Source organism: Megascapheus bottae, chromosome 5 (genome assembly GCF_031878675.1).
Source record: "Megascapheus bottae isolate mThoBot1 chromosome 5, mThoBot2.hap1, whole genome shotgun sequence".
NCBI classification, from domain to species: domain Eukaryota; kingdom Metazoa; phylum Chordata; class Mammalia; order Rodentia; family Geomyidae; genus Megascapheus; species Megascapheus bottae.
Genome location: NC_143513.1, coordinates 26495976 through 26568064, shown reverse-complemented (window position 1 = coordinate 26568064; position 72089 = coordinate 26495976). Strand labels below are relative to the sequence as shown.

Here is a 72089-nt window from a genome sequence, read left to right as displayed (position 1 = left end):
TTTCATATTTTTATTGTAATTGAAGGGTTACATTATATTCACCAGATAGAAGGTGCATTACTTCACATACTTTGATACCCTATCTCATGTCTTGGTCCCCATTGCTCTCCCACCGCCCCTGCCCCTCATCTTTTTTTCCTCCCCTCCTTATCCAACTTCAAACAACCAAATATGCATATATACAATATATCAGATAACCAGGTGAAATATTGTAACAATATGAGATAACCAAGGGACAGCAAAAGAGATGAGAGATAACATAGTACATAAAGACAACAATCACTCATTATATGGCTTTTGTTTCTATATCCTGGAGGTCCTTTACCTGTACTTGGCATGACAGCGAGCAAAAGCTGTTCACAAAGAGGCAGAAGTAGAAGAGAAGGACACAGTGTAGAAGGAAGAGTCCCCATCTGTGTTAAATCCCTTTAGCCTTGCAAAACTGAGAAGAGGAAATATTTCTAGGCAGGAACAAGGAAACACTATGGGCGATTTCTCTTTGAGTAAGCAGAATCATAAACACTTACTGTCCCAGACTTGGCCAATAATTAGGGTGATGAACCATCTCCAATCTAATGTTCAATACAATGACCCACACCAGAGAAGCCCATGGACAGTCCTCAAATGATTTGGAGAGGGCACCCACAAAGGGAGTTTGGAATCAACCTAACAAAGAAGTGTAGGACCTCTACAACAACTTTCATCCACTTTGAATTGATATTAATGCAGGGGGAGATACATGGATTCTATTTCGGTCTAATTCATGTAGATGTTTGGCTTCTTAGAATTATTTGTTGAGGAGGCTGTATTTTCTCCAACATTCATTTTTGGCTCTTTTGTCAAAAATCAGATAGCTGAATGTTGAAAGGGGTGACGTTTATCAAGATGCATTGTACTCATAAACTGTTTTGTTGAATGGCCACTCCTTTGTACAACTACTTAGAGAGAATAATACAAGAATAAGAGTATAGCTTTATACTGACAAAGTCAGATGGCTAAAGAAAGAAACTGAAGAAGACATTAGAAAATGGAAAGACCGCCTGTGTTCCTGGATTGGCAGAATCAATGAGAATGACAATGCTGCCAACAACAATCTATAAATTCAATGCAGTACTCATCAAAATCTCAGTGTCATTTTACACTGAGATAGAGATAACAGTCTAAAAATTCGCATAGAACTACAAAAAACCATGAATTGCAAAAACAATCTTAGGGCAGAAACAAAGAAGGTCTGGAAGCATCACAATTCCAGACTTCAAACTTTATTCCAGAACTGTAGCAACAAAACCAGCTTGGTAACTGGTACAAAAACAGGCCTGAAGACCAATGGAAGAGAATAGAAGATCCAGAAACAAACACACAGATCTACAGCCATCTAATAGTGGATGCGGAAGCAAAATAAATAAATATAGGGCTGGGAGTTTGGCCTAGTGGTAGAGTGCTTGCCTTGCATGCACGAAGACCCAGGTTCAATTCCTCGGTACCACATACATAGAAAAAACTGAAGTGGTGCTGAGGCTCAAGTGGTAGAGCTCTAGCCTTGAGAAAGTCCAAGGACAGTGCTCAGGCGTTGAGCTGAAGCCCAAGACTGGCAAAAAAATAAATAAAAATAAATTATATATATATAATGGAAAAATGACAGCCTCTTCAACAAATGACATTGGTAAAAGTGGATAGCCACATGCTATAAAATGAACCTAGATCCCTTTCTGTCACCCTCTACCAGTACCCATTTTTTCTGAGTCTAGTTCCAGGGGCTTAGCAGAATGAGGAGAGAACTGACAAATGGGATTTTACCAAACTAAAATGTTTCTGATTAGTAAATAAAATAGTTAATGATCTAAAAAGACAGCCTGAGGAATGGAAGGAGATCATTGATAGTGGTCTACCAGATAATAGCCTAATATCCAAAATACACAAAGAACTCAAGAAATCAAACCCCGAAAAATCAACACCCCTATTAATACATGGTTAAATGAGCTAAACTGAGACTTCTCATAACAGAAATAAAAATGGCCAATAGACATATGAAGAAATGCTCAGTATCTCTGGCCATAAAGAAAATGTGAGTCAAACACAACATAATATTCCATCCTACCATGGCCATTCAGCTTTCATCAAGACTAAAAAGAACAACAGATGCTGGCAAAGATGTGGGGGGAAAGAAACCCTTATAAACTGTTGGTGGGAGTATAATCTTGTATAATCACTATGGGAAACAGTTTGGAAATTATTCATAGAACTACTCTATGATCCAGGAACACCAACCTTGGATATTTACCCAAAATAGTATAAACCAGGATATAGTAAAGTTATGTGCATAATCATGCTCAATACTACACTATTCTCCATTAGCCAAGTAACTGAAATGGCTCATATGTCTTTCAATGGACATGTAAGTCAAGAAAATATGATATATACATATATATATACACAATGGAGTTTTACTCATCCCTAATAATGATATTGCATTATTAGTAAAGAAATAGATGGATCCATAGAAAATTATGTTAAATAAGTAAGTCAAACTTAAAGAGATAAAGGATGCATGCTTTCTCTCATATGTGGAAGTTGTATCTAATTTGTGAACATATAAGTAAACACATACAACATATTCAAGGCCATATGTACACAAAGTATTAACTAAAATATAATATATGCTGGAGCAAATTCAAATGGTGTAATTCCATAGAACAACCAACTTACAGTGTAGCAAAATAAGTATCAAGAAGCTAGTACTTGAGTTGTGTGTGAGGAGGTGAAGCCAAAAGGAGGGAGTAGAGGAAGAGTGGAAGTAGGGGAAGAAAATATAATGAGAATATTAAATGTGTTTTATGCAACTGGGAAAATGGAGGGGATATATAGGATTGAGATGGATTGAAAAGAATGATAAAAGGGGGTAATATTGAGCAGGGGTGCTTTATACTCATAAACCAAAGTGTTGAATTATAATCCCCTTGTACAACTACTCAAGGATAGTAAAATACACGTAAATAAAAAGACCCTCCTCCAAATATATATAACATACTTTAATGTAAAACCTGAAACTTTGAGACTTGTATGGAAAAGGACAAAGAAACCACTAGAACTAATTGGCACAGACAGAAATTTCCTTTCAAAAATAGGAGTGAGGATTGACAAACAGGTTTATAACAAATTTAGAAGCTCTTGCACAGCAAAGAATATGGTTACTAGCTAAAAGGAAAGCCTGCAAAATATGGGGAAACTCTTTGCCAGCTATGTATCTGACAAGGGTCTAATAACCAGAATATACATGGAGCATGAGAAACTAGACCCTCAATGAAGCAGTAACTCAATGGAAAAATGAGCAAAAATTTCCTGCAAGAAGCAGCTCAAGTGGCCAATAAATACACAAAGAATTACTCAACAGCCTTGGCCATAAAAAACTTGTGAATCAAAACAACGCTGAGATTCTACTTTATTTAGAGTGAGTTTTAATGAAGATATGGGGAAAAGGAAACTTTGTATGTTATTGGTAAGCATGCAAACTAGTGAAATCACTGTGAAAATCAGAATGTAAGGAAGAAGAGGAAGAAGAAAAAGAAGGAGAAGAAGAAGAAGAAGAAGAAGAAGAAGAAGAAGAAGAAGAAGAAGAAGAAGAAGAAGAAGAAGAAGAAGAAGAGGGGAAGAAGAGTAGGAGGAGGAGGAGGAGGAAGAGGAGGAAAAGAAGAATTTCCTACCATTCAATAATAGGAATTTATCCATGTTCATAGGAGCACTAATTTATAGTAGCTAAGTTATGGAAATAGCCTAGGTGCTTTACAAATGATAAAGAGATCAGGAACATGTGACATATGTATACAACTGAATATTCTTCAATTGCAAAGAATGAAATTATGTCATTTTCAGGGATATGGATGGGTCTGGAAACCATGAAGTGAAATAAGCCAGGAACAGAAGGACAAAAATCACATGTTTCCTGTAATGTGGGGATATTAGATGCCAGCATTTGTAAACACACCCAGAATCTCATATATGCATCTTGTCTATGATATAGGTGCTGGCACTATCTGGGGATAAAAATCTGTTCCTTCACTAGGCAAAGAATTAAAAGGCAGAGTACTGGTGAAGTACAGTAAAGCAGAAAGTTTATTAGATGCAAAAGTAGCATTGAGATCTTCCACTGAGGGCGTCCAGGAGCTGAGAGTCTGTTGTGATCCTCTTAGGAGGAAAGCAGTTGTATAGCAAAGGAGTCTCCTCCATATCTCCTCCTCTGGGCGATCTTCCTTTTGTAGGCTTTGTGCTGATTGCTCAATGGCTTGTAACTGTGTCGCCTGGTTGGTTTGCTTTGTTTAGATTTTTTATCATCGCCTGTACATCTTTATCTATGCAGTTATATGCACACATCTTCATGTACACTAGCTCCTAAACTATACTCATCTAAACCTAATCACAATTCTATACACACAGCTAAGTGACTCTATAAGCACATGTAAATCTATATCCACTCCAGATTTTTCCATCACCCCTTTCATCGATGTTATCTGCTTCTACACTCCATCTCTGCTAGCATTTATGTATATATCTATACTGACCTTATTTATGTCCATCTAAATCTACATGACAAAGGAAATCATTAGAATGTTCCTTAATAGTCTGTATTTTCATTTTGTTGCATCTAAACCACTCTCTCTATATATATGTATATATATATACATATTCATATGGAACTCTTTATTGTCATGTTAGAAGTGGCAAGATCAAGGTAAGTGGTTGTGGCTCACGCCTGGAAATCTAGCTTTTCAGGAGTCTGAAAAGGCTCATGTTTCAAAGGGAGCCAGTCAAAAAGCCCATGAGATTCTTATCGCTAATGAACAAAAAGGCTGAACTAAACACATGGCTCAAATGGTAGCTCATCAGCCATGAGCATGTAACCTAAATGATAGTGCAAGATCTCAAGGCAAATGCTAGCAAAAAAGGAAGAGAAGGAGGAAGAGGAGGAGGAGGAAGAGGAGGAGGAGAGGGAGGAGGAGGGAAAGATGACTAGAGTTTTCATAAGCAGCTCTGAACTTGGACCATGGTTTCAGCATCTAACATCAAGGCATGTCATAGCTTGGCTGCAGGAAGGCGACACTTTAAACTACTGTTTCCATTACCCACTTTAGCTTGCATTGTGAAGCATGGTTTTTCTAGGTCCTTGAATTGCATTTTTACTTCCCATGCTCCCATTTTTGCAGTTCTGGTGGCTGCATTTCTTAAGGCAATAACTTCCATTTATAGTCCTATCTCTTGAATGGAAAGAACTGGCTAATATTTATGATCATTTGCACAGTATTTTTCATTCATAAGACTGGCAATACTATGCACATGAATTTAGTAAAAACATAAAGAAGAAATTAAATATGACCTATGAACCTACTTCTCAGAGGAAGAATTTCTACTGCTAAAAGTACCGTGCTCCATGAGTTGCCTTCTGCATGCAGGAAATACATTAAATGCCCGCTTTTATAGCTAATATTAGAAAATAAACATCTTTATGTCTCTAAGTATATAGGAAAACAGGTTAACTATTGTGTCCTATTTTTAATATTTTTTCGTCCCACTGTTGGCCACAGTCATCCATCTTTTTCTGTTAGATTCATTGATAAATGAATCAAGTAACTGCTTATTTGAATAAGAAAGATATACAAGAGCTTGATGTCAAAAACTTCTCAGTAAAATGCAGAAGCAGATTAATTAACAACTTAGCAGGAGTTGTAAGATATTAAAGCTCTATATATTGCAGTCAATGTATCTTCTATGGAAAAATTGACTTTCAATTTTTTATTCTTTATGATTGATAAATATTGAAGATTTATGTGCTGAACACTTATCTTTATGTTTTTTAAATGCTTTTTGTTCTCACCATCAATGAGTACAAGAGGGGTTCATTTTAGCTTGTCTATTTATGTATAGAATGTGTCTTGATCATGATCCCTGTCCTCAGTCATTTTCTCCTCCTCCCTTCCCCTTCCAAAACCAGCATCATTGTGTTAATGTGTTCCATTTTCACACATGACTATAAAGTATTTTGATTAGTTTCACCCTTCTATTCTCCCCACCTATCTCCTTTGAGTAGTAATAGGGGACAAGGGAGAAACAATTAGGTAGATAGGGATAGAAAATGATGATACTGATGAAATTTCACACTCACTGGTGCAGAAGGAAGGGATAAAAAAAAGCTAGCCATTGCAGATTCTGGGCTGCAGGTTGCTATGAAAACTACATCATCTGCTTTGATCACACACTATTTCAATTTCAATTCAATGGATTTTTGTAGTTTGTCTATTTTCTGCAGATACGATCTCTGTTGTGTTTGCTGAAGACCTGATCTAATTTGCTGGTCTTGTGTCTTTTGATGGTTATCATACTAGGACAATTAGTTATCTTAGAAGAAGTCTGAGATAAATGGGAAGTTTGGGAAAGGCATACTGGCTCGGTGGTCAGTTATGAGGACCTAAATCTTTTGCCTAAATTCAAATTCTTCTTCCTCATATGGCACTCTGGTGACCTAAGGAATAGTTCTTAAATAGTTCTGTTTGAAATTTTTAAAATTTTTTTAGTTCTATACATAATCTTTGTGCTTTCTTATGAAGACCATCATAATAATTTGATGCACGCATTTAAGTTATAATGAACAAGTCAGGGTAATCAGCGTTTTCATCTTTTCAAATGTTTATTTTTTTCCCTTTTTTTTCTTGCCTGTCCTGGGGCTTGAACTCAGAGCCTGGATACTGTTCTTGAGCTTTCTCAAGGCTAGCACTCTGCCACTTGAGCCACAGAACCACTTCCACCTTTTTCTGTGTATGTAGTATGGAGGAATTGAACCCAGGGTGTTTTGCATGCTAGCCAAGCACTTTACCACCAGGCCACACTCTCAGCCTCTATTTTTCTATGTTGGAGGTCCTACAGATTCTAAGCCCTAAAGACCTCATTGGAAAATGGTGTTTTTGTATGGTTATGACATTATATGTGATATTCTATTTATGTGTCTTGTACTTAAAGTCATGCAGATTGCAAACACTAACATGTTTAAACAACTTGAGAAAAAATAATAAATCTTGTTCCTCCATGTGGCAGCATTATGTCAGGTGCTTTGAATATACTGTGTTTGAAAGTTCATTAACACAAATTCTTTTTTTTTCTCCTATAATTCCTTGCAAAAGAATGTCCCTTTGCATGTGAACTGAGAAGTACTAGACTCTCCATTGTTCTTGAGTTAATCTTGACTGAGGGAGAAAACATGCCACACTTGTCAAATGCTGGTGGCTCACACCTGTAATCCTAGCTACTCAGAAAGTGGCTATATGAAGATCGAGGTTTGAAGCCAGCCTAGGCAGGAAAGTTCATGAGACTATCTCAATTCATCCCTAAAAGGCTAGAAATAGAGCAGCAATTCAAGATACACAGTCTTAGCCTTGAGGAAACATGCTCAGACCATGATTTCAAGCCACAGGTGCTCTGTCTCTGTCTCTGTCTCTGTCTCTGTCTCTGTCTCTCTCTCTCTCTCTCTCTCTCTCTCTCTCTCTCTCTCTCTCTCTCTCTCTCTCTCTCTCACACACACACACACACACACACACTCTCACACACTCACACATATATACCCCAAAACAAATTAAAATGCTGTACCCTGTAAATATGTACCTATACTATAAGTCAATTAAAAATGAAAACTTCTATGAAAAATCAGATATATACAAATGCTTATGTATATATAGGTATAGGTATGTATACTTATAGCATAATGGTTCTGCTTCAGTGACCATTGCTTGCAGGGGACAGCCACATTCCCCCAAGGCATTCCTCTTGCTTTACTTTCTTCTCCTGTTCACTGATAGTCACCTGAAGGAAGTGTGGAACTGTACAGATCTGAAGGTGATCCACGCTGCACCCATCCATAACTTCCAAGGCATTCCCTGGCCTCATCTTTACATCTGCCTTAAGTTTCCTTCAGTATGATGGTGGCTCACCCTAAATTTTTAAAACACCGGAGCTCCAGTAGTGAAAGCTGTCACAAGGGCTTTTCATAGCTACATTCCTTCACGGTCAGATTCTAAAGCAATTTCTGCTGTGGCAGGTTCATTAACAGCATGAGTGGCTGGTAGAAAGATAGTCACAGATCTGAACAGGCTCTTCTCTCTCTCTCTCTCTCTCTCTCTCTCTCTCTCTCTCTCTCTCTCTCTCTCTCTCTCTCTCTCTGTGTGTGTATGTGTGTGTGTGTGTGTGTGTGTGTGTGTGTGTGTGTGTGTGACTGAGGCCTAGAAAGTACTCTACCACTTGATCCATGCTCTAGCTCCTTTGGGTTTAGGTGTTTTTTTTTTTTTTTTTTTCCCTGAGCAAGCCTTAGATCTTGATTCTTTTCCCTTCATTTCTGCAGTAGCTGAGAATTCCTTAGGGTGGTGTTCTTTTCCTTAGAGAAAAAGTCTTTTACCAGCCTGGCATCCTGTAGGACTTGATTTGTTTGGTTACTATCATTGGTTATTGACGGATGCTGACAAGATGCTTTGAATGAGAATGCCTAGCTGTACATCCAGAGTTTCATAAATATCCAATGTCTACATATCTTCTGTCTGCTTCTTTCCCCTCCTACAATTCAGTTTACATTATATTTGATTCTACTTTTCTGGCATTATTGTCTTTTATTTCTTTGCCACTCTTTTATTTTATCAAAACAATTTCCTTTTGATTAACAAAACTGACAAAATTTTTACCTTGCAAACCAAGGCAAAACAATGACATGATTGTGGTCTGTAAATTGAAGAGTCTATCATCTGACTAAAAACCCAGAGGTAACTTTTGAAGCCTGAATTTAATCATTACCTGGAAAGACTTGATGTGCCAGACTTGGTGAATAGACAGAGTATTGCGGGCTTTGTAGGGAAGCCATTTTATAGTCCTACTGGCCAAATAAATTCTTAGGAATATTTTGCTCCTAATCTAGGGACTTCATTCTATTTTTTTCTTTTTCTGAGATTCAAGAACTTTTGCTGAGATCTCCTTGTGCAAATATGGCAATCTTCTCTCTCTCTCTCTCTCTCTCTCTCTCTCTCTCTCTCTCTCTCTCTCTCTCTCTCTCTCTCTCTCTCTCTCTCTCTCTCTCTCTCTCTCTCCCTCTCTCCCCCCCACCGCAGCCAGGCTGGTCCATAGTCAAGAATGACCAGATACTAGATCTTCAGGGAGAAATTCTTGGCAGGTTTTTCAAAAGGTCACATGATTGGTCATGATCATGAGACACATCTAGCTATGTAGGGATTCAGAGAATGAAGAGCTTGAAAATAACACAAATATTCCCGTTTTACTTCTCATGACAATCAAAATGAAGTTTATTGTTGGAGGGAAACTCATTATTTTAGCTATGATATGCAAAATTTGTTCATGTAAGAACAGGAGTGCAGGAAGACTACCTTTCTACCGAACTTGTTCTTGGTTATACCAAATAATTTGAAGAGAGCCAAAGCGACTCATTTCTCTTCCTTTCCCTAAGTTCAATGGCAAGTTTCTGCTCATTACATAAGGAGAATATCATCTTCATTTACATCCCAGGGAGATGACGTGTCAGATGGACAAAAATGAGCATTATAGTAGTCATCCTATAGCAGGCTCCAAACCAGTCAGTTACATGGTTGGTAGTACTGCAGTATCTTTCCACGTGCACACACAGAGATCAGTTTTATCTAACTCAGCCTCCTGCATCCACACTGCTTTCTTTCAGACATGAGTGTTCCAAGTGTGATGTTATCATTGTGACCCACACAGAACATCTTATTCAGCTGGCACTTCAGTGGTTCTTTAGATTCTCTCTCACCAAAATCACTAGCTTCCAGAATATTCTCTTGACTGAAGCTTCCAGTGACTTCAGTTATGATTGATGGACTGAGCTGTGTGGCATTTATTTATTCATTCTTTCATTTTCTAGTGCTTAGCACTACTGAAAATAGCATTTCAGTCATTGACTAAAATATGTTTAGGTAAAGATTTTCTTTTAAATCATGTATTTATTTTATTTTTTGCCAGTCCTGGGGCTTGAACTCAGGACCTTCGCACTATCCTTGGGCTTTCTCAAGGCTAGAGCTCTACCACTTGAGCCACAGTATCACTTCTGTTTTTTTCTATGTATGTGGTACCAAGGAATCAAACCCTGGTCTTTGTGCATGGTAGGCAAGCACTCTATCACTAGGCTAAACTCCCAGCCCATGTATTTGTTTTTTTTAAAGAAGACAGTCATAGATCCATTTCTGGGAAGCTGGTGAGGTCCACAGGCAATAGGGGGTGGAGAGTGCCTACATGTGGAGAGATTTGTCAGGTGTTGACCACTGTGTTCAATTAGTATCTGTCCATGGATCCCCATCTCATTGTATTTCTCTATGATATCTGTTTTAGGGCTTCCAGGGCAAATTGTGTTTGATGATGCCTGCAGCAACTAGAACTGACACATAAACTACTAGACTTGAAATAGGTTGGTTTAAAGTTGTCTTTAGAATCACTGCTGAGCATCAGAATGTCATCCTGAAAGGCAATTGGAGCATGTTTGCTTAGTGTAAAGCAGGGCAGGTAAGGACATTCTTCTCTTCCACCTGGCTTCAATTAAGACCAGCAGAGCACAGGCTGTCATGAATGGCCTAGAGCCTTGAGAGGATCCTCCTAGGAGCTGAGAAACACAGCTGCCATGCAACTGGAGGCCACTTTCCCAGAACACACCAGCTGACCCTCCTGACCTCTCAGGACACTGGACAGCTCCCTGGATCCCAGCCACCTCTGATGTCATTTTGACGCCAATAGGAGCTCACTTTCATTTCAAGGCAGGTGAAAATACAGCTAATTAACTACATGTAAAATTGCCTATATTTCTTAAACAGGAACACGAATTGGATGACTTGAAGCTGTTTCTGGAGCTATTTACTTGGTCTACTAATGTGCTTCTTGCTATTGTTTTAAAATCTGCTCCAAAGACTTTCCCTAACACTAAAGAGAAATACTCTCCCTAATAGAACCACTATTGTCTAATAAATACATGGAAAAATTCTCAACATTTCTTGTCATTAAGGAAATACAAATCAAAATGATATTGGGATTTCATCTCACTTTAGTCAGTATGGCTATCATCAAAAATGCCACCAATAAATGCTAATGAAGGATGCAGGAAAGCTTATTTCCCTTTTTCTCCTTCATAAAGTGATCTTAAAACTGTTATTGCATAAGAAACAACATAATTTAGAACATACGTGAAGAAGAAACAAAGGTAATTCATCAGAAAAAGAATAGTCCTTTCAAAAAATAATGCCCAACAGTGGACAGAGACAGGCACAAAAGCATCCTGGAATTTCATGTAAAATACAAAAGTGAAAAATGATAAGAATATAGTAAAGAAGAAAATCTAGAAATCTAGATGAACTGGTTATACTGATTTTTCTTCAATAACAGTCTTTGAACTCAGAGTCTAGTGTTTAGTCACCTTGCTTATTTATCTGGTACTTTACCACTTGAATCACAATTCTGGACCAGCATTTTCCTTTTTATTTTGGGGAAGAAGTTTCAAAGATTTTTTTTTCATCCCATCTGGCTGTAAGCTGCTATCCTTGGCTCTCAGTCTTCTGTATAGTTAGGATTACAGGTGAGAGCAAGCACTGCCTAGCTTGTTGATAACTCTTTAAATATAACTAAAGAAAATGATTCCTGAAAGACTGAATTTAGAATTTTATCAACATCATGCATTTCTATTTTATGACAGATGTTATTAATGAAATGGAGATGTTAACCATAGTTAAAAAGAAAATATATTCAGAAAAACTGACACAGAGAGCTGCTATCCCAAATACACAAAACTGTTGAAACTCAACAACAACAGTAATAAAACTGAAATAAAAAGAGGCAAAAGATTTGAAAAGTTTACAACTAGCTGTGTGGAAGGTGAGTATATGAAGCGACATTGGCTACCACTGGGCAAATGGAAATTAAACCAGAAGGAGATAGCATTACACACAAGATAGCATGAATGTGCAGCCACTGGATCTCTCACTTGAAGCTGATAGGAGTGGAATATGGGATAGCCTCTTTGGAAGGAAGTATGAAAATTTCCAATAACTGTAATCATATGCTTACCACATCATGCAGCAATCATACCTTTTGACCTGGACTAAAAGGAAATTAAAAAAAAAACAACTATGTCCACACTATAGGCTGGTCATGAATTTTTGCCCACCTTAAAAAATTATATACTTTAAAACATTAAGGAAAAAAATTGCTTTCTCACCCCATCTAGCATTCCACAGAAGCTCCCTATCCCTCTACTTCTTCATTCAGAAGCCCAGAGTGCATGCAGACCTTAAGACTCTAAAAGCCTAAAGGAGAATGAGAAAAGTGTAAGCTGTGTGGAGAAAGTTCTGGAACATAAAAGAAGTCTGAGCTTCTGCAATTGCAGAGTCACTTTGTGTACGCTTACTAATTTGTCAGTTCTGATTTAAAAATATGAAACACCAGCATTCACATTCTGTCGATGATGTAGGAACCTCATTGTTAGGCCTTCCTGCATGAAAAATTCCTCTGAACCATTGCAGGCTGAATATTTTGGCTCAACCCAATGATTTCTTTCAGTAAAAATGGTGATGTGAAAAGTGACAAAATTTTGCTTTAATTTAAAAGTGCATGATTTTGTTACTCAGCAAAGAAAAAGTTATGCAAATGTCTAGCGTACAGGGGAGACCCTACTTTCAGAATAGTGATATTCTCTCAACATTTCAGTTGCTCCTCTTTCCAAACAACCCAGAGATAAGAACAAAATAAAAGCTGAGAGTGTGGCCTAGTGGTAGAGTGCTTGCCTAGCATGCACAAAGCCCTGGGTTGGATTTCTCAGTACCACATACACAGAAAAAAGCAAGAAGTGGTGCTGTGGCTCAAGTGGTAGAGTGTTAGCCTTGAGAAGCTCAAGGACAGTGCCCAGGCCCTGAGTTCAAGCCCCAAGACGGACAAAAACTTAAAAAAGAACAAAATAAATAAAATAAAAATGATATTAAGTATCCTCAGCAGTGCCGCAGAACACAAAGAGATTCAAGCTATCAGTACTGAGACCCTCTGTGATTTGTGATTTGGTCCAGGAATTATACAGGATCTGATTGTTAAATCAGACTCACCCTGCCTGAGCTCCTGCCATCTAGCTCTGGGAATGACATCAGAGTTCAGACAATCAGAAGACTGGTATAAAGCCAGCAGCAGCCTGGAATAGAGAGCCTGGCTTCCTCTGTCTTCTCTTCCTGGGTCAGGTCCTATGTCTAGACTACAGGGAACAAAGAGTAATTTAGGTAAGGTAAGCATGGAAATCTCAAGGTGGGACTCAAGTATGAGCCTTACTTTCTGTCTCGTCTAACTTCCCTCATGACTTTGGCCCCACCTGACCATATTCTTCTTTGCAAATGATTATAAAGAGATACCTTGATTTCTGCACCTGGCCCTCTAATCTCACTGCATACTGTAGATTCTTGCCCTATCTTTCCTTGCTCTGCTGGAGACTCCCATACTATGTAGTAAATAGCATCTCCAGCATTCCACAGTCCAACTGTAACCATAGCAGCAAGTTTCATGCTGAGCTTTGGTAAAAAGATTTGCAATGCCACCAGATTCTCTCTGTCTCTCTGTCTCTGTCTCTGTCTGTCTGTCTGTCTGTCTGTCTGTCTGTCTCTCTCTCTCTCTCTTGTCTCTTTTCCTCTCCTCCTTCTTCTCTCCCTCCCTCTTTCTCTCCTGTTTTGTCTCTCTCTTGATCTCTCATCCTCTTTCTGTCTCCCTTCTCCCTCTCTCTTTTTACCTCCCTCCCTTCCTCTTCACCTCTCTTCTTCCCCTTCCTCTGCCCTCACTTTCTTCTTCTTTCTATTTCCTCTTTTTCTCTCTTTATCCCTCCTTCCTTTTCTCTCCTTATGTCTGTCTTCTTGCCCTCTCCCTCCCTCCTCTCTGTCCCTCTACTCTTTTCTACTTTCCATCTCCCTTTCTCACCCTTGCCCTTCTTCCATCCATCTATCTTCTTGTTGTTCTCTTCTGACCTTCTTCCCTTCTTCCTCCCTCTTTCTCTCTCCTCCCCTTCTTCCTTCTGTCCTTCCCTTCCTCCCTCTCACATACTTCTGTCACTCACAGACATACACATAGGCAAGAACATGCACATACACAAAGCAGGACAATAGAGTGGCAGTAGTGCCTACATTATGTTCAAATTAAGCTGCCCTCTGGTGGTCAGACTTTAGGTGGAGTAATAGACTGAATGGTATCAGGCTATGATTCATAAGGATGAGTGCTAACATGTACTTGATGGAGGGGAACATAGTTTGCTCCTGACAAGAAATTAGGAAAAAAGAAAAATATTTACTTATTACTTTATAAGCTAAACTTATTTCCAGGTCCTTTCCATTTCTTTATGAATGGATGAGCAAACTTTCATCACACACATGCGTGTGCACACACACACACACACACACACACACACCTCACAGTTTCTTGATTCATGAGGACTATAGCATTCAGAATTGCTAAGTGTTTCTAATAGGGATTTTCCAAATAGGTGGCCCATTTATTTTCATTGAAAGATTGGAAGGAAATGAAACACATATATAAGAATGGCACTTCGGTACCTGGTATATTGTATGCATGTTTATTTGTTTGTTTGAAATAGAAAAAGGACAGGGAAAAGGATGATTGGGTGGGGGTGGTAGGAGGTATATTAGGAGAAAAACATGGAAAAGGGTGTCATTGTTCAAGAAGTAATGTACCCACTACCTGACAAGTATTAGTGTAACCCCTGTATATATCACCCTGACAATAAAATACAATTATTAAAATAACAAAAAAAGAAATTAGGAAAAAGAAATTCCATGTTCCCACCTATGTTAAGATAGAGTTGAAATCAATGTCTAAATGTTATTTTCACCAATGTTTGATTGTACAAGCTCAGGGAAAAAAATTCACAGCAGAGAGAATAGAAAATTATACTCCATATTTCATGCCATGCTTTTGTGGTTTGATGGATGAAATAAGAATAGTAACTTTTATATCATGCAGTTGTTTTGAAGCCTAAATAAGACCCTGTGCTTACAGGATATAACACATAACTGATAACCACCAATCCTGCTACAGGTGTTTGTTGCCTTAGAATTTGAATGACAATTATTCTCCACCCTATTGAATGTGAGCTAGCTGGGACTAATGTCAATGAGAGGGGAATTGTGCCACTGCTCAACATTTTTTTATTTTTCTATTTACTTTTTTTTGTCTGTTCTGGAGACCGAACTCAGGGCCTGAGCACTGTCCCTGGGCTTTCTCAAGGCTAAAGCTTTACCACTTGAGCCATAGCACCACTTCTAGCCTTTTTTATGTATGTGGTACTGAGGAATCAAACCCTGGTCTTCATGTATGCTACTCAAACCCTGCTCTTCATGTATGCTAGGCAAGCACTCTACCACTAGGCCAAATCCTGGCCCCATGCTCACCACTTTTGCTTCCATCTGCCCTTGTTGTATGTGCCTTGTCTATGGAGACTCAGGATCCTTGATGAATGTGTCTTGTATGAGATGTGATGGACCACATGTCTCTCTCCTTTTGTGCTTCTACATGTGTGTCATTAGGGGAGGAAACCAATCCTGAGGCCCCAGGGAGTGGTTGTCTTGTGGCCAATATTTCACCTATCCACTCTGTGTGTGTTGGGGGGGGGGGTGGAATCTTGCTGTATCTGCTTCAAATACTTTTCTGCCATTTAATGTTTTTTGAGGTACAATGCACGTTTTATTGGTGAGCATGATGTCAGTGGGGTGAGTGTGATGTAGCTCGGTGGGCGGGGGTCCTCATGAGTGCAGGACTCACCACTTATCCAGAGGGCCGCGGTTTGGGATGTACTTGACTCCACAGCCGTCAGGGTTGAGGCGCTTCTCAGCTACCATGTCTTCAAACTCATCTGCATTAATCTTGGTAAAGCCCCACATGTCGGAGACGTGGATCTTCTGACGACCAGGGAACTTGAACTTGGCCCTGCGTAAGGCTTCAATCACATGTGCCTTATTCTGCAGCTTCCTGCAGATGAACATGATTATCTGGTCAATGTGAACCCTGGCCACAGTGGCCTGGGGCTTCCCAAAGGCACCCCGCATGCCTGTCAGTCCCAGCGCAGGACAACATCTTGTTGATGCGAATGACATGGAGTGGATGCAGTCACATTCGGGTATGAAAGCCTTCTTCACCACAACTTTTTACCATGTACTTGTTGGCACAAATACGGGCAGCCTCCAGGGCTTCAGAGGAGAGCTGCTCATATTCCTCTGACACCATGTGTCCACAAAGTGGGAACTCTTTCACTTTTGCCTTTTTCTGTCCCAGGTCAAAGAGGCGGATCTTGGCATCAGGGACACCTCGAAAAAGTGAGACTTTGGGTACGGCTTATTCTTACAGTACTGGTAACACGGGACTGGGCAGCGACCCAGGGCGACACCAGAATCTGCAATGTCGAGCCGGAGGAAAAACTTTTTTTTTTTTTTTTTTTTTTTTTTTTTTGCCAGTCCTGGGTTGAGCTCAGGCCTGAGCACTGTCCTTGGACTTTCTCAAGGCTAGAGCTCTGCCACTGGAGCCTCAGCACCACTTTCGGCCTTTTTTCCATGTATGTGGTACCGAGGAATCGAACCCGGTCTTTGTGCATGCTAGGCAGCACTCTACCACTAGGCCAAACTCCAGGCCCCTGCCATTTAATTTTTTAACGGAAAGAGGAAATGAACCCAGCCATAGACTGTATAATTCATATGCTCTCTGGAACTGGTACAGTTCACCAGTTCCATAGTCTGCCAGGCCATCTTTTAAAACTGTTAATTATTTTTAACTGTAGAGCTTAATTGTCCAGCATTGGGTAATACAGGCCATAGAAAGGAGACATTTCCATTGGAAATTTTTATAATAAATCATCTATGGCAACAGGACTTTGACTGGTCCAAGTGGTGAATTCTTCCTGTTTGCATTTCTTTGAGAATCTTACCTTAGCAAAAATTATAATTAAGAAACTTGTGGACAGGAGATCAATTTGAGAGAATTAATGGTGGGAATTATTAATGACATGCTGTCAACAGAATGTCTTGGCCTCTTAGTCAATGAGTATTCCATACAAAATGAGTGGAGAAGTCCAAGAAGCAGTCCAACAAACAAGACCTTTTTTTCTGATGGACTTGGAAACTCAAGGTAGAGAGCTGAGCACTATACATGGAAAATATGGAGAGGTAGAAAGCAGTGAGAGAACAGAGTGAGACAGGTCACACTTGCTTCCTTGCCATAGAGCTGTCCAACGAGATAAGACTCTGGAGAAGACTCTGCATCACTGATTGTGGCAAAGCAGACAGCCACCTATCACTAAGTGCCCCACATGGTTCTCACTACTTCCATTAGGACCCTACCAATTATTACCACTGTTATGCAAGTCAGACCCCCACAGCTCCTCTTCTACCTCCAGCAAAGAAGACAATGTCCCTGTAACGTTGTTGGTCTTTCTTGACTATTTCATTCTGATTGCCTTATCACTTTCTAGAAAGTTTGCTTGAGGAACGAATTGCAGAAATAGTAAGCAATGACCAATGGTTTTCCAGTTCTGGCTGATTCTGAATGGTCTTCTGTGACTTCACTATGGATGAAAACTTGGATAGAAGTCTGTAGGTTTTCAATTTGTTTTAACATGGGTAATGTATGTTTTGTCTTGGTTTTCCAGCCCTGGGGCTTGAACTCAGAGCCTGGGTATTGTAACTTAAGCTTTTTGTTTGTTTGCTTGTTTTTTTCTTCAAGGATGCTGCTCTACTACTTGAGACACAATTTGGCTATTTGCTGGCTAATGTTAAATGGAGACTTTCCTGCTCAGGCTGGCTTTGAACCCCAAACCTCAGATCATAGACACCTGAGTGACAATACAAGTATTATTATGTGAGCATAAGAGGGGGGTAAGGAGAATACAATTCTACTTTTTTTTCCTGCCTTAAAAATCTGTCATTGAAGTTTCTTTACCAGACTCATTCTATGAAGCCAGTATAACCCTCATCCCCAAACCAGACAGAGATTCATCAAAGAAAGAGAACTATAGACCTATTTCTTTGATGAACATCGATGCAAAACTTCTCAACAAATACGGGCCAACCGTCTACAACAACTCATCAAGTATTATACTTAATGGAGAAAAGCTAAAGCCATTCCCTATAAAATCAGGAACAAGACAAGGATGCCCACTTTCTACATTCCTCTAACATAGTATTAGAATTCCTAGCCAGTGCAATAAGGCAAGAAGCAAGCATAAAGGGGATCCAAATAGGGAAAGAGGAAGTAAAATTTTCCTCTTTGCAGATGACATGATCCTGTATTTAAAGAATCCTATAGACTCTACTGCCAAGCTCCTTAAGTTGATTCAAAACCTTGGAAGGGTAGCAGGGTATAAAATTAACCCTCAAACACCAACTGCCTTCCTCTATGGCAACAGTGAGAGGAATGAGGCAACAATCAGGAAAGCAACTCCTTTTGCAATAGACTCAAAGAAAATAAAGTACCTAGGAATTACCTTAACTAAGAATGTAAAGTACCTTTTGATGAAAACTTTAAAACCCTGAAAAAGGAAATTAAAGCAGAACTGAGGAAATGGAAAAACCTTCCATGCTCCTGGATTGGAAGAATCAATATCGTGAAAATGACAATCTTGCCAAGGGCTATCTACAAATTCAACACAATACCCACCAATATTCGAATGTCATTCTTTAAAGAAATAGAAGAGGCAATCAAAAATTTCATATGGAATAATAGAAGACCCCGTATAGCAAAAACACTTCTTAGCAGAAAGAACAGCGCAGGAGGAATTTCAATGCCAAACTTTAGAGTCCATTACAGATCTAGAGTGACCAAAACAGCTTGGTACTGGCAGAAGAACAGGCCTGAAGACCAATGGAATAGAACTGAAGACCCAGATATTAAACCACAGACCTATGGCCACCTAATCTTTGACAAGGGAGCCAAAAAAATAGAATGGAAGAAAGATAGCCTCTTCAACAAGTGGTGCTGGCAGAACTGGTTAAGCACCTGCAGAAAACTAAAGTTGGATCCTTCTTTGTCACCCTGCACTAGAATTAACTCCAAATGGATCAAAGACCTGGAGGTAAAAGCCGACACTCAAAACTTTACAAGAAGGAATAGGAGATACACTAGACTTCCTTGTCAGAGGTTGAAACTTTCTTAATAAGGACCAAGAATCACAACAAATCAGAGAAAGGCTGGATAAGTGGGACTGCATTAAACTGCAGAGCTTTTGTATGGCAAAGGACATAGCTAGTAAACTAATTATGAAGCCTACAGAGTGGGAGAAGATCTTCACCAACCAAACAACGGACAAAGGCCTCCTATCTAAAATATATCAACAGCTCAAAAAATTGGATCACTCCAAAACTAATCTCGAAAGTAACAACCATCCCATTAAAAGATGGGCCAAAGACTTAAAGAGAGTCTTCTCTGAAGAAGAAACAAAAATGGCCTATAGACACATGAAGAAATGCTCAACATCTCTGGTCATAAAAGAAATGCAAATCAAAACAACTCTAAGATTTCACCTCACTCCAGTTAGAATGTCCAGGACCAAGAAAACTAATAACAATAGTTGCTGGAGGGCATATGGCCAGGAGGGATCACTACTACACTGTTGGTGGGAGTGCAAACTCGTTCAACCACTATGGAAAGCAGTATGGCAGTGCCTCAAAAGACTAAACATACAGCTCCCTATGACCCAGCAATTCCACTACTTGGCATTTACCCAACCATCCAGAAACAAAGACATACTAAATCCACCAGCACAACAATGTTCATTGCAGCACTATTTACCATAGCAACCATGGAACCAACCTAGATGTCCCTCAGTTGATGAGTGGATCAACAAGATGTGGTATTTGTACACAATGGAATTCTATGTTGTTGTCAGAAAGAACGACATTGCTCCATTTGTTAGGAAATGGAAAGACTTAGAAAAGATCATTTTAAGTGAAGTAAGCCAGACTCAAAGAAACATAGGCTCAATGGTTTCCCTCATTCATCACAATCAGTAAAAACCTTGGGCTCTACTAGCAGAGATTTGCAATAGAGCAAAACCTTGATACAAAAGGCCATATAGTAGGTCGCTAAATGAAAGGATCTCTAGGATATAGAAACGTAAGCCATATAATGAATGATTGTTCTTCTTAAGGTACTATGTTATCTCTCATCTCTTTTGCTGCTGTCCCTTGGTTATCTCATATTGTTACAGTATCTCACTTTGCTACCTGATATATCGGATATATTTGTATTTGGTTATTGGAAATTGGATAGGGAATGGGGGAAAACAAGATGAGGGGTGGGGGTGGGGGTGGGGGGAGGGAAATGGGGACCAAGACATGTGAAAGGTATCAATGTATGGGAATTAATGCACCTTCTATCTGGCAAATATCTTGTAACCCTTCTATTAATTACAATAAAAATATATGAAAAAAATCTGTCATTGTCTTTCACAGAATTTGTTTTTCACCAAAAGCTTGCAGCCTTTTTCTCTTTATTTTTAGACCTCTGATATTGCCCCTGATTTAAGATATGTCTAGGTATATGACTCATTTCAACATTCTACTTTAAAAAAATCCCTTTTGACATTAAGGCACACTTATTATATTTTCTCCTCCTCATCCTCTTCCTCCTCCTCTTCCTCCCTCTTTTTTTCTTTTATTCCTTTTCTCGTTATTGCTGTCATTTGAACTCAGGGCCATGTACTTGATAAGTAAGTGCTTTAACATTTGAGCTATTTCCACAGCTCTCTTTGCTTTAGTTATATTTTGGATATGATCTTAATTTTGTGTGGCCTAGTTTGGGACTGTGACTTCTTTATTTATAACTCCTTGGTAGCTGAGAATAAATATATGCCATAATGATCATCTTATGCTTTGAGACAGGGTCTCATTAATCTTTTGCTTGACACAGGTTGGATTATAAATCATGATCTTCCCTTCTCTACTTCCTAAGTAACTGAGATTGCATTATGATGCACCATGTCCAGTTAGCTTACATTTCTTTAGCAATTCTTTTCTACTTTGTTACTTTTTCCCCTTATGCCATGCCCTCTCATTTTGGAGTTCCCTTGAAATGTGTAGCATGTCCATTATATCAGTGAATTGAGCCCCAAATTCAACCAGTGGCTGTTGCTTTCCATCACAGTTCTAAATCATTATTTTACCTTTCTTCTGTGTTCATTCAAGTGTCAATTTTTCTAGTTCCAGGAATCATATTAAAATAGCAATAATTCTGTCTTGCTTTCAAGGTTCTAGTATTTTAGAACTATAAATGTAGTTCTGGAATGTCTAGCAAAGTCTTTATTGGTTATGTACTTACCCTATAATTTGAATCTCCTTGAGGATGATAACTTTTTGTAGTTGTATGGTTTTCTGGATCTGCTTCTTTCTTCTTGGCTTATCCAGTCTAGCTTGCTTTCTAGAGTCAGTGGCTTTCCTCAAGTGATTAGGCATGCCTCTTCTATGTAAATACACAGAGGGGTATGACTCCACCAGTATCCTTGCTGTTGGAGAGGATCCTCAGCAGGATCTTTCTATACAAACTTGGTATCACTTCACACAGGGTTTTCAGTTCTTATTCTTCCCTTAGGGGGCCCCAGGGTTCTAGCATCCTAGCTCCATGTGTAGAGGCTCACAGTTTAGAGGCCTTAGTTTCATTGTTCTCCAAGCTGACTAGAATTCTGTCCCAGCTGGTGGTTTGAAAGCTGTCTCTGTTGGAAAGGGGAGAGAACATTTCCTCAGAGACAGGATTAAGCAATTTCATTCTCACGTGTTCTTTCTAGGAATAGTTGAGCAGAACATATAGGTCCTTTTATCATGGCTGTAGTACAACTTACAAATCCCCAATGTTATTTAGAAAAAATAGTGAGACATAGGTGTGTGAGAGAAAGGCTCCCAGATTATCAATTCTTATCTATTTGTTTGTTTGGTTTTTTTTTTGTCAGTCATAGGGCTTGAACTCCGGCTGAGCTTTTTCCACTGAAGGCCAGTGCTCTACACAATGAGTCGCAGCTCCACTTCCAGTTTTCTGGGGGGTGAACTGGTGATAAGAGTGTCATGGACTTTCCTGCCCAGGGTGGCTTCAAAGTGTGACCCTCAGTTCTCAGCCTCCGAAGTAGCTAGAATTACAGATATGAACCACTGGTGACCTTCAGCATAAATTCTCATAATGAACCAGGTCTGACTGGATGGGTTAGAAATCAAGACTCAACTCCAGTTCTGGAGATGGGATGAGTGGCCTTTGGTTGGTTCCACAATACTGGACCACCATATTTTCAATCTATTATCACATGGGGGAGAAAGAGAGAAAGAGAAAGGAGGAGAGACAGAGACACACAAGGAGACAGAGAAATGGAGAGAGAACAAGAGAAAAGGGAAAGATTCCTATTTGCTCATTTCAGCCCAGTCATCTCCCAAAGGCAATACATTTGAGTTTAGGGCTCTGATATATGGCTTTGGATGATGGGGGAGTGTGCACTTTACACCCATCACACTGGTACTAACCAGCCATTCACCCTGCATAGTGAAGAATGTTCTACAGAGTCAGAAGATAGCACCACCAGATGCAGGGAAGAGGGCTATCAGGCATGATGCTGGCACACCGTTGATGCTGCTTTATTCTAGAGATCCTGGCACTTCCCTTGCTTGGGTTCACTTTGGGACAATAGTCAGGAAACCTCATCTGTCATTTGCTGCAGGACACAAGTCCTGGGAGGAGCATTTATGCCTGCTAAAGCTCTGCAAGGGCATTTGGTTTCCTGTGCGAGCCAGCCCTGGGTACTAGTCATGTTGCATTGGGATCCTTTTAGTTTCCAAATTGCTTCTTCTCTTTGGATTCTCTGTACTGTTCTCTGTACTTTTTATCATTTTTTTCTCCCATAAATCTTCTTTTTTCATAAGCTACTATCTGGAGAAAGACATTCATTTAATAATTAAATTCTCCTCTGTGGTACTCTGTCTATTTGTTGCCTTGGAAATCTGACTATACTAATTCCCCTCCAAAGAAAACATAATTAGTAGTTCTGAATTTCTTTTAATTATGAGAGATCTGTTTTTTTTAAATAAAAAGGCCACACAGGAAAGAATGTGATGTTTAGGGAGAGAGAGGGGATGAACTTGAATGATTTATTCCCACCTGGCAGGAATGGGGGTAACACTCACATCGCATGTGTCTGCTCTGTGACAGGCACTTCATAGACACCATCTTCATTTTTGGTCACAGCCTTCTGTGAAGAATCTGTTATCAATTCATTTTCTAGATGAAAAAACATGATCATAAAAAAACCAAAGAATTAGTATATAAAGGAACCAGGACTTAAACCCAGGTGTGTGACTTCCAAACACTCTCATTTCTGTTTATCATTGTCAAAGATACAGGAATGCAAGACTTTGTGATGCTACATAAAATTTAAGGTCAGTAGCACATGTGAGTGAAGGGACGCTGTGGGCTGAGCAGAGAGTGAAAACCTTAGCCTCTGTCTTCCACATCATTTCTTACAGATGACCTCTGGGAAAACTGACTGACAATGAACATAAAAGTAACTCCTCTGTATTACATATGGAGAAGCAAGGCCCTAACATATTTCATTAATAATTTTCTCTACATCATACCCACCAGTGAGAGAGGCTATTTAACTGGCCAGTACTTGAGTTCATGGATGTTTGCCTTGAAAAGCTATCATTCCTTCCATTCTACCCAGCCATGTGGTTGATCCTTAGAAGATCAGGCTTATTCCACCAAGAGGGCTGAAGTTTAGTTAGAGGAAACAGGGCTGGACCCACCCCCTCAGCAGGCTCTTATCACCTGGGAAGATATAGGAAAGCAAGAGTTCTTTAAATCACCATTGGGGATGCAAAGACCTGATATAAAGTTATAGCCTTTGGGAGCAAATGCTCCTCACGTGGGCTGGTGGGAGTTTGGCCTTATTGCAGCAATCTTTTTTTTTTTTTTTTTTTGCCAGTCCTGTGGCTTGAGCTCAGGGCCTGAACGTTGTCCTTGGGCTTTCTCAAGGCTAGCACTCTACCACTTGAGCCACAGCACCACTTCCGGCTCTTTCTATATATGTGGAGTGCTGAGGAATCGAACCCTAGTCTTCGTGCATGCTAGGCAAGCACTCTTACCACTAGGCCAAACTCCCAGCCCCTATTGCAGCAATCTTAAACATGTAGGCAATCCATTTCTGTTCAGGCCCTGAGTCATTGACTTGCACAAAGCAGAGGTCATCAGATATCTCTTTTAGAAGGACTCAGCTAAAGAAGAAAATAGGCTGCACAGTAAAGTTTTGAAATAACTACTTAAGCTCAAGGAGTGCTTGCTGTTGGCAAACCTGAGAGAGATATTTGGTCCAAGCAGTCTCTTCCTTCCCCTCTTCCAGGAGGAGCTGGCATCCTCTTGCAATCTACTTCCAGTCCTGCCTTCTGTCTCTGACTACTTCCTGGTCATTTCCCTTGTTTGTCTTGTCTCTCCCTGAGCTATTCATCAGACCTTGTTTGGTTCATTCCATCTGTCCCTTGCCTGCTGCCTGTGGCCTCTGGACAAATTCCCATTTCTCTGATCTCAGCCAGCCCCATGATTCATTGTGGGGAACTTAGAGAATTGTTCGGATATTTTTTGTATGTTTGTTTTTATCTTTGTTTCTGTTGAGTGTACAAGAATGTGCGTCTGCACAAATGTATTATTTTCTACAAATTTAGGCAATTAGAAAACAGTGGAGTGACGATCCTGGGATTAGTACTAACGTATTCATTTGTTAGGGTAGAAGGACTGCATCTTGAGGCACAGAGAAGGTGCAGACTGGATGTCCAAGAGCCAAGATCTAATTATAGTCCCTCTGCTTCCCTGGTGATGGCTGAGTACACTTGACTTCTCTGTGCTCTGGATGCTTTTTTTTTGTTTTTGGCAGAGCCAAGGAAGCCTACGGGTTTCATCCAGCAGCCATGAGGGCTCAAGCATTATGTCTGAGATCTGTATGCATTGTAGTTAGCATGTCAGGTGTCTTTCTCTTTGTCAAGCTCCTGAACTCTGCTCTTGGGTCACTGAGCAGTCAGGACATGACAGCTCTCCACCCAGTTCCCTTTGTTGGAGATGCTGACTAAACACACACACACACACACACACACACACACACACACACACACACACACACACACACACTTCCCTTTTCCTAAGCCACCACCACAGCAAATTGATTAGGATCCAAAGTTGTCATGTGATCTGGAAGCTTCATCTGCAGTTATAGATTTCTCCAACATCAGGTACTGAACCTCAGGGCTTATTCTGCATTCCTTGAATGAGTTCTCCTGATTATGGACTCACAGAGTTGACCAGGACTTTATTTAGATCCTATTTCATGGATTTATATATGAGCAGCTAGTCTTGCTCTCCAGGCTCAGTATAGAAACCTCTGGCCATGTTTCATCTTTTCAAAATGTGTTCTGTGGCCTTCTGTCTGTGCTATGTGCCTCTAGGTTTCTCCTTTCTCCATCCCCTCAGCATTAGACATGTTTTTTCATCCTTTGCAATGACTCTCTTTCCCAGCTCCCTATGTAGGAGGAAGCTGTAATCTCATGATAACTGAAATATATACCATAGATCCTTGATATTCATAGATCTATGGTGCTAAGAATACCACCATTGGGGAAAGTCTTTATTGATTCAAATATTATCCCGTTTCTACTAAAGATATTCAGCTTTTTGACAAATCTCAAATTTTTCTATCACTTACATTAAATACAATCATTTGTATCTTGTTTTCAGGGCACAATTTGCTTTTTGAGGAGAGACACATAGGCTCCATGGCATCCCTCATTTGTAATAATTAGTACACATCTGGGATTCTCCTAGTAGATGATCACAATATTTCAACGCCTATGTACATATGGTCATACAGGATGACACTAAACAAAATGAACTCTAGTGTAATGAAACAAGAGGTTTATCTTTGTGATTGCTGCTCTTAATGTACTATGTAAAGTTACTTCTTTTCTCTTTTTATTTCATGAAGTTACTGTATCTGAATTTGTACACTGATATACCATATATACACTTATTTGTTTATTTGAAATAGGGAAGGAAAGGGAAAAACAAGATGACTGGGAGGGAGTGAGGGGAGGGAAAGGGGAAAAATCTGAGAAGGGGTATCAAGGGGTATTACTTTCGAGAAGTAATATACCTACTACTTGAGGAATGAATGTAATTGTAACTCCTCTATATATTATTCAGACAATAAAACACAATACAAAAAGGAACATAAAGTAGATCACAAAGTAACTTATACACAACTGTGAGCAGGTGTGATAGAGTTTTTTCAAAGCTACTGAGCCACATGATGAATGGAGGAAGTAAACAAAATATGATTGAAATTTTAGCAATTGGGACAATGCCTGTTTAAAACCACATGGACTAATTCTACAAGGGAGATGGGCTTACTGTTATTAAAAATAAAGGCATTGGGGAAGGGTCATTATCTCACACCAAAAACAGGGTGGCACAAGGAGCTCAGGGCCTCCATACAGAAGACAACCAAGCCCATTTTCTGTGTCAAAGGAGAAGACATAGTAAACAAACAGTGGCACCCGTTCCCCTTCTATGGGGATCTCACTGGTCCCCCAAAGGATTTGACTTGTGTAGAGAAAGGAGGGCCTTTGCAAACATCAACAGGACTGAGGGAAGTCATAAGAAGTGGATCTTAATCCTACAGGACAGGTGTCCCTGTAAGAAGGGAGACCAGTAGTGCAGGTACATGGAGTCAAGTTCACAAACAGAACACCTGGAGCGGACATCACCCGCAAGACCATGATAAAGGCTTATGAAATAAAAAAAAACAAACAAATAAAGACAAGCACTATGAATCACTGTACGTATACCAGAACCATCAACTCTCAGCTTCTAGAGGGTGAGAAATGAATTTCTGTTGTTTTAAACATCTGACCACTGGTGTTCTGTCATGACAGAATCAGCAGGAAAATATAACTTACTAGTTTCTACAATAGAACCCTAATAGATAGTGTTCTTCTTTTTCCTCTTTTTTTTTGTCGGTCATGGGGCTTGAACTCTGGGCCTGAGCATTGTCCCTGAGCTCTTCAGCTCAAGGCTAATGCTCTACCACTTGAGCCACAGGACCACTTCTGGTTTTCTGGTTGTTTATTGGATATAAGTGTCTCATGGACTTTCCTGCCCCGCCTGGCTTTGAACCATGATCCTCAGATCTCAGCCTCCTGAGTAGCTAGGATTACAGGTAAGAGCCACCAGAGGTATTACTCTTATAGATAGGTTTTCTTATGAACAGTAGATCCTAAGTATTTGAGGCATGGTTGAAATGATGGACATGTAGACAAAGATTGATTTACTAGCTGGGTGCCCATGGCTCACACCTCTAATACTAGCTACTCAAGAATATGAAATCTGAAGACTGTGATTTGAAGTCATCCCAGGCAGGAAAAACTTTGAGAGTTTTATCTCCAATTAACCACCAAAAAGCTGGAAATGGATCTGTGGTTCAAGTGGTAGAACACTGGCTTTTGAGGGAAAAATCTAAAGGACCAGAGTTCAAGACCTCCTGTTGACACATAAATACATTGAAAGAGTAAATTACTTGGATATTAGTTATTGTTCAGAGCAGGGGAAAAATCCTCTTCAATGTGCTCACTCAAAAAGAAAATGTGTGTACTCATTCTAATTAGCACACTAACTGACACATGATGGTTAATCAATAGCGTTCAACTTAATTGGAACCCAACCTTTCTTCTTAGTTGTACTTATTTTTCTAGAAACTAACTCTGGCTCTGATTTAAGGCAATAAAGTTAAGAAGTATTTTGTTCAGGTTATTTGACTGAGAAGACGTCCCAAGTGAAAGCCCCAGATTACCTTTTGTGGAGAACTAATGTTAATGAGAATCAGACCCTCTAAGATAGATCCAGGAAGCAAATGTCACAGCTCTGGTGAGGGTGCTGCCCACATCAGCAGCGCCTGAACTGACAATTCTCCATGAAGAAACTGGACAATGTCTGCCTAGCCTGGATAAGAAGTGAGGGCTTGAAGCAGCACTGGACATGAGCCCCAACTTTTCCTTGTCTTTCAGTGGATGCCTCTTGCTGAAAGTATTAATTCTCCAAAATGGGGCCTGTAATTCTAGCTACTCAGAAGTTTGAGACCTGAGGATCACTGTTCAAAGTCAGCTTGGGCAGTAAAGTTCATGAGAATCCTATCATCAATATATTACCTCCCCCGCAAAAGAAAAAGCTGAAAGTGGAGCTGTGGCTCAAATGATAGAGCAGTAGCCTTGAGCAAAAGAAGCTCAGGGACAGCACCTAGGTCCTTAGTTCAAGCCTTAGGGCTGGCAGAAAAAAAAAAGTGGAATAAAATGAAGACAATGCTCTGCTACATACATCTTTATATTTGCTGTATTTTAGTAAAGCTGACACTAAATATTTTGGCTTAGATTGAAGAGAATGATGAACATGAAACAAACTGTTGATACTTACCTTTAAAGTTAGGCTATTTGTAGAAGGTACAAGAAAGATCCTGGGCTTTGGAGCAAGGCTATGCTCCAACCTAAATTAGAGTGCAGTGTCTTCCAGTGTTTCCCCTCTCAGTCAGTTACGAAACTACAGACACTCAACTTTTATATCTATAATACAGAGCTATGCTTGACATTGTTGTATACCTCTGCATTCCCAGTGTTTGGAGACTGAGGCTGGAAGACTGCAAATTCAAGGCTTGCCAGGGCCTATGTAGCAAAATGCTATTTGGAAAATTTAGAGGAAAGCAAACAAAGAACAAAGACTCACAACAAGACAGAAATAGACTTGGTTTCCAGCAAGCAAGGTAAATTGAGCTATATGTAAAAGTCTTTTCTGTTCAGAACACATGAAACTGCTGGATAAAACATAACAACAAGATCAAAAACAACGTTCATAGCTGAGATCAAGAGAAAAAGAGGTGCAGAGGAGCCAGAATGAAGAAAGGCTTTGAAATGAGAGTTGAGAGCTGAGGATCCGGGTACTGTTACCTTGAGAAAAAGAGGAAGGAGTGGAGACTAGGGATACTGAGCCTGAGAGGCTGCAAGATAAGACATCCTCACATACAGATCCTAGGGCTCATGGTGGCTGCCTTAGTGAGAGGTGTCGATGAAAGCCTCAATTATACCCAATGGAGATGGAAAGTAAAATAGGAATCTAAAATGTATAATCACAGAATGATAGGTGTGTATATTAATATTTCTATACATACATATGTATGTATGTGTCTATAACATATATTATACACACATAGCTCAATCTTGGGAATTTACAAAAAGTCACAGTAAAACATTATTCTTTATTATTGAGGGTAGGTAAACATGTATAAAATATATTTTATAATTTCTCAGTATAATTATTTTATTTATCTTATATAATTATTTTATTTTGTTAATTTAAGTAGTTTATTTTTTTCTTTTTTGCCTCAGCCTCTAGAGCAAGAATTTAAATATTTTACCACAAACATGGCTGATAATTCTTTTATAATGAAAAAAGGTAAAGAAAGAATAAATGATCAAATGGAAAAGGCCAAGGGAGAAAATAGAATACTCCAAAGTCAAGATGGTAAAATCTGAACATTTTGAAAATGTAGATGGCCTTATTCTGTGTTTTCCTTTAAGTTTAAGTATTTCATGCTGAAAGAAAAAAGCAACTAGAGATTGCACTACCCATTTAAACTAATTATTGTTATCATTAGTACTGTATGTATAATTAGCATCATATAGCGACATATACATGTCTATATGCACATAGACATAGATGTCTACATACATGGCTATATATGTCTACATAGACACGTATTCACATATGTATGTTCTATTTGCACATATCTATATTGAATATTCTGACTGCATTCACTCATCCTTCCTCTCCATTCTTCTGCTATGAAGTTTGTCCAGCACCTAGTAAGTGCTATTTCTGGATAATTTCAAATGGAAAAACAATCCCTGAGACAAAAGCTCTATCTCTAACAGCTCTTTTTTTTTGTTTTTTTGTTTTTGTGGTTTTGCGACAGTATCTCAGAATTTTTTTGCCCGGGCTAAATTAGAACCTCTAATTCTTTTGCATCCATTTCTTAAGTAGCTGGGATTATAGATATAAGCTACTGCACAAAGGTGAATTACACTTTTGGGAAGTGTTAAGAGGAGTCTCTCACTTTATTCAAATATGTGAGCTCTTGCTCCAGATAACAAAGACAAGAGGCCTAATATTTTACAGATGTGCCAACTCTAAAATTCTATGAATGTCATTCCCAACTTTATTGATTGGTTTCCTGTCCTTCCTAAATTAACTTCTCAAGAGTTAGCTTTCTAAATCAAAACAACGCTAAGATTCCACCTCACTCCAGTTGGAATGGCCAGGATCAGGACAACTAATAACAACAGATGCTGGAGGGGATGTGGCCAGAAGGGATCACTACTACACTGTTGGTGGGAGTGCCATCTCGTTCAACCACTATGGAAAGCAGTATGGCAATGCCTCAAAAGGCTAAACATAGAGCTTCCCTATGACCCAGCAATTCCACTACTTGGCATTTACCCAACCATCCAGAAACCAGGGCATACTAAATCCACTAGCACAACCATGTTCATTGCAGCACTATTCACCATAGATGTCCCTCAGTTGATGAATGGATCAACAAGATGTGGTATTTGTACACAATGGAATTCTATGCTGCTGTCAAAAAAAACAACATCACCCCATTTGTTAGGAAATGGAAGACATAGAAAAAATCATATTAAGTGAAGTAAGCCAGACTCAAAGGAACTTAGGCTCAATGGTTTCCCTCATTCATCATAATCAGTAGAAACCTTGGGCTCTACTAGCAGAGATTTGCAATAGAGCAAAACCTTGATACATAAGGCCATATAGTATGAAGCTAATTGAATGGACCTCTAGGATATTGAAACAAAAGCCATATAATGAATGATTGTTGTCCTTAATGTGCTATGTTATCTCTCATCTCTTTTGCTGTCCCTTGGTTATCTCATATTGTTACAGTATCTGACTTTGTTATCTGATATATTGGATGTATTTGTATTTGGTTACTTGAAATTGCACAGGGAAGGGGGGAAAACCAAGATGGGGGGGTGGGAGGGTAATGGGTACCAAGACATGTGAAAGGGTATCAATGTATGTGAATTAATGCACCTTCTATCTGGCAAATATCATGTAACCCTTTTATTAATTACAATAAAAATATTAAAAAAAGAGTTAGCTTTCTGACTCCTTTTTGCTCCTAGGCCTGTGAAATCTACTTGTAACAATCTAAAATCCATCTGCAAAGGAGACTAATAAAGCAAAATGTATCAAAGTCATACCCAAGGACTATAGGCTATATTAATTTGCAGTTTCCATTCATACCAATGAAATTAGTAGGTTAAAATGTAATGAAATGAGCAAAGAGCAGACATCAAAAATTGCACAAACAATTCTTATGGGAAAAGTAAAAGTAAAAATGCACATCACATGGAAATACTAATATAGATTTATGGTTACCAGAGAACTTTTGTTATGAGAGTCATGTTTATAAAATTAAAAGGTACAGATGTACCATACCTGTTTCTGAATCCTATGATAGTGGAGTTGTAAACTTCCAGTCCTTTTCTGGTGATTTATTGCTCCAGGGACTTTCTGCTGGTTCCCCAGACAGCTTATTAACAACGACATCTGTCATTTACATTACATATTACCAAAACAAAACCTTTGTTTTTAGGAGATCCAAATACCATACTAAAATTGGTAATGATTTATCTAAAAATGAAACTGTCTCCAGAAAAATCAATCAATAATAAAATGCATCAACAATTATTCCTTCTATGATTATGATGTGGGCAAGATATAAGCTCTGAAATGTCTGAAGACTCTGAGAAGACTTACCTCATGGTATATTTCACAAAATAATTAGATCTTAAAGTTGGAGTCCAGAGGAATTGAAATGGATTTATATGTTTGCATATCTTTAGTTTTGTACCTGTGTATTAATTCGTTTGAGTGGCCATAACAAAATGAAACAGATTAGGCTGTTTACATTGTTTTGGCACAGTTCTGAGGCCAGAAGCCTGAGATCAAGGTGTTGGCAGCTCAGGTTTGTTTTTCTTTGGCTTTTAAATGGCCAAAAGCACACTGCATCTTCATACATTCATCTCAGTGTGTACCTCTGTCCTAATCTCTTTCAGTTAAGGACACAGTCACATTGTACTACGATGTATTCAGTTGACTGCTTTTTAAGTTAGCATCTTCTTAAAGATGCAACCTCTAAATATGCTCATAGTTTGACTTACAGTGTGTTGCAACTTCAACTTGTAAATTATGGGAAGATAAAATTGTTCCATAGTTATCCATAATCAACCAATCAATCAATTTACTATCTATATTAGTCATATATATACATATCCACTAATATACCTATTTATCATCTATATTTATCATACATACTCATAAATAAATATAATATCTATCATCTACCTTTACCTTTCTCTAGCTACCTATCTTATAATATTTACCTCTGGGTAGCAGTCATCTGACTACTAATAGGTAGATATCTATTAATAGATTTTTGTATCTATCATCTCTATCTCTATATATATGTCATTTTTTTTACCAGTCCTGGACTTAAGCTCAGGGGCAGAGGACTGTCCTTGGATTTTTCTCAAGGCTAGAACTCTACCACTTGAGCCTCAGCACCACTGCTGGCTTTTCGTAAGTATATGGTACCAAGGAATCGAACCCGGGTCTTCGTGCATGCTAGGCAAGCACTCTACCACTAGGCCAAACTCCCGGCTCACATATGTCATTTTTAACTCTACGAATAATCTATTTATTCATCTACTTAACTTCTTCTTAAGCTTTTATGTCTCTATATATCATTGTGCAACTATCTATCTTCCAACCTCTTTATATATATATGTATATATGAGTTTGTATGCACAAGCATATACATATATATATATATTTTTAACTGATCAATATTTTACACAGTACTAGGCCTTCAATTCAGGTCCTGGGAAGTGTCCGTTAGCTTCTTCATTCAGAGCCATTTAAGCTACAGCTTCATTTCTGGTTGTTTAGTGGTTAATTGGGAATAAGTCTCTGAAGGAGTCAATTTCATTTTCAGACTACCTTTGAACTGTTATCTTCAGAACTCAGCCCCCTTAGTAGCTGTAGTTACCAGTGTGAGGCACCTGTGCCCAGATAAAATTGTCCTTTTACTTTTCTTTTTCCTCCCTCCCTCCCCTTCTCCCTCCCCCCCTTCCATCCTTCTTTTTTTGGTGCAAGTCCTGGGGCTTGAACTCAGGGCATGGTGAGTTCTATCCCTGAGCTTTTTTTGCTCAAGGATAACACTATCGCTTGAGCCACTGCTCTACTTCCAGTGATTTTGCTGGTTAAATGGAGATAAGAGTACCGAGTATATAGTATATATGCTTATTTGAACTTAGAAAGGGAAGAGGAACAGCAAAATTAGTGCTGCAAAGGGCAAAGGGTAGAAAAATGCAACAGTAATACTCACAAGACAATATGTTGGAAATGAAGTTTACAACTTGGTAGGAGAAAGTGGGGTTAGAAGGATGGAATGCGGGAGAAACTCGGGGAGGGGGTAACAATGTTCAACAAGAAATTTATTCACTATCTTATGTACATAACTGTAACTGCCCTCTACATCACCCAGACAATAAATTAATTAAAATTTTTTTTTTGCAAGTCCTGGGCTTGAGCTCAGGGCCTGAGCACTGTCCTTAGACTTTGTCAAGGCTAGAGCTCTACCACTTGAGCCCCAGCACCACTTCCGGCTTTTTTTTTTTCTATGTATGTGCTACTGAGGAATCGAACCTGGGTCTTCGAGCATGCTAGGCAAGCACTCTACCACTAGGCCAAACTCCCTGCCTAATAAATTAATTTTTGTCAACTGAGAGAATTTAAAATTAAAAAATCCTCTGGATTTTTCTGCCCCGGGCTAGATTCCAGGAGTGATCCTCAGATCTCAGCCTCCTGATTAGTTAGGATTACAGGTGTGCCCAATCTGCACCCGGTTAACCTTACCGTTTTTAAACACGAAGTGATATAAATTGAGAATGCTTCAATAAGGAAAAGGAGTGTGCCATACACACACACACACACACACACACACACACACACACACACACACACACGCAGGATGACTGCTGAGTTTCCCTGAGATCCTTTCTCCTTCCAGTAATTGCAGCTGGTCATTTCACTTCTGTAATGGTTTCAGTTTTCACTCTGAGATAATTGTGGGTATTAGTCATCAGTACTTATTAACTTCTTTATTTTATATGTGCATTTTGATTAAACAAAGGGAAAATATATTTCTAATTACATATTGTGTGGATAAAGTCTCCAGATTACAGAACTAGCCAATTTTCATTTGTTCATGGTTATAAAAATTATTTAAAATGAAGACCTACTATATGCAACAGGCTGATAGGTAATGATAGCCTAATAAAACAGTAACAAAGTCTTACATTTGCTATTACATATTCCTTGTTCAAAGGATTTCAATTTGGTATTTTCATATGTGCTTATAGTTAACTTTGATCAGGTTCACATTCTCTCTTATTTTTTGTCCCCTCTAAACTTTTATGTTAACAATTTTAATGAGTTACATTATCCTACATTCACACATGCACATGAAGTACTTGAATTTTATTTACCACCCACTTCAACTTTTCCCTTCACCCCAAAGTCTTATTTTTAACAACAGATACAGCTTCATTACAGAAGCAGCATATACAGGCAATGTTCAGAATGGTTTTCTTATTTTAATTGGGGTTGAGTTTAATTAGAACCATTCCCTATAACATATATCATCTGACAATTTTCCTTAGAAGTAAATGCATCAAGGATGAACTCATCTATTTATGTGCAGCTAAACTTCAGATCCACGAAAGCAGTAGAGTTTTCCTAGACATACCAATGTAGTTGACTTATTTCATCCTGAGAAATCAAGGCTTCCAGATGATAAATACTGGCATTTCAAGTTAATACTTGAGTGATACTGAATAAATTTTCTCAATTTTCTCTCCTTCCTCCCTCCCTCCCTCCCTCCCTCCCTCCCTCCCTCCCTCCCTCCCTCCCTCCCTCCCTTCCTTCCTTCCTTCCTTCCTTCCTTCCTTCCTTCCTTCCTTCCTTCCTTCCTTCCTTCTTTTCTTCCTCTTTCTCTCTCTCATCTCTCTTGCATATGCCAGTACTATGTCTTAAACTCAGGGCCTAGGCACTGTTTCTGAACGATTTTGGCAAGGCGACCATTCTATCACTTCAACCACAGCTGCACTTCTGTTTTTTGGTGGTTAAATGAACGTAAGAGTCTTATGGACTTTTTTGCCATGGCTGACTTCAAATCACAATCCTCTACTCTTAGCCTCCTGAGTAGCTAAGATTACCAGCAGGAGCCACTGGCACCTAGCCTTTGATTTCTTCATCTATGAGACAGAAGAAACCACAGACAATCACAAACAAACAATTAGCTCCATGGGTGACATAGTCAATTTTTTGTCTCTCATGAAGTTTATGAAAATTGCATTTGCAAAGTATTGAAACATGCTCGGTTTATTTCTCTCAAATACTTTTGTCTTTTCAAAATAAATTACACATTAAATGATTTATTAAGCTTTACATGTTATTGGAACTATAAGAATAGAGATACCCCTTTTAACTTCTATAAATACAAACACAAATGTTGGCACCTTTGCTCATCTTTTCCTTTTTGTACAGTGTGTATACATGCTAAGAAGCACATCTTAGCTAAGTGAAATTATCTAATAAACGCTAACTCATCTCTGAATTTTCAATGTTTAAGGTCATTTTGTCAATATAGTAGAATATAGTAGGTATTCTGTGTGTGTGTGTGTTTGTATGAGTGTGCTCATGCCAGTCCTGGAGATTGAACTCATAGCCTCATGTCCTCACTGGGCTTTCCTGCCCACTCTATTACTTGAGAGACACCTCCACTTCTGACTTTCTGTTAGTTAATTGGGAGATAAGAGTCCTATAGTTTGTTTTCCTAAACTATCTCTGAGTTGTGATTTTCAGATCTCAAATTTTTGAGTAATTAGGAATATAAGCATGGGCAATTGGCACCCAGACTACTAGATATTCTTAATGATTTAAGTAGTGAATTTCTGTGTAAAAAATAAGTGTCTAGCTGGTTGTTGGTGACTCACGCCTGTAATCCTAGCTACTCAGGATGCTGAAATAAGAAGGCTAACAGTTAGAAGCCAGCTTGAGCAAGGAAGTCCCTGAGACTCTTGAGCTTATCTCCAATAAACTGCAAAAAAACAAAACAACCCCCCCCAAATCCAAACAAACAAAAAAACAAAAACAGAAACAGCAAAAGCAAAAGCCAAAAGTAGTGCCTCAAAAGGTAGGTCACTTCGACTGTCTTGGGACCATGCTGAAATTTGAGAGTTCAATCTTAAGGACAAACACACACACACACACACACACACACACACACACACACACACACACACACACACACACACACACACACACAAAGTCTTGTAAGGTGCCCCTAGCACCTTATACCTCCAGGGCCAGCAGAAATACAAAGGAGAATGGACTCTAGAGATGGTTTGGGCAGTACCAGGGGGGCCTGTAGCTTGTCTGCAACTGACACCCCCCCACCCCCGCAAGGTCCCATTCACAGGGTATTTACTGAATATCAAACAGAGGAATAGGCACAGAAAACAGGTGGGCAATCTCTTTCAAGTTACCCATACAGACAGTTGAGGACTTCTCCAGAGGGGAGACTTCTTTTTCTTAGGAGGTAGGCCAAAACAACCAACTGCCTTCAGTTGGCCTTAGGGCAGAAAGTTGAGTCTCTGCAATGCTTCTCCGGAATCGGCCTTCCAATTCTCTTTGAACTTGCAGCTCAGCATTAAGGGTCCCCTCTAGCATTTTACTCAAGTAATGAAGTACTTTGTGATAAACATCCACTGAACACCAGTACATATTAGGGCCCCTAAGATCAGAAACACAGGAGAGGTGAGTCCTTGAGAGCTGCTAGAATGAGATGTTGTGACATAAAAACTGGATTACAAAAACAGGGTAGGTGTTTGCCTGGCCAGTAAGTGGGTGAAACTGGAGAAATGCAAGAGGAAATGGGCAGGAGGAAACAGGATGGTGATGACTAGGTACTAATGGGTCCTTTTCCACCTGAAGAGCTAAGAAGCCAGTGTGGGAAGTTAAATCAATGGGATATTCATTAGGGGTAAAAGTAAGAGGAAGTCGAGGCACTCATTGGTCTGTAATTGTGATAGTGACAGAATAATAGTGCAATGTATTGAGATTTGAAGGTAGAGAATTTCATTCAAAATTGAGAGTTGGGTGCTCAGAGAGAATGCAACATGCATGAGGTAGACACCATTCATTCACTACTGAGTTATGGGCAGAAAAAGGGAGTGGCTGAATATGTGAATTAGATCTTTACAATATTATCACCCCATATATGTTAGAGATGATGATAAATTCAGCTTTGTTTACACTACTGGAGATCTATATGCATAGTAAACAGTGACAGATTCCACAGAATTTGAATAAAACAGTCTATGCTTTTCAAAGAGATGTTAAACAGCTGCATTGATCTCCCACTTCTCTGCGGCTTAATATTTATTAAGCAGGAATGGTTAAGAGAAAAATAAATAGAAAGAGGAAAGGCAATGAGTCAAGAGAGAAAACAATGTTCCCTCCCACCCTGCCCATGAATACAAGAAAATAATAGAATCTTTATGGTGTAAGGAGCTTTGGCTTTTCAATTAGCTCTTATTATTACTAGAAAAAACATAACAATTCTTCCTTGATTTTCTCTCCCTGTTAAATTTCCAATCATTCCTACCTTTTTTCATACTTCACTGTCTTTAGTATATGCACAGAATTATATAACTAGTAACAATTAATTTTAGAACAGTTTTCATCACATGCAAAGGACACCCCAGACCATGAAACCATCGGCACTTAAACCCACTCTTTCCCCACTCCCAGGCAACTAAGAAACTACTCTTTAAAAATATATGCTGATTACTGATAATAAAAATTTAGAACCAGATACTGTTTGTGTGTGTGGGAGCACATGCACGCATAAGTATGCCTTTTAAGATTGGCTCTTACTATGTAGTTCAGACATGTCTTGAACTAATGATCCTGTATGCTGACATCATAACTATGTACCAGCATGCAAAATTACTGATGCAATGTTTTGTTGACTATCTCACTTTTACTTAGCATAATGCTTTCAAGGTTCACTTCTGTTATAGTATGTATCAATATTTCATTATTTCTATAGCTTGTTTATTCTATATGCATGCTGAGTGGTTAATCCAGTTGTGTATTGATAGATAGTTGTTCTGTTTCCATCTTTGTAGCCATTGTAAATGCTGCAGTTATCAGTATTCATGTTTGTGTTTGGTATGAGCATGATTTCATTTCTTTTGAGTCTGACTTAAGAGTGGGTTGGTTCTGTCACATGGTAACATTTTTCAAAATCTTTTGAGAACATGACAGACTGCATTTGCATTATTTTGGAGATTCAGTAGTAATGAATGAGTGTTCTGATTTCTCATCCTCTAAACTAACAATTACTGTTGCCAGACTTGTGGATTATGGTTATGGAAGTGGGTATGATGTTATATCTCTTACAGATTTGAATTGCAACTTTCTGTTTTTGCATTTTTACTGTAATTAATAGAAGGGCTACATTTATATTGGCCAGATAGAAGGTGCATTACTTTACACACATTGATACCCCTTCTCATTTTTTGTCCTCATTTCGCTCACCCCATTAATTTCCCTCATCTTGTTTTCCCCCTTTCCCTTCTATATTTCAAATAAACAATTAAACATATATATATATATAATATACCAGATAACAAGGTAAGATACTGTTACAAGATGAGACTAACCAAGGTACAAAAAAAAGAGATGAGAAATAACATAGTACATTAAGAACAACAATCACATATTATATAGCTCCTGTTTCCATATCCTCAAGGTCCTTTCATTTAGCCTCATCCTATATGACCTTATGTATCTAGGGTTTTTTCCCATATATTTTTAATTGTAATTTATAGAAGGGTTACATTATATTCACCAGATAGAAGGTACATTACTTCACATACTTTGATACCCTTTCTCATGACTTGGTCCCCATTTTCCAAACCCCCCAACCCCTCTCCTCACCTTGTTTTCCCCCCTTCCCTATCCAATTTCAAATAACCAAATACAAATATATCTGATATATCAGATAAAAAGGTGAAATACTATAACAATATGAGATAACAAAGGGACAGCAAAAGAGATGAGAGATAACATAATACATTAAGGACAACAATCACTCATTATGTGGCTTTTGTTTCTATATCCTGGAGGTCCTTTCATTTCGCTTCATTCTATATGGCCTTATGTATCTAGGTTTTGTTCTATTATAAATCTCTGCTTGGAGTGCCCAAGGTTTCTACTGATTAAGGCAAATGAGGGAAGCCATTGAGCCTATCTTCCTTTGAGTCTGGCTTACTTCACTTAACATGATTTTTTCTAAGTCTGTCCATTTCCTAACAAATGGGGGCAATGTCATTCTTTCTGACAGCAGCATAGAATTCCATTATGTATAAATACCACATCTTGTTGATCCACTCATCAACTGAGGGGCATCTGGATTGGTTCCATATCTTTGCTATGGTAAATAGTGCTGCAATAAACATCACGGTGCTAGTGGACAGTTGGGTAAATGCCAAGTAGTGGAATTGCTGGGTCATTGGGGGAGCTCTATGTTTAGTCTTTTCAGGAATTGCCATACTGCTTTCCATAGTGGTTGAACGAGTTTGCACTCCCACCAATAGTGTAATAATGATCTCTCCTGGCTACATCCCCTCCAGCATCTGTTGTTATTAGATTTCTTGATCATTGCCATTCTAACTGGAGTGAGGTGGAATCTTAGAGTTGTTTTGATTTGCATTTCTTTTATGACCAGAGATGTCACACATTTCTTCATGTGTCTATAGGCCATTCTTATTTCTTCTTCAGAGAAGACTCTCTAGTCTTTGGCCCATCTTTTAATGGGATGGTTGTTACTTTGGAGATTAATTTTGGAGTGATCCAATTTTTTGAGCTGTTGATATATTTTAGATAGGAGGCCTTTGTCTGTTGTATGGTTGGTGAAGATCTTCTCCCACCCCACTCTGTAGGCTTCCTAGTTAATTAACTAGCTATGTCCTTTACCATACAGAAGTTCTGCAGTTTAATGCAATCCCACTTATACAGCCTTTCTCTGATTTGTTGTGATTCTTGGTCCTTATTCAGAAAGTTTCGACCTGTGCCAAGGAGACCTAGTGTATCTCCTATTCCTTCTTGTAAAGTTTTCAGTGTGTCGGCTTTTACCTCTAGGTCTTTGATCCATTCGGAGTTAATCCTATTGCAGGGTGACAAAGAAGGATCCAACTTTAGTTTTCTGCAGGTGCTTAAGCAGGTCTGCCAGCAATGGCCATTGACTTGCAATTTTCTTGATGACTAATAAAAGGTTGAGGATTTTTCATGTCTATTTGCATAACTTCCTTGGAAAAAATATCTAGAATCATCACTCATTTCTAAACTATTTACCTTTAGTCTGTTTTTGTGCAGTTAATCTATATGTTATAAATGTAAATTTGTTATAAATTAATGATTTCTAAATATTTCTCTCATTTTTTTAGTCTGTTTCCTTCTTCTAATAAAGTGATCTTGGTGTTGTAACATAGGCGTATGTATATTTTTGGTTTCTTTTGGTATCATGCCTGAGAAACCACTGCCAGATCCAAGATCATGAAGATTTACTCCTATGATTTAGCTTGCATAAATCTAAGATTCATTTGATTAACTTTTATAAATGATATGAAATAGACATTTTTCATTTTCATGCATGTATCTATCCAGTTGTTTCTACACTGTTGAAAAGAATTACTTATTTATTTCTGCACTGTGTTCCTTGCTGAAAATCAGTTGGTCATATATGCAGTTTTATTTCTAGAATCTCAATTCTACTATATTGATTTTTATTTTTATTTTTTTATTGTAATTAGTAAAAGGGTTACATGATATTTGCCAGATAGAAGGTGCATTAATTCACATACATTGATACCCTTTCACATGTCTTGGTACCCATTTCCCTCCCCCCCCACACCCCCCACCCGTCTTGGTTTTCCCCCCTTCCCTATCAAATTTCAAATATCCAAATACAAATAAATTCAATATATCAGATTATATTGATTTTTAAATCAGCACTGTAATCCTGATTGCTATTACTTTGTAGTGAGCATTGAAATCACAAAATGTGTCTTAAACTTTTTTGATGTTATAATTATTATGGATCATTTTGATCAGATAAGAATTTTAGAATCAATTTCTTAAATTCTGCAAAGAATTCCTTGGAGATTTTTTCTTCATATATTTTTATTGTAATTAATAGAAGGGTTACATTATATTTGCCAGATAGACGATGCATTAATTCACATACATTGATACCCTTTCTCATGTCTTGGTCCCCATTTTCCTCCCCTCACCCCCATCCCTCATCTTGTTTTCCCCCCTTTTTGGATCTATACATCAGATATGAGAATTATTTATATCTCAACAATATTCTTTCTGATGTTATTGTAATTAAAATTGTTTTCTTAATGTGATTTATGGACAGTTGGCCTGAACTCAGGGCCTTATATTTTCACTAATCTTTTTCTGTTCAGGACTGGTTTTCTACCACTTAAGCCATTTCTCTCCTTCTGAATTTTTGTTGGTTAATTGGAGGTCAGATCAGGGACTTTCTTTTTCAGGATGGATTCAAATCATGATCTTTAGATCTCAACTTCCTGAGTAGTTAGAACTACAGGCATTAGCCACCAACACCTACCTTTTCAATACAATTTAAAAGAGATGTAGAAAAGGATATATCTTTCTCACTCCTGATCTTAATATTTCAGCTGTAAAAAGCAGGTAGATACCATTGTTTGCAATTTCAGCTGTGTACCTTATTTTCCCCTTTCCTTTCCTTTTGTTTCCTGCCCTGCTCTTCCCTGTTCAACATTTTCCCTCCCCCTCTTCCTCTTTCCCTTCCTCCAGTCCTTCCTTTCTTCCCTCATTTCTTTCTTCCTTTCTTCCTTCATGACTCCCTCCTTTTCTCCTTCCCTCCCTTTCTCTTTCCCTCTCTCCTTTCCTTTCTTCCTTCTTTCCTGTATATTTCATAAAGATGTTGGCCTTAGGGTTCTTTTTATTCTTTTGAATTCTTTTCCAGGTTCCCCTAATTGGGTCAATATTATCCACATAGGAAGTGATAATGAGAAGTTTTGTTCCTTCTATAATTTTCTTTTTCAATTTTTGAGAGTTGTGAGAAATTGATATTCAGTTTTCTTTAAATGTTTGTTAAAATTTGCCAGGAAAGTGTATTTCTGGAGTAACTTTCAAATCACTCATTTAATCTCTCCTTATAATAGGTTGATAAACATTTTCTGTTTTTGAATTTATTTCAATAAATTGTATCCCTCTAAGTATTTTTCTCATCTCAACTAGGTACCCTAATTTACTACTATGCCTTTACTCATAAACTTTTCAATAAAACTTTATCTCCTATGAAATTTGGTTGTAACCCCTTCTCTACTATTTCATATTCCATTTCTTTGAGTCTTCTCTCTTTGTCTTGATCAATCACCTACAACTTTAATATATTCACTAATCTTTCCTAAGAATTTTTTGTTTTAACTAATTTTCTTTGTATTTATCATAATCTTATAGTCCATCTTTATTGTTTTCTTCGGGTTACTTATTTTATGCATGACTAGCTATTGCTTTAAGGCAGAATAATAAATTGTGAAATTTTTTTTAACTGTATTTTTTTGTCTTTTCTGTTTTGGCACTGGGGATCTAAGAACCCAGGACACTGCACTTGCTAGGCAAGAGCTTTGCCACTGAGCTATATCCCAGCCCTGAAATTTTAAATTCTTATTCACAGAGATACTTATGGTAACACCTTTTATTTCTGCTTATTTCAAAATACTTTATGTTTTCCCTTTTGATTTATTCTTTAAGTTTGGGAGCAAGATGTTTCACTTCTATATAATTGCAAGGTCTTAATATTTGTGTCTGTTAGTACTTAATTTGAGTCCAGTATTTACAAAGATTATGCTTCCTTAAGTTTACTTTGATATGTTCATCTGCCCATGAGAAAAACGTGCACTCAACTGCTGTAGAATGGACTGCTCTATAGATATTTATTGGGCCTCACTAGGTATTTAGATACTGGGTTTTGAACTCAGAGCCCTATGCTGGCTTGGCAGGTGCCCCACATTTAAGCTGTGCCCCCAAATTTCATTTGAATTATAATTTTATTTAAATCTTCTATTTCTTTTTTTATTTCACCCATGTGTTTATTTATGTATTCAGTCTAATTTTTGCTATTTGGTTATTCTTCCTAATCATTAAATTGTTTTATCTATTTGTATTTTTAGTCTGCTTAGTTTCTATGTGCATTTCAGAAAGTGATATACGGAAATCCTCACCTCTTCCTGTAAAATCATTAATTTCTTCCTTTAGTTTTTGAGATCTTACTTTATGTCTTCTGGGGCTCTGTTCTTGGGTATATATGCATTTATAATTGGCAGATACACATTTTATTTTTACCCAATGTGAGTATCTCCAGTATCATTTTTTTGCTCATCTTGGAGCTGAAGTCAAGGCCTCACTACTGTCCTTGTGCTTTCTCAAGGCTAGCACTCTTCCAGTGGAGCCACAGTGCCACTCTGGTTTCATCTGTGCATGTGGTATGGAAGAATCAAACCCAGGGCTTTGCGCATGCTAGGCAAGGCAAGGCAAGCACTCTATCACTAGCCATGCTCCTGGCTCCTATAGTAGCCTTTTTTTGTGTTAGAAAAATAGATTTTGTCAAACGGTAAGGCTACTGTAGCTATAGACATGATTCACAAATCTAAGTGTTTTATTGGACTACATTGCTATACATGAGTGTTAATGCTATCTGTCATTTTATAATTTGTTTTCTACATGTTTCATCTCTCTGTTCTGTATTGACTTAGTTATATGTATATTTTATAATTTGTTTCCTAAGAGTTTTTCTCTCTGTTTCCATATTGACATAGTCATATTTATCATTTTATAACTTTTTCCTATTTTTTATCTCTTTGTCTCTATAGGTTTTGGATTTTTCTTTTTTCTTTTTTTTTTTTTAAGTAACTGCCCTAAAGATTGCTACAAATGTTTGCTTTTCTTAAACTGTATTGCATGTGGTTCTATCTGTCCTGGCCATACAAGACATTATGTTGAAATGTTTGTGTTGGTTTTTAGTCAGTAAGCTGTTAGATCTGTCATCTGTCCTATATATCAAACTATCATAGATTTATGGTTTACAAAGCCATACATTTCCCAGTGTGTGAAACTCATATATTCAGGTTGACTTAGCAGGCTAAATGTATCTTTAATTTTTTTTCCTGTTTTATTATATTATTATTATTGTTGTTGTTGTTGTTGGTGTTGTTGTTGTTATGTCTTACAAATCTTGTAGTAATGTTGGAAATAGCCATAGTATCATCTGTCAACTCAACTGATAGCTTGTCCACTTCTGAGTTCATGTGGTATTGACTATTGGCAGTTCTTTGTAATTGGAGAGCAACTTCTGTTACTTTTTGAATCTTTTTCTCTTTAGGAGAGCATTCAGGATGGCAGTTTGAATCATGAGCTTGCAGGGGTGTACTAGTAAAACAGGTTAGAATATTACATTAGGTGGCCATGAAAAGATAGCCAAATTTGCCAAATTCTATTCCTGACATGTGGCTTTTATAAGCCCTGGAAAAAGGAACAATTAAATGAGATCATGTTTTCAAAAGTAGAGACTTAACAGTCATCTGGATTTGGTCTGCCAAAGTTTAGCAGGGTTCTTTTTCCATCTTGAGTCATTACTGGGGCTGCCAAACAGGACAACATAAGAGAAAAAGGGAGCCGGGTGTGGGAAGAACCTACCTATCCTTCTCTAAATTCTTCTTTCCTGTCTCCTATGAATAAAATTCTGTTGACATTTTGCTTTTATAGCCGTGTTCTTAACTAATGGATCTTATTCTTGGAGTATTTACACAACCTACATTGCAATTTATTTTCAGCTTCTAACTTACAAGTTCATCAACTTGGTAGGATAAAAATGAATGAATTTTAGGGTGTCTGTAGTCACCAACTGCCTCCCCAAAAGAATGCAAATATCTGCAGAAGAATGTATTTTCACTGTCTTACAACTAAACAATTTGAAGACAATGCGCATGTTTACTTATTGAAACAACTAAGTATTCTCTATAATTCCTTTTCCTGACTTCTTGTGATGTGTATGTGCATATATGTTTATGTATTTACTTCTGAATGTATATTACATCATGTCTCTTCTTAGAAACTTTTGATTTGTCCTACCTGGCCACAGAGGGACTCAATTTTCTTCAATAATCACTTAAAATCCTTCACTACTGTTTCAATGTAAGTTCACCACCTCTTCTTTTCTGCAGCCTATTGTCTTTAATCAGAATACTACTCCATGATTTAATAATGTATAATATTATTCCTTATTTTATTGTCTAGTAGGATCTTAATACTCAGAAATACAAGGTCAAACACGAACAAGTAAAGGTAAGATAAGAATAGTAATATAGGGATATGTAAATATGTATGTAAATGTCCACTAAGAAAAAAGTAAGACTTCATTAGTCACTATAAATACAAACCCCTCTTCTCTTCCACAATTTCATCTTCCTACCCTCTCCCTTGAGCTACTTTTGACATTTGTAATAGTATTCCTTTCCTTTTGTAAATATGATTCTATCATTTAAGCATGAATATTTAAAGAACAGAATATTTGATTTTGCCTGGTTTTGAAATTCATGTGATGAGAGTCACAGTTAGCCTTCTGTGGCTTGCAGACTTTGCTGCAAATTATAGATCTAAGATTTGTCTCATCCCCCATATTCTTTTTTCCATATAATTTTAATGTAATTAATAGAAAGGTTACATTATATTCACCAGATAGAAGGTGTATTACTTCACATACATTGATACCCTTTCTCATGTCTTGGTCCTCATTTCCCTCCCCGCACCCCAGCCCCTCATCTTGTTTTCCCCCCTTCCCTATCCTATTTCAAATAACCAGATGAACATATACCAACCTAGATTTCCCTCAGTTGATGAATGGATCAACAAGATGTGGTATTTGTACACAATGGAATTCTATGCTGCTGTCAGAAAGAACGACATCGCCCCATTTGTTAGGAAATGGAAAGATGTAGAGAAAATCATATTAAGTGAAGTAAGCCAGACTCAAAGGAACTTAGGCTCAATGGTTCCCCTCATTTGGCATAATCAGTAGAAACCTTGGGATCTCCTAGCATAGATTTACGATAGAATGAAACCTAGATACATAAGGCCATATAGTATGATGCTAAATGAAAAGACCTCTAGGATATAGAAACAAAAACCATATAATGAATGATTGTTGTCCTTAATGTGCTATGTTATCTCTCATCTCTTTTGCTGTCCCTTGGTTATCTCATATTGTTACAGTATCTCACTTTGTTATCTGATATATTGGATTTATTTGTATTTGGTTATTAGAAATTGGATAGAGAAGGGGGGAAAACAAGATGAGGGATGGGGTAGGGGGGAGGGAAATGGGGACCAAGACATGTGAAAGGGTATCAATGTATGTGAATTAATGCACCTTCTAACTGGCAAAATCATGTAACCCTTCTATTAATTACAATAAAAATATATGAAAAAGGAAAAAAACCATATATACAATATATCAGATAACAAGGTAAAATGTTGTACCAATAAGAGATAACCAAAGGACAGCAAAAGAGATGAGAGACAACATAGTACATTAAAGACAACAGTTGCTCATTATGTGGCTTTTTTTTCTATATCCTTGAGTTCCTTTCATTTAGTGTCATCCTATATGGCCTTATGTATCTAGGTTTTGCTCTGTTGTAAATCTGTGCTAGGAAAGCCCAAGATTTCTACTGATCATGACAAATGAGGGAAACCATTGAGCCTAAGTTCCTTTGAGTCTGGCTTACTTCACTTAATATGATTTTTTCTAAGCCTTTCCATTTCCTTACAAATGGGGCAATGTTCTTTCTGACAGCAGCATAAAATTCCATTGTGTACAAATACTACCTCTTGTTGAAACAATCATCAACTGAGGGGCATCTGTGCTGATTCTATATCTTCACTATGGTAAATAATGCTGCAATGAACATCGTTGTGCTAGTGGAGTTAGTATGTCCATCACCCATAATCTTAAGTGACCACAGCATCATAATGTAACTAATATAGTTACATGTCACAATGTAACTAATCTAATGTTGAAAGAAATTTAAATCATGTCCAATTTTTGGCTCCAAAATTTATGTATATATATATATTTGGTTTTTGTGTGGGTTGTCTTGAACTGAGGACTTGGGCACTACCTCTGATTTTCTTTGGCTCACGGCTTTTGCTCTACCACTTGGGCCACAGCGCCACCTCCCGTTTTCTGGTGATTAATTGGAGATAAGAGTGTCACAGACTTTTGTTGGGTGGTAGTTTGGCCTAGTGGTAGAGTGCTTGCCTAGCATGCATGAAGACCCGGGTTCGATTCCTTGGTAAGAAATATATAGAAAAAAAGACAAAAGTGGTGCTGAGGCTCAAGTAGTAGAGCTTGAGAAACTCCAAGGACAGTGCTCTGGCCCTGAGCTCAAGCCCAGGACTGGAAAACAAAAACAAAAAGGAGTGTCACAGACTTTTGTCCTTGAGCTGGCTTTGAACCGTGATCCTCAGATCTCAGCCTCCTGAGTTGCTAGGATTATAAGTGTTAGCCACCGGTGCCTGGCCTGTTTTTGTATTTAACATGTAGTGTGGATGCAGTGTAAGCAATGGCATATTTCTTCAACTAGTGAGTGGAACTTGATTTATGATCTCCAGGCTTGGGAAAGGCGTGTATGAAATTGCTCTTCTTTTATTAGAGTCATTGTTGATTTATGCTGTTGCAGGAGAGGCTCAGATGCATGTCTCTACAGCCATCTCTGCAGAGAGTTAGCTTAGACATGTGTCTCTGTGTAATTCTCTGAAGTCAAACTGTCCAGGTACATAAGGGGTAAATGGGCCATACAGCCTTCTTTCCAATAAGGAGGATATTGAGTATCACATATTGTAGATTTTGGTACATTGCCCCTCCAATTAACAGAGGAAAATCTTTCAGATTAAGTATTTTTTCCAAGAAAACATTTGTCTAAATTATAAAATCTTTAGAAGCCCGTGGACTCAATGATTTCATTCAGTCCCTCTGTCTCTCCTTTATACCTGTGTTGGTTGGGTATCTAACACTACAGAAGGCAGATGATACTTGGCTCTGCACCTGTCCATTTATTCCTGCTTGTTCCTCTCTGACAGATCATTCTCACCTCAGGTTCCAACTGCTATCTGCATTGTTAAGTTGTTCTGGGTCAGTCTTCTTACTGAGCCATATTGATTTTAGCTTTTTTCCTCACTTCTCAGGAAAGTGTCAGTAATGACCAAAAGAAGCAAGAGCTGGGTCTGCAGTTTAAATCCCAGTACACACTCATCCATACCCTCCTCCCACATAAAGAACCCTGGAACTATTTAAGAAGGTGTGACATTGTGCAACTGGAATGTATCAGGAGGGAAAAGAGAGAGCAGAGATAAGCAAATTGAAGCAAAAATAACAAGGAATCTGGTATATTGTATATACATCTATTTGTTTATTTGAAATAGGGAAGGGGGAAAAGCAAGATGAGGGGAGGAGTTGGGGGAAGGGAAATGGGGACAAAAACATGAGAAGGGGTATCAATGTGTATGAAGTAATGCTCATTCTATCTGGTGAATATAACTGTACCACCTCTATTAATTACAATAAAAATGAAAAAAACCCCAAAATACTAAGGAATATCTCATAACTAGTGGTGTAATAAAAACAAAAACAGAAACAAACAAAGAAAAAACACTTCACAGACATAGGAGCTCAGGAAATACCAGACAGACATGTTTTTCTAGTACAAGGGCTTCAACTCAGGGCTTCACACTCACCTTATTTGGTTGCCTGCTGCTTTACCATGTGTGCCATGCCTCCAGCATGGATTTGTGCTGGTTATTTCCTTATTTCAGATATGAAGAATCATGTATTCTATTGCTTGGACTAGCTTTCAGTGATCATCCTGTGGAGCTCAGCTCTCTGAGTGGCTAAGCGTATTGACATGAATTCTAGGTAGCTGGTGATAAGTTAGGCAAAATGTTGGAATAAGGTTCAAGATGAAAGAAAACTAGACAAAATAAAACAGTAAAGAACAAGAAAAGAGGATGATCCTATTACCCAAAGCCAGAGGGAAATACTGATGATGAAATTACTAGAATCACTCACACAAGAAGGAAGTGGAATGAAATATTGAAGTGAAACAAAGCTATATCTCCAAGCTATATTTAGTAACTATATTCTGTAGCTAATGAAATCATTCTGCAATATGGATAAAGAAGAAGGAATTCCTCATATAAGCAAACCCTGAGTGACTTCATCATCAATAAACCTGCTCTGGAACAACCATTAAAAAGACAGTGAGAAGGACATTTCTAAGGATCAACTTGCACAAGGAAAGAAAAGCATGGATGAGAACTAAATAGATCTAAATAGATATCTAATTTCCTTTTGCTTAATTAACTTATGAGGTAAGAATTTAAGATAAAATAGTAAGAATATGTTGCTTATTTGTGGTATATTGATAAATGAGGAATAAGCATGATACATTAAATGAATAACAGTAAGGGCTGAGAAATGTGAATATATTCTGTTATAATATATCATTTTGATATGGGGTTACATTAGATAAAAACACATATTACAAACTCAAAGGCAGCCAATAAAATGCAAAGTAGAACATAATTGCTGTGAGAGAGGTGATAATACACAGATCTATCAATTTCCTAGTTACAGCCAGAGTAAGGAGAAAAATATATAGAAGAAAGAAACAATGCATACAATAAATAGGAATGAATTAGAAATTAATATGGGCTCATTTATACAATCATTTTTTTGGTTGTTGTTGTTGTTGTTTTTTGTGCAGGGTCATGGAGCTTGAACTCACCCTGGGTACTGTTCGTGAGCTCTTCAGCTCAAGGCTACCACCCTACCCTTGAGCCAAGCTCCACTTCCTATTTTCTAAGGGTTAATTGGAGATAAGAGTCTAAAGTCCTTTTGTACCTGGGCTGGCTTTGAACCTTGATCCTCAGATCTCAGCCTTCTGAGTAGCTAGAATTACAGGCGTGAACTACCACCCCCGGCTATACAATCATTTTATGTGAGTATTTTATATATAACAATAAGAACAAATAAACAGAAGAGACACATGGTTGAAGATCTACTAATGAAGGAATCTATCTACAAATGTATAATTATGTTATTTTATCTTTGTGTGCTCATCAAATAGAATGGCATGATGTGAAGGTGTAGGCCTACTGTGATATGTATGGTCCTTTACTTCTCTATGGCTTTGAATATAAAATCTCATATAAGTTTAAAGTAAAAAAGTAGTTTGAACTGTGATAACATAAATAAAAGAAATAAAGCACATTTCATTGGGATGAAAATGATCAGGGATAAAGAGTGTTGCATCCTGACTCAAAGGTGATTATTGATGATAAATCAATCCAATAAGTATGGATCTAACCATGGAGCAGAAGCAATAACTAACACAAAAACTACAGTATTAGTTATTAGACTTTATTGATCCTTTATAGGAACTGACAAATCAAGCAATGAGAAAAATCAATGATCAATGGAGATATAGTTGACTAATATAGCATATCAATCATATTGACCTAATTGATATTTATAGGATACTTTAGGAACCACAGCAAAATACACTCTGGTTCAGTTCACAGAAATGATTCACCATAACATAATCCATAGCACTGTATACCAGAAAATATGCTTCAGAAATTCTTTCAGAGCTGGAAATCAGATAGGTACCGGTGGCTCACAACTGTAATCTTAGCCACTCAGGAGGCTGAGATCTGAGCATCACAGTTCAAAGCCAGCACAGGCAGAAAAGTTCCTGTGAGATTTATTTCCAATTAACCACTCAAAACCCACAGGTGGCTCTGTGGTTCAAGTGGTAGAGTGCTAGCCTTGAGCACAAAGAGGCTAAGGGACAGTGCCCAGGCCCTGAGTTCAAGCCCCACAGCTGTCAAACAAAAGAAGAAAGAGAAAATAGAGATGATACTCTTAATTTACCAACCTGATAACTGAAACCAATCATAAAACAATAGCAAAACTTTTAAGTAAAATTTCAACAGCACACCTATAAATAACATAGGACTTAGAGTAAAAGCTTCAAGAAAATTTGACAGTTACTACGAACTATGAAAATCTTGTGAATTCATCGAATGCAACGAGAACCATGTTTAGAGAAAAAATATAGAATTATGTGAGTATGTTGGAAAGAGAAAGACATTTCATTTCAATAATTGAGATGTCTAAGATGGCTAATGTAAATTGCTCTTTTGTATTTCTTTGTAAGGTATGAAGAAAAGTATCTGAATCAATACTCCATGCTTTTACCACAGGAAATTAGAGAAATGAAGCAAGTTAGGTAAAAATGTAGAACAAAGCAGAAAGGAAATAATGAGTACCCAACAATGAAGTTATAGACAGTCAAATAGAAACTCAACAAAGCCAAAACTGGTTCTTTGAAAAAATAAGCAAAATTGATGATCAGTTTTAGTTCAGAATTGTTACCAGGTTAGGAAAGAAAAGAGGGAAAGCTAAAATTATTGACAGGAATAATGTCGAAATGTAGGAGGTCACACACACAGACAGTATACAAAAGAACGCTATGAAGACTCTAGCTACAAAGAAATCAACAATGTAGAATGGAGTAAGTGGGACAATTCCTTGACATAGACAAATTTCCAAAGATCATCTGAGGATAAACAATCAGAATACGTGAAAGAACTTAAAAAAGAATTTAATATTCCAAATAACCAGGCCAAAATATCTTCCCATCCCACATTGACACAGGATTAGATATTTTGCAGGTTACATAATATAACTGCACTGCATGTAAACTATTACCTCTGCATTTCTTTCATATTTTTTGGCTGATTATTGATTGTGAACAAAGAGTTGAAAATGGATGAAAAAATGAGAAATGACTACCTTGAAAAGCCCAAAGTGTGTCACTTAGTCACATATTACTATAAAATATAAATTGATTAGTGGGAGTGCAGTGGCTTCTTAGTAGAGGCCTTCCAAACTGGGACTCTAGACAATTTTTTGGCTTTAATTAATATATATATATACCCATATGTTAAATCTTGGAGCAATCTCTATTTAAAACTTTCAGTCTGAGATACAACTAAAAGTTTCTGAATCTCCCAAAGGAACATAGGCAAAATGTTTTCCCTCATTGTAATCATTAGTACACATCTAGGACTCTCCTAGCAGAAGATCACAATAGCTGAAAACCTAGGTGCATGTGGTCATATAGGATGAGGCTAAATGAAAGGATCTCCCGGATATGGAAACAAGAGCTTTATTTTGTGTGATTGTTGTTCCTAATGTACTATGTTATTTCTCTTTTCTTTTTTTGCCCTTTGGTTAATCTCTTATATTTTCTGTATCTGACTTTGTTACCTGGTATATTGTATATATGTTAATTTGTTTATTTGGAATAGGAATGGGAAGCAGAGAAGCAAGATGATTGGGAAGGGGCGGGAGGGAAATGGGGACAAAAACATTAGAAGGGGTATCAATGTGTGAGAAGTAATGCACCTGCTACCTGGAAAATGTAACTGTAACCCCTCTATACATCACCTGGACAAAAAAAGAAAGAAAGAAATAGTTGACAAACATTTTCTACAAGAAGAAGAAGAAGAAGAAGAAGAAGAAGAAGAAGAAGAAGAAGAAGAGGAGGAGGAGGAAGAGGAGGAGGAGGAGGAGGAGGAGGAGGAGGAGGAGGAGAAGGAGGAGGAGGAGGAGGAGGAGGAGGAGGAGGAGGAGGAGGAGGAGGAGGAGGAGGAGGAAAGCTTTCTGGCATAAAGAGCAAACAATGAAGCCCAAATCTGGCTATCAAAAAAGACTTAGAAAAAATCATATTAAGTGAAGTAAGCCAGACTCAAAGGATTCCCTCATTTGTCATAACCAGTAGAAACTTTGGGTTCTCCTAGCAGAGATTTACAATAGAGCAAAACCTACATACATAAGGCCATATAGTATGATGCTAAATGAAAGGACCTCCAGGATATAGAAACAAAAGCCATGTAATGAGTGATTGTTGTCCTTAATGTACTATGTTAGCTCTCATCTCTTTTGCTGTCCTTGGTTATCTCATATTGTTACAGTATCTTACCTTGTTTTCTGATATATTTTATAAATGCGTATTTGGTTTTTTGAAATCAGATAGGGAAGGAGGGTAAACAAGATGAGGGGTGAGGGTAGGGGGAGGGAAATGGGGACCATGTGATGAGAAAGGGTATCAATGTTTGTGAAGTAATGCACCTTCTATCTGGTGAATATAATGTAACCCTTGCAATAAAAATATATGAAAAAATGTTCTGAATCTATTCTGTAAAATGATGTGTTTTTTATTTTTACTTTTTGCTACCTAATCAACATTTTATTTATAGAAAGCAAAACATGTTGTTGAGTTCTGGTAAAAATCATTCAATAACATGTTATAACCAATTTTACAATTGCTTTTTTCCCCCTGTTCTGGTCCAGATAGACAATCCTATCCTGTGGGATAGTCCTCTCTCTGCACTGTTTGGAATAAAACTTTCCCTCTCCCATCATGGTTTTTATGGGTTCAGTTTCACCTATAGGCAGAGGAACATTTTCTTTATAGAACCCAATTGTGTCACTTCCATTTGTAAAATCTTTGGATGGTAAAGCCCAGGGGGCTGAAGTCCAAGGCTGTTACTGTATCCTGTTACTGTCTCTCCATTCCCAGCTTCAAACCCAGTCACTCTGCTCTGTGTGGTGTTCCATCAAACCATAGCAACTTCCCATGTACTTGTCTCTGCCTATGTCACCTTGCTCACTGCCAGAAAAACAGCTCTACTTTCACATGGCCTTTCCTTCAAGAGGAGTCAAGATGCACCTGCAGCATTACAGCAAGTAATGCTCAAGCAGCATCCTTCAGCTGTTCTGGTTGTGTTCACGTATTAATTCATTTACATTTAAGGATTTATTGAGCACCTACCAGACACTAATTGTTCAAGGATTCTGAGATCTGCAAGTAGGAGTTGAGGATATACATCCATCATTTTTACTTTCTCAAATCAACAAGAGTAAGAAATAATTGAGCTAGATGCCAGTGGTTCATTCCTGTGGTCCTAGCAACTCAGGAGGCTGAGATCTAAGAATCATGGCTCAAAGCAGCCAGGGCAGGAAAGTTCATGAGACTCCTTATCTCCAATTAAGCATGACACAGAATAAAACAAATAAAAAGATCAGAAATGGAGCCGTGGCTCAAGTGATAGAGTGTTAACCATGAGCAGAAAAATTCAAGGACAGGGCCTAGGCCCTCAGTTTAAGCCCCAGGAATGGCAAAAGCGAAAGAAAGGAAGAAGAAATGAAAGGAGGAAAGGAAGGAAGGAAGGAAGGAAGGAAGGAAGGAAGGAAGGAAGGAAGGAAGGAGAGAGGGAGGGAGGGAGGGAGGGAGGGAGGAAGGGAGGGGGGAGGGATGGTGGAGGGGGAATGGGGTAAGGAAGGAAGGAAGGAAAGGAGAGTGAAAGAGGAAGAGAGAAAAAGAGAAAGAGAGAAAGAAAGGAAAGAAGGAAGGGAGAAAGAAAAAAGAAAGAGAAGAAAAAGAGAGAAGTAAACCAAATAGGATGATAGAAAGTGATCATAGTCTATTGGAGATGCATGTGGGTGTTCTATATGTAGAAAAAATATTGAAGGAGGATAAAGAGTTAGCTCCAGGGATTCTTGAGGGAAAACACACCTAGTCAGGGTTCTAAGTCTTGAATTGAAGACTGCATCAGGAGAGGGAAGGTTGGTGTGGCTGGCAGAGTGTTCAGGGAAAAAGAGGATAGAAGTTGAGCCACCCGGAGAGCTGTATACTGAGAGTCTTGCTCCTCTTGGGGCCATACCTCCTCTTCCTGAGCTGGGCGAGAAAACCTCACTAGTCAACTCTTTCACCAGCTTCTTTGGAAATAGAATATGCAGGAGTAACCACCTACTGGTGACTCTAACTTAGACACTGTTCAGTGCATAAAGACATGTGGATGGGAGACATTATTTCTTTTTTGGTGTGACAGTCTCACTTTATTTATTATTTTTTTTGACAGTCTCACTTTAGATGCAGCTGTAATGCCAGAACAACACCTAGCTGTGCTTCAGGTATCATAGAGCAGTTTGTCCAATGGAAAGGAAATTAACTCTATGAGAGGGAGAAAGGGAAAAGAAATCCCTAACACATCTTTTGAAATCCCATGTCTGCAATGGCTAAAGCTAGCTTCTACCTTGGATCCTGAGAAAAGTTTGCTTGAATTTCCCTCACATACAAGCTAGACATATCACAAATACAACTCTCTGCAATCCCAGATACTTTTCTGGGTTTCTCTTTTTGGGAATACCATGCTTCAGGCAGGTTCTGATCATCATAGGTGTCACTGAAATTCAGTGAGTAGGGAGCCAGAAATTCAGAGCCAGGCTTGTCTCATTCATAGCCTCAATCACATCTCTTCTTCAGTCATTCAGACCAATCTTGGATATCATGGAATTTTATCCTTAAGAATCTTGGTGTATCCCCAAAAGATCTAGAATACATTTCAAAAGTATGATTGCAAATTGAAACAATAATTTAGAATGTTGAAAGGGGCAACAATGGTTAAGATGCATTGTATTCATAATCTGCTTTGCTGCAATTGTACAGCTAACTGAAGAAAAAAAATATTGTGAAAGGACCAGGAGTTTGACCGAGTGGTAGAGTGCTTGCCTAGCAAGGTACCATATAAATAGAAAAAGCCAGAAGTGGTGCTGTGGCCCAAGTGATAGAATTCTAACCTTGAGAAAGCCCAAGGACAGTGCTCAGGCCCTGAGTTCAAGCCCAAGACTTGCAAAAAAATTGTGAAAAATAAAACAGCAATAATGATTTTAATAAGATGTACTTATTTAGTGTCCAACTCTGCTATAATTTATCTTCTGCCTTTACTCACACTTGAACTTCAAACTCATGAATATTTTCCTTTTGTTCCAAATATCTTTCCATGTTCAGACAATCTGGACCTATCGATTTCTAGTTTCTACAAGTATAGAGAAATTTCATAGTATTGATTTAGGCTAGAAGGACGATGACAAGATTAATTGTAACTCCCTAATTTAAAACCTTCTACTGCTTCCTTTTGCAGACATTTTTCTGTTTTTACTCCTCTAGAACTAAACTTTTTGACCTGAGTAATGCTTAAGAAATATTATTGATAACATTTTCTATTAATTTCCATGGTTTCCCTAGCTTTAAGTCTCAGAATATTAGTAAATCAAATTGTTTAGTGGGGATGGTGGCCTTGATAGAGGCAAAAACTGAGGCACATGATTTAAACTTACCTAATAAATATACAGGATGGAATAATAGACGAGCCTCCCACCCCACATTTGCTTCTTTGTCTGCATTTGAAAATGGCAGCTTATTTATCTTTCTAATACTAATTTAAGAATGCCTAATAATTGTTCAACAATTGTTTATCAAGAAAAGGAAAAAAGGCTTATCTGCTTTTGTTTTGGTAATAATGGAATTTGAAATTAAAACCTCATACTGGGCAGATGTTCCACCAGTTGAACCAGACCCCCATTCATTTCTAGTTTAATGAATTCTCGTCTAGCATCTTGGTTGTGTAGTTGGAATTTCAGGTGTGGTACCAACACTGCATGTGGCTTGTTTAAGATGTTTTTGCAAACTTTCTGCCTTCCTTTCTTGAGAACTGTGATTCTCCTCTCTCTGCCTTCTGAGTAGCTGGGGTTGTAGGTGTGCTTCAGGACTCTCTGCAAACAGATAAGCTATTATCTGTTTGAAGCTTTCTTTTGAAATAACCTCATACTTTCTCAAGGGCTATGTGTGCTAGAACAGCCCTCTTGAAATAACTATCATAACTCCATGTGCCATCATTTTCTCTATAATTACCATGGAGGGCACAGCAGCTGGGATCTATGGATTTTGTTAAATAGCCTGGTGTCATGTAATCTACTTTGGCCGCACATTTTCCCCTCAAAAATGGGGAAGGACATCATGAAACGTTCTGTGGAGTTAGGGTTGGTAGCATAGAACAATCCCTTACACCTCATGAAGAACGTGTGTGGAGCTAGCCAAAACTTCTATGTTGAAGATATTTACTGACAAATTTTCCCCAGACTTTAGATATTAAAGTCATAATGGAATCATGATATTGCACCATTGCAGTCACATGAAAAATGGACTGCCATCACAGTGTCAAGGTTTGATAAATAATGACAGCTTGTTTAGTATCAGGATAGTATGCAAAACAACATCCTTAAAGTGTTTCGTCAGTGGTGATTTTTAACAACATGTACCCAATCTTACAGGCAGAGCCACCCTCATATCCACACTAAGGTGAGTTTGACTACCATATCTGCATCGCATTTTATCCATCACCTCCATCATTGCATGTCATTGTACTTGTAAGTTCCCAAGTAAAGAAGATTTAATTTTCTCTTTTTGCCTACTCTGAATTCCCTCAGACAGTATACACACATGTATACAAACATGTATATAATCCAATGTGTGTTTTGTATATGTTTATTTTTTAAATCTAGCATCTGAATCTGACTTATTTCCTTAACATGATAATCTCTAGTTTCATTCATTTCCCTGCAAGTGATTTATTTAATTTCATTCTTCTTAGAGGAACCCTACTGCACTGCTGGTGGGAATGTAAACCTGTACGACCACTCTGGAAGGTAGTTTTGAGGTTTTTCAAAAAACTAAAAATAGACCTTCTTTACAATCCAGACATACCACTACTGGGTATCTACCCTGAGAATCATAATCCAGGATATGATAAGGATACCTGCTCAGCCATGTTCATCTCTACACTATTCACAATAGCCAAGCAATGGAAACAACCCAGATGCCCTACTGCAGATGAATGGATACAAGCAATGTGATATATATGTGTGTATATATATATATATATATATATATATATATGCACACACACACACACACACACTCAATGGAATTCTACATAGCCATCAGACAAAATAAAATAATGACATTCACTGGGAAGTGGATGAAACTAGAGCAAATTGTGCTGAGTGAGATAAGTCAAGACCAAAGGAACAAAAGGCTCATGGTCTCCTTGATATGTGGATATTAGATCCGAACAATACAAGAGTGATGACTAAATATAGAGGTATCCAAGGTTATTGACACAGTCTTGGATATATAAATATAATTACATGGACATAAAAATCTATGATGGGATGTATACTCTATAGGAGTGATGTTATATAGATCACTATGTATCTATGACATACAAAGTCTCAGCTTAATTTTAATTATGTTCTAAAATTTATGTGCCAGTGATTTATATAGAGAGATTCCCTTCTTGAATACTTGTTTGTTAAACATGGCATTTAAACTATCATGTAAAAATCAGTGTTAATAAAAATCTTTCAATAAAAAATTTTCATTCTTCTCTGAGGTTGAACAATTCCATTGTGTGTATATTCCACATATCAGTGAAGTCATCAATTTTAATACATCTGGGCTCTTGCCATATGTTATCTATTGTTAAACATTCATTTAATGATTTAAAGAACAATGAATATGATATGACATGCTAGAAGAAAAACAGAAGAAACAGATTTTGTGGGATAAAAAGAGACAATTTAATTCCATACATGTAGGGGCAATATTCATGTAAGAATGTTACTCATACAAGTTTGTACTTAGATGATGTTTCAGGATTAGAGTGAATGAAGTTCACCACTACAAAAATGTTCAAATATATACTATGGGCTTTCCTAAATGCCACATTTGTACATACTCATTTTTAATTCCTTTGGGATTGCCAATAATGAGATTATTCTTATTCTTATATTACAATGACACATTCTGAAGAAAGCTGGAAGTACACTGATTCATATGGAGTTCATGTGGCTAGTTTGTGGTTCATTTGAGAACCGAGTGAGACAAGATCATTTGTCTAATTCTTGTTTTCTACTGAAATCTATATACAGCATATTTCACATGTGAGTGGCTGAGGCCTAGTCAAAGGCTTCCAGAAGAAAGTTCTAGAGATCATGGTTGCTACTTTTCATCATATGCCTTGTGGCTTTCCCTTTTCTCCCTCCCTTCTTAGCTTGGCTAACCAGATGTCACACAACACTTCAGTTGAATTTAGCTGTAGAACTACACTAGTCCCTTAATATGTCATTTGTGTTTTAGAAAGATAAAATAATAGCAGAACCAAAGGAACAAATCAACATTTAAACACTTACACATATAAAATTCAACTTTAAAAAAAATCCAACACAAATCCTGAGTGAAATGCAGAGGATATTTTCGAACTCATCATGTGTATACTCTGTCTCTTCTTCACTCAAATGAACTGCAATAAATTCCAAGCTTGAAGGAAAATTTAACACTGGGAAACATTTTATCTAGTTACCCTTTAACAGCTGTTTAGGAAATATTTCCTTCTGATTTTTGACTTGGAAAATTTCAATTAAACACAACATAATTATAACTGTAGAGGTAAAAATCTCCCTAAACAGATGTCAAATGTCTTCAATGCAATGATCTGTAATTCATCACTCTACTGCTACATGTCCATAAAAGCTCACATTCTCCACTTTTTCAAGATCCTTTATCCCTCTTTATATGGTCAATGCTACTTTTTATGCTCTTTTGTCTCATGGGTGGCAATGTGTTTAAGCACCACTAGAATTTTTAATCAAATTGAATAATAATGATATAGTTCACCATAACATATTTATGATTATTGAGCCATTTAAAATGATATGCAACTGTATGTTACATGCAGTATGCAGTTAAAATGGAACTAAAATTCAAATATATGAATTGGATATAAATCAGGCATTATACAAGACAAAACAAATAACAATGAAAAATTAACCAAACTTAAATGGAAAAATGGGACATTTCGAATAAATGTGAATGTTCAAATACTGAACTCATTTCTCTCCCAGAAATGAAATGTTCTGCTCGTATACTATATCAATATGAATTCAGGTGCTATTTGAGAGAACTTAGAGTGGGTCAAAAGAGACCTTCAACTGCTTTGCTAATATGTGCTTCATTTTTTCTGTTTACAAAATAATATATTTAATTTGAAACAGGGCAATAGCTTGCCACAAAAATAACATAATACCAAAGTAATCGCATTCATAATTCATATTTTTGTATATTTCTTTCCTTTTTTTCGCCAGTTCTGGGCCTTGAACTCAGGGCCTGAGCACTGTCCTTTGGCTTTCCTCAAGGCTAGAGTTCTACCAATTGAGTCACAGCACAATTTACGGCTTTTTCTATGTATGTGGTACCAAGCAAGCAAACCTGGGTCTTTGTGCATGCTAGGGAGGCACTCTACTACTAGGCCTAGGAAGGAAAGGAACACTGCTGTATACATTCTATGACTCAGATCATTCTATGTAGAATCTCCAGCGTTATCTGAAGGAGGATAAATACATAACAGAAAAAGAAAACTGTAGAACAATTACCTTGATGAACATAGACACAAAAAACTTCAATAAGAATGCTTTCAAACTGAGGGCCGGGAGTTTGGCCTAGTAGTAGAGTGCTTGCCTAGCATGCGTGAAGACCCTGGTTCGATTCCTTGGTACCACATACGTAGAAAAAGCTGAAAGTGGTGGTGTGTCTCAAATGATAGAGCTTTAGCATTAAGAAAGCACAGTGTTCAAGCTCTGACTTCAAACCACAGGACTGACAAAAAGGGAGAATACTTTCAAACTGAACCCAACAATACATTAAGAATAAAATAGAGAAAAAGCAAAGGAAGGGATGATATTCTCCAAAAGGAAACAAAGTCTTTGTCTAACTTATGTAACTATATCTCCTCTGTTTATAGCATTGTCAAATAAATTCTGTAAAGATAATAATGGATTGAAAAGAGAAAAATGCTTATCTATGGACTATTACACTTAGGAGTGAGATAAAATTTTACACACAGAAACAAAAATATGTAATAGAGCATGCACATAGAATCAGGAAGAAACTACATGGTCATCTCAGATGCATTAAAGGCCATTAACAAAACTCAGCAGAAAAATCTCTGAAGGAACTGGAAGTATAAGAATCATATTTTATCTAGGTACTCATGGCTCATGCCTGTATTCTTGGCTACTCAGGAAGCTAAGATTTGAGGACTGTTGTTCTAAGCTATTCTGAGTAATGAGACAGTCTTATCTCTGAACAACTACCAAAAATATGGCATAAGTGGAGCTGTGGTTCAAGTGGTAGATCTCTAGCCTTGAGCCAGAAGCTCAGGGATAATGTCCAGGCACAGAGATTAATCCCTAGAAATGGCAGAGAGAGAGAGAGAGAGAGAGAGAGAGAGAGAGAGAGAGAGAGAGAGAGAGAGAGAGAGAGAGAGAGAGAGAGAGAGAGAGAGAGAGAGACAGAGAGAGACAGAGAGAGACAGAGAGAGAGAGAGACAGAGAGAGAGAGAGAGACAGAGAGAGAGACAGAGAGAGAGACAGAGAGAGAGAGAGAGACAGAGAGAGAGAGACAGAGACAGAGACAGAGACAGAGACAGACAGAGAGAGAGAGACAGAGAGAGAGAGAGACAGAGAGAGAGAGACAGAGACAGAGACAGAGACAGAGACAGACAGAGAGAGAGAGACAGACAGAGAGAGAGACAGACAGAGAGAGAGAGGGAGAGAGACAGAGAGAGAGACAGAGAGACAGAGAGACAGAGAGAGAGAGAAAATAAAACAAAATCTGTTGGGGAGGAATGAGAACCAGAGGAAGGAAAAAATAACTGAAGGAAGGAGGGAGCTGGGCAGATATCATGCAGTCAAAATATCCAATATATACTGTGGAGATGGAAGCAGGTGGCTTGAACAGGTGGCAGAGATGTGGGAGAATGATGGCAGGGGTGACACACACACTGTGTGAACTCACACACTATGTGTACTCACACATTGACATGTTGAAATGAAACCCTTTTGTACAACTACTTAACGATAAATTTGTAAGGGATATAGAATTGAATAAAAAAGGATATATACTTTATCCATGTTACCCAAAATATTACTTTTATTCTTACAGCAATAAGCAAAAGAAAGAAATGAAAGAAATATAAATCAGAGAGACAAGAAGTCGAAGTATTGCAGTTTCCCAGTGAGATGATTCTCTACTCACAATATCCTACAAACTCTACCTGAAAACACTTACATCAAATAAACACTTTAAGAAATATAGCATGATGAAAAATAAGCAAAAGAGATAAGTAGTTTTCTATATAGCAATAAAAAGCATGCCATGAAAATAATTAGGAAATACCCTTCATATCAGACCCAATTAAACAAACCTAGGAATAAATCTGAGAATCACTAACTTCTTTGTTGAAATAGTGATGGTTGAAGACAACTTGGTGAACAATTTTTTGAAATTGTTGAGCAGCCAGATACAAGAGAATGAGCAACTGTGAGAAAAAAATACAAAATCTACAAAAACATCTTTGCTGAATGAGTGAATGAATGAATGAATGGTTCTTAGCAGCACAAATTGAATATTTGAATCTGGAATTACATAAGAGAAGCTGGCAGTAGTTTTCAGCATCCCTGTGAGCCACTGGTGTTAATAAACCTGCATTAATAAACCTGTATTTGGGTTATTTAAATATTCTCATTTTCCCCCAGAATGTTCTCTAGTTCCTTTTTCATTCCTATGCCTCTATCTCAGTGTTGCATATTTCTCTATGAGATTGTTTTTGTTCATGAATAATATGAATAATATTTTTTCCTCTCATCATCCTATTCTCTGATTTAAATGTAGGATTTCAAGCATTTACTTCACCTGCCTCTGTAATTCCCACCAGCTTGTTTGCACTTCCATATCTGAGACCTGCAGAACTATAATAAATACATGTATCCCAACTGGGGCAGAGACCTACATCAAAAAAGCAAAGTAGCCATCAAAAAACAAGATGTCAAACAGTGTTCATTAATTAAGACTCTAGAGTCTTCAGGCCATGCCGATTCACAGAGGAAAAGCCAATAATTAACATGTGTGAGAGAAGGTTTAAATGAAGGAAAGAATCTCAAAATCATTCAACGCGTTTACAATTAGAGAGATAAATACTTTTTGTACACAGAGTCTAATGGAGAAGCCAGCCGTGAAACCTTCAATATGTGGTGTTTACAGAGGCTTATGATTAAAAAAAATGTATAAACACACATATGTAATTGCAGCACTAAACAGAAGGCATTGAGTGTATCTCCTCAAGACACTCAGTATGCTGTGTCAAACTTGCCGATTTAGCTGGCTTGGAAAGGGTTTCTCAGCTCTATGGCTCGTATCTCTTGAGTGCAGATTCAGGACCACAGCAGCATCCTCCATCTTCTCTTTGGGCGTCTCATCTGACATCTCACCACCCTTTTTCTTGCTCTGTTCCAGGAAGAGAAGTATCACAGCTGCCAATTGGCCAATTTAGACAGATTAAAGTAGGCACACTTCTCTCAGTTCACCATTTTGCTCCAGAAATTGCTCACAAGGACCTGTGTCTATCTCTCCATTAATCGTCCCCAGGAATGACGAAGCTAGACTGTGTCTAGGACTGTAAGGGCCTCATTTCTATTGTTCACACTAACTGTATTGAATAATGTCTAAATCAGACAACATCCAACATTACACAAACAAGACCTGGAAATCTTTTAGTAACCCTGTCTGCAATTTATAGAATACTTAAGAATAAAATAAATGATATCCACTGAGTACTTTCCATACATGACAAAGCAAGCTATGGAATAATTGATTTAAAAAAAACCCACTTGGACAGTCACACGAATTTTAGAATATCCCACAATGTACTGTTCTCACTGTCTCTAGTATAAACAGCAGTTTCTCAAAGAGTCCTATTGTCAGAAATACAAAGAGGTGAGATGAGAGACAGACGGACAGAGGCTTTCAGCTACTAGTTCAACAATCACTGATCACGTGTCAGGTGAATGTCTTGAGAGGAAAAGGCACTTTTTCTGTTTGGCAAAGAATGATTAGTTCCTTAGAAATTCCATAATGGAAAAAAATTCTTGTTTCTACATCCTGGAGTTCATTTCGTTTAACATTATCTTATATACTCATATGTATATAGCTATTGAGCAATTGTGAGCCTCTGCTAGGAAAATCCTAGACATATACTAATTATTACAAATGAGGGAAAACATGGAATCTATGTTTCTTTGGTTCTGGCTTACTTCATTTAATGTGATTTTTTTCCGTGTCTTTCCATTTCATTACAAAAGTGGCAATGTCAGGTGGCTTTGTTTGTGGTTGTTGTTTTAATTTACTATATATGAAGTTATTTCTTTTTCATTTATTTCCCCCCATGGTTTATTCCCTCTTGTCACTGTATCTGATTTTGGTACCTGGTGTATTGTATATATGTTTATTTGAATTAGGGAAGGGAAACAAAAAATGGTGAGACAAAGGACAAACTGTGAACCAATGTAACATCAATACTCACAAGACAATATATTGGAAATGAACTCTACAACTTGAGGGGTAGGGGAGAGGGAAAGTGGGAGAAAAACCTGAGAAGGTTAACAATGTCCAACAAGAAATGTACTCACTACCTTACCTATGTAACTGTAACCCTCTGTATATCACTCTGACAATAAAATAAAATTAAAACAAAACAAAACAAAAAAACAATAATAGATGAATGGATGAATGGCCACAGATTGGGTGACTGAAGATAATAAAAAGCCATTCATTATCTTACAGGTGTGAGTGTGTGTCGGGGGGTGCACGTGCATGTGCCAGTATTGAAGCTTAAATTCAAGTCCCAAATGCTGTCCTTTAGCTTCTTTGCTCAAGGTCAGCCCTTTACCCCATAAGCCACAGCTCCACTTCTGGCTTTTTGGTGCTTAATTAGAGATAATAGTCTCATGACTTTCCTGCCCAGGCTGACTTTGAACTGTGACCTTTAGATCTCAATCTCCTAACTAGCTAACAGGCATGAACCACCAGCACTCAGCTCTTTAAGAGTTTTGGTGGTCTCTTTTTCTTTCTGCAAGGATATCACTATTAGATTTAGAATATAATTTAAATCCAGTATGGACTTATCTTGGTTCCCATCCTTTGATTGCAATTATATTGACCTAATTTTCTTTCCTTTTTTTTTTTTGCCAGTCCTGGGGCTTGAACTCAGGGCCTTGGCACTGTCCTTGGGCTTTTTCAATGCTAGCACTCTACCACTTGATCCACAGCAACATTTCCAGCTTTTTCTACGCATGTGGTACCGAGGAATCTAACCCAGGTATTTGTTCATGCTGGTCAAGCACTCTACCACTAGGCCAAACTCCCGGGCCCTGACCTTATTTTCAAAGAAGAAGGGGTTCATAGATACTGAAGTTTGAACTGGGGTATTATGTTTATGGAAGGCAATAGAAACAGACAAAAAAACAATCTAAATTTGCATCAATGAACAAATGAATGAATAAAAAACTGTAATAATCAGGAATGAATGGATGCACAAACAAAATGGACCTATCCATACAATGGAGTATTATTTAGTGATTAAAAAAAGAAGGACTTTTGCATTTGCAACAGCATAAACTTACAAAGATTATGCTAAGTGATAGAATCTAGATTTTATCATGATATAATTTTGTTCTATTGCACACAGCACCAGAAATCTATTGACAAGGAAAAGTATGACAATTAGAATATTGTTGAAGCTTGTTGCATGGAGAAAGAGGCATTTTATGGACTCTGTATATTCAAAGACTGAACAGAGAAAAATAAACACAAAGTGTAAATTTATGCAAGAACTCCATAAAACTACTGCTCCATTTTAAGTATAACTTGGAATATTTCATCAAAAAGTGAGAAATTGAAAATATAACTTGATTTGAATTTATTTATAGATACACTTCGTGATACCTTTAAATGTATTTATTTAAATTCTGGTAGATAACCTAATATTAAATTTAGAACGGTTCATGTAAGTTGCACAAATGAGTAATGAAGAAAAGTAAAATTAGTCTCTTTTTTCTGAAAAGTAAATAATAATAAAGCTTTTTTATATTGTAGAGGAGAGTCAAATTTACTCAAAGGGAAATATATATTCCAAAATAGAAGTAGCCAGTAAACCCTTATAGTGTTTAATTTAATTAAACACAGAGGAGCAAATCACAATCACTTACAGAGTTAAACTTAGTGCTGATATGATTTTTAAAATGACATACATTTGATAAGAAAGAAAAATTTGCAAAATCTTTGACATCAGACTGGCTGAGAAGCTGAGGAAGATTGAAGACTAGTCAATAATCAATAGTTTTTTTTAGGTCCTATGAACAGTATAAAGGGTTTCTTGTTATATAAATTTAATATATTGTTTTTAATCAATTTCAACCTGTTTGGTTCCTTTACTATCAAGTTGAAGTTCAAACTATCTAATCCCTCTTTTTATTTATATTATAAAAGAGCTGACCTACTCAAGCCAGATATCACTGCATAGGAGACTGAGTGTTGAAGATTGACTCTTATGTCCAATGAAACAACAAAAAGCTAGAGTGCATGTTGCAGAGCATTATATCCAGGGTTTAAGTCTCAGGATAGGTGTGCATACATATGAACTGATCAATTCTAAAAATGAGAAAGAGAGCTCTGTTATCTATCTCCCCTACACATATGAATGCAAGAACAGTTACCATGTAGGAAGCACGTTTTCTTTGTAGGCATATAAACTCGTATTGCCACTTACTCAAAAATCCCTGCGGCTTAACCTCCCATTGGATGGAGTTCATACAAGACATGCATAAAGGTAAAACTAAAACTAGTAAACTTAATAAAATTCTCCCAATACATTGATTGTTAACATGGTAGCATATATAGAAAGCCTAGTGGGACTTATCTTTATAGTCCTGATATGGTCTATGGGTTTGGGGTCCTCTTTCTCTGTTCTTTAAAGAATAAAAAGGGAAAAAAGTGTTTAAATGGAATTAAGTTTACTTGAATGTGAACAGAAGAGAGAATTAATTGACTCATGGTGGTGTGAGGGGAGAACCCCTCGTTTCTTTATCTAGTCCCACTAAATATTTGGCCCTAGCTCTCCCTTTTGGGGGATGTATCTTTGGTTTGATTCATTAAGCAGTGTCGGGTCACTGGCAAAGGTCTTTCCAGTTAGTTCTTCTATCCACTGGAAACCACTCTGATTGGACCCTCCCATTCCTGGGACAGGAGGTCTTCCCTGGTATGTAAATTCTAGACTGGCCGGACTCTTCACATTCCAGAACACAAGGGCAGAAGGAAAGGATCGAGCCTTCAGCTTCTTGATTCTGTTGCAGGTACCAGTCTTGAAACCTGTTGCCCAGAGCAGGAACAAGAAAGGTGATTGGTGCACTTCCTTCTTTTCCTGCCACATCAACCTTTATCTTCTTGTAACAAAGCCTGCATTGTCTTAATATTCTGCTGACATTATATAATTACGTTGTTTAATAAATGCAAAAAATGAATTCAGTAAAAAATACATTCAGATTTTAGAAATTACAGAACTGTCATTGTCATTTATCAGCTGTATGTGCATGTGTGTGCACACGCGCCAATTCTGTGGCCTGGGTACTATCCTTGAGCTTTTATACAAATGGCTAGAGCTGTACCATTTTACGCACAGCTCCAGTTTAAGCTTTTCAGTGGTTACTTGGAGATAAGAATCACAGACTTTCCTTGCCCAGGTTAATTCAAACTGCGATCCTCAGATCTCAGTCTCCCGAGTGGCTAGTCAGCCTCTTTGGGGGCAGTGGTAGGGTGGAGAACGGGGGTGAATTGTGGAGGTCCTTCAGTAGTGGGGCTTGAACTCAGAGCCTGGGCTCTCGTCCCCACATCGGTAATAATAAAAAAGAAAGCAACAATGAAGGAGTGGACAGATCCAGCTTTCCTTTTAATCTAGGCCATTATTGTCTATTTTAAATGATTGAACAGGAAAAAATCACTGAAAATAGGGATTTCCAGTGGAATCCTGACTGCATATTTCATAGTAGATTAAGATGCAGTTTAATGGTGAGCTTCTCACTGTAGAAACAACAAAGTCCTGTGGACTGTCTGGCCCCGAAGTGCCCTTCGGCTCTACCTCCCTGACTACTCCGTAATTGTCAGTATCTCTTTTCATTGGAACTCACCAAGCTGAGCCTTGGCTTCTCTTCCGGAAGTTCTTCTGGCCCATTACAAGCTTCATTGTTTGGTCATGTTTAACCAAAGGGCAGTAAATGATGCTTGAGTTCAGCTCAAGAAAAAATGGGAAAGAGGGGAATTTTGGATGCATATAAAATGGAGGCACTCTGTGCAAATTTGAGAAATGAATTATTTAACAAACTCAAGAAAAGAACAAATTCAAGAAGTGTTGATTCTTTAACAGATGGTGCTAGGCAGGATATGTCTAGGCTCTGTGGTTCCTGATGCTTACATAATTTGGAGCCATTTCGAGTAAATGAATACAAAATAATGAGTGCAATTTAGAAGAGGAAATAGGTTTGCTCAAGTGTAGTTTTGTTGGCATGGAGGATAGGGAGTTAGTTTGAATTTCTTAGGGTCTCTCAAGTATGTGGTTACTTTTTGAATCATTAATTCTCTCTGTACATGTTTTCTGGGTCTTTCTTAATATGCTTAACTAATGGTGGTTTTGCTCATTAAGGAGCTATATATTATGGTGAAAATAGAACAAACATGTAATAGGTAGTTATGTGTCAAAGCATGCTGTGTTTGTAGAGTCATTTTATGAAGCCCTTACTTGATCTGTGAGAGAGTTTATACAGAAGGTGCCCAAGCAGTGTCTTTCTCCAGTCTGCTCTGGCTATTGGATATGTCATTGATCTTCCCTCTCAAGGAGCTCCCAGCTTACGGGGAGGTCAGAATCACAAGAGTCTCCTGCAAAGGAGCCAGAGCCAAGGCAGAGGAGTAACAGGAAGCTGTGCGAAGAAGAGACAGATTGCAAACAATGAGAAAACTCAGGACTGAAAGTGAAACACATTTGGGGTGAGTTAACCCTCCAGATGTCATTCCAGACCTGTGTCTACAACTGGCAACAGGAGCAAGCTTTACCCAGCTCCATCAACTGATGGGACTGATTTTCTTCTTCCAGCCCCCTGCCCAGGTGAAAATAAAAATCGCTAGTGAAAAAATATTGCTCTAGATGTGCAAATCCCCAAAGAACTTTGATCAGAAAATGCACCAGACCTATTCATTAGCATCATCTGAATGCCAAATTTGCATCTTGAGTAGATAATATAAACACTCTGAGGACCACTACTGCTCAGAGTCACCTTAGCAGGTTTTTCTGATAAGAATGTCAACTGACATCCAAATTTATGATATATCTTTTTGGGTTCCCCATATGAGCAAGGACATATGTATCTTATTTGCCTTTCTGTACCTGGCTAGTCTTATTTAACATAAGCATAAGAACAAACCTCTAGATTCTTAGCGTAGAGGAGAAATTTCTAGATTCTTTCATGTTGTCACAACTGGCATGCTTTCCTCTTATAGCTAGATAATACTCTATTAAATGTGTAGATACCACATTTCTTTATCCTTTTATACCTCACAGGGCATTACGTTTGACTCTGTATTTTGGGCTATTTCCTTCTGATTACATTACCCATGAAGATGTACTCAATACTGCAGTGGCATTGCTGATTAAATTTCAGAAGAAAAAGATCTCACGGAAAATGAGAGTAGAATGAGGTTATGTGAAGCTGGGGTGATGAGAGGAGATATGGAGTTGAAACACTGGTCAGAAGATAATTACTTGTAGTTAGAAAATGAGCAACACTTGCAAGAGATATATGTACAGTATAATGATTAAAGTAATGATTTATCTTCCTTGAAAAATGCAAAGGGAATGAATAGTAACTATTGCTTTAGCAAGGCATTTATAAATTTGCTAGATTTAAACACTCCACAATGTGTGTGTATATATATGTCTGGGTGTGTCTACATAGAAAAGCATTTCAAACTATGGTGCTGTATGCAACAATAATGTTTGTCTATTAAAAATAAAGTTAGAAAAATGACTAGTAGTGTCACTGTCACTCAAGGGGTAGGATGGTAACCTTGAGCTGAACAGCTCAGGGACAATGCCTAGACCCAGAGTTCAAGTCCCATGACAAATGAAAAAGAAAAAGAAAAATGACTGGAATACCTGCACTATTCAGATGATATACATTCTTCATAAAAATATTGGCATTGAAGTCCTTGATGTTTGAATTTCAAGAAGAATGTCAGCCAGCATCCAAATTTATGGTACAATTATGTGAATTGGGGCAAATGTATAAGGAGGTTATAAATATTGCATTTCTAATTATAACTGTAAGTAGGTTATATTTATTACATATGTCAATGCTTATGTACCTCATTGTCCCTCTCTAATGCCTTCATTTGGAAATGTAAGAAAGTTATGCAATGGGAGGTCTTCCAGTAAAACTTCAAAGTTTCTAGGATTAGTATTTAAGAGTTGATTCAAAGTGGATCCTAGATTGTGAGGCCATTGCCCCATCCTACACTACATTGAAGACTCAGATCACCCCTTGTTATAGGATATGGTGCTTAGGACCTCTCTCTAGACTCCACATCTTTTATTTTATTTTATTTTATTTTATTTTTTTGCCAGTCCTGGGCTTGAGCTCAGGGTCTGAGCACTGTCGTTGGACTTTCTCAAGGCTAGAGCTCTACCACTTGAGCCTCAGCACCACTTCCAGCTTTTTGCTATGCATGTGGCACTGAGGAATCGAACCCGGGTCTTCATGCATGCTAGGCAAGCACTCTACCACTAGGCCAAACTCCGGCCCTAGACTCCACATCTTAACGTTCCTTCCTCCCTCCCTCCCTCCTTCCCTCCCGCCCACCCTCCCTTCCTTCCTTCCTTCCTTCCTTCCTTCCTTCCTTCCTTCCTTCCTTCCTTCCTTCCTTCCCTTTCTTCCTTTGTAATCAAACTGATATTTAGACTACTGTTTTGCTCTTGCTTGCTTGGCTGGCACTCTAACACTTACACTTTATTTTGGTTGTTTTAGAGATGACATCTCTTGAGCTTTGCTCCCTTGGATAGTTTTGAGCAGTGCTTATTTAGATCTCATACTCTAGAATCGCTTACATCGCAGGCCTGAGCCGCCTGCACCTGACTCCTTCTAGTTCTTAGCATTGATACCTTGAGGACCCATTTCCAATCCTTGAAAATGGGAAGACATGCCAAACCATATTGTTTTATATTAAACAATAAAAAAAGGAGTTGAGACATATAAGTCATTAGGAAAAAGATAAATGCTCAAGGAACAAAACTTTTTTTTTCTTTTTTACTTCCCTCTCTTTAAGCTTCACCATTGTTGCTTATTTTTAAAGAACCCTTGATTAGGCCTATTATATAAGAGCTATTATCTATGATTTCCTTGAGTTCCTAAAAGAACTCCAACAAAATGTGCCAAAGTCTTCAGAATTTCTGCCACCTCCTCCTGCTCAGCTTAAGGTGCCATTTTAATAGAGAACTGATAATTGGTAAAGCAAGCAGAAAGAACATCCTTTTCTCTAGTCTCTTCTTTTGCTGTATTCCTCTGTTAAAGGATGAAAGTCTTGCTTTTTCAGTTTGGAAAGCTGGTCATAATATTGAATTCATCATTTGAAAAAGCCATGAAAGAAGATCTTGGCCACATTTTCTCACATCATTTCCAATTTGTTTATTTGTACTGAGGCTTGACTCATGCTTTAAGCTCAACTTTTAATTGGTTAATTGGA

The 72089-nt window shown here is 37.9% G+C and overlaps 1 pseudogene; it reads right to left on the bottom strand.

Annotated features, from left to right (window-relative positions):
• Positions 1-15815: 15815 nt before the first annotated feature.
• Positions 15816-57761, bottom strand: LOC150063148 (large ribosomal subunit protein uL16-like; annotated as a pseudogene).
• Positions 57762-72089: the final 14328 nt, after the last annotated feature.